The 72,089-nt window shown below is 42.2% G+C and overlaps 1 protein-coding gene across 2 annotated transcripts; it reads right to left on the bottom strand.

Annotated features, from left to right (window-relative positions):
* Nucleotides 1-25,459: 25,459 nt before the first annotated feature.
* Nucleotides 25,460-46,490, bottom strand: LOC147619175 (ribonucleoside-diphosphate reductase small chain-like). Of its 2 annotated transcripts, none has more exons than XM_086772799.1 (9): nucleotides 46,282-46,490; nucleotides 45,858-46,018; nucleotides 45,341-45,389; nucleotides 45,130-45,256; nucleotides 44,973-45,038; nucleotides 44,750-44,791; nucleotides 26,364-26,530; nucleotides 26,192-26,258; nucleotides 25,460-26,055 (listed from the first exon to the last, which is right to left on the bottom strand). In XM_086772799.1, exons 1-9 carry the CDS (start codon nucleotides 46,397-46,399, stop codon nucleotides 25,938-25,940), a joined length of 915 nt encoding a protein of 304 aa, XP_086628925.1. In that variant the 5' UTR covers nucleotides 46,400-46,490; the 3' UTR covers nucleotides 25,460-25,937. The 2 variants fall into 2 exon arrangements, with proteins under 2 accessions (XP_086628925.1, XP_086628924.1); XM_086772798.1 differs by having other exon boundaries at nucleotides 44,750-44,866; nucleotides 46,282-46,488.
* Nucleotides 46,491-72,089: the final 25,599 nt, after the last annotated feature.

Consider the following 72,089-nt stretch of genomic DNA (forward strand, 5'->3'; position numbering starts at 1 on the left):
ATCTCTACCATCTCTTCATCTTCAACTAGCTCACCAATCATATGCAACTCTCCCCCTGAGTTGTATCTTGTGAGACTTTGTCATACTGATAAAATAGATGTTCTGAACATCTTGAAGTCTCTTCTAAGACTCTAATACATATCTCTACGATCTCTTTGTCTTGAACTGGCTCACCAATCATGACTAATTCATCACATATACCTATGATCTTTGCAACATAGTCAACAATGACAAGTTCCTCTTGTCAATCATATGCAACTCTTCCCCTAAGTTGTATCTTCTGGGACTTTGACATACTTTCAAATATGCTTGAAAGTGTCTCCCACATATGTTAAATGTGTGGAATTATTGCTTGTCATTATCTGAGTACTACTCACCTTCTTCTCCTTTAATTGTCATGCTTTGACATCAATTTCATACTTTCATAAACTTGGTTGAGTTTCGTGTGAACTTGTAATGCTTGGAACATAAAGAACATCTTTAAAAATCTCCAAAGGTATACTCCCAATCTGAGCACAGCAAGATGTGGTGTATCATCTCCAGTGGATACACTCGTCTTATTTTAGTGACTTCTTGCTTTGATGTAAATAAGTCTACTCTTTGAGTCGTGTGATTTGTACATGCGCAATCTATGTACCATTTATCTTTTTCCAAAGACTCTAACATTGATTGATGATGTATATCAAACAAGTTATGTTTGTCTTCTTATTTTCTCTTTCCTTCTATCAAAGTATAATTCCCTTGCTTCAAAGTGCCATGTATAAAGTTCTTTGATTCAAAAGCTATATTGAGCCTAATGTCCTATCTTACCACAATAGTTACAAGCATTGTAACTATTGAGCCTAATGTCCTCTTCCACTAATATAGCTTGCTCAATTTGAGGATTATCTACCACCTAAACCTCCTTGAGTGTTCCTTCTTTAGGAGTCCTCATGGCTATTGTTACCTCAGCCTCCAAAGTTTCCACCTCTTTAGGCTTGATGTCCTCGTCCTCGGCCTCTTCCTCTAACTTTTCTATCACCTTTATATAGAGCAGTTTCATCACTCATATCTGAGTCTGTGTATGTTTGTTAAGAATCATCTTTTCCATAAAGATGTCTAATGCATATCTCTACCATCTCTTCGTCTTCAACTAGCTCATCAATCACGGCTAATTGATCACATATACCTATGATCTTTGCAACATAATCAAATACTGACTAGTTCTTCTTTGCAATCATATGCAACTCTCCCCTAACTTGTAGCTTGTGAGACTTTGAAATACTTTCAAACATGCTGAAAAGTGTCTGACACATATGCTCAATGTGTGGAATTATTGCTTGAGTCATTGTCTGAGCAATAACATTGTTCACCTTCTTCTCCTTTAATTGTCATGCTTTGACATCAATTTCATATTGTCTTTAGAAACTTGGTTGAGTTTTATGTGAACTTGATCACAACCCTTTCTTTGGCTTCTCTCCTATTACCTTATAGTAGTTCTAGAGTTATCTCTTCTACTGCCTTCTAGTAGTTTTACAGGCATATTTGGCATTACGTGAGGGCTAATGTTCAACACAATAGCCTAACAATGAAGCAAGGAGTCAACCATGAAGAAAATGATAGGATATTACATGAGAGAGAGTCCATTGGATTCATCTTATCACCTTTGAAGGTATGTTCAAGATCACCTTCTCCTAACTCCTATAGGTGCTTCCACAGATGGTAGTAAATAAAGATGGTACAACTTTGTTGACCACTTTGTGATTCCCTACCACCCCTCTCTCTGATTCCAAGGACGAAATCTTGATTAGGATTATATTAGCCACATGGTTAAGCATTTCAAGGTTATACGATTATGGGATCTAGCTAAGTCTACAACATGTGTATTACTTGTGGCTAAGATGGTTTTTGTACATATATAGAGCCTAGGTTAGTATCACTAGCTTTTTTGGGTCTCTTGAAACATTCCACAAGTGGCCGAATGTATTAATTAACGAGTCTATGTAAATAAGACATTTTTACTATAATGAGAAAGGAGAAATCCCATTGATCACAATCGAGTCTTATATCTTCTTGATCTTGTGTTTTAATAACTTGCATGCTTATGGATTGTGTTTTAATAACTTGCATGCTTTCCTTTTTTCTTTGATGCATGCTTATGAATTGTGGGTGTTCGGTTTGATGCATTTCTTGATGTTTTTTCTCTCCATCTCTCTCCACTTCTCATGTTGTAGTTGTCTCCATCGTGCAAGGCTCTTGGTTGTCGGTGAGAACATCTTTGACACATTATCAAGGAGGGTGCCCCTTTTCTAAGTGGAGTCTTATGTTACCCAATCAAAATACAAATCCACTAGTTGTTTGATCTAAACATATGAAAGTGTATGGACCTATCTGAAGTTTCAAGGGTTGGAGACAAACAAAAATGTTTTACACATTTCTCAAATTAGTAGTAACCACATCCTTCTTTGTGAAGAGTAGGTACAAAGGAATAATCCACCAAGAGGAAGTGACCATGCCACATGACCTAAGCAAGAAATTACCCCAACTCTTCAGATTACATGGTTCTTTTAGGGGCTTAAATCACCTCCATCTTTTTTTATTCCACCATAATTGTGAACACTACATGCCCTAAATGAATGCCACTAGCTATAGTAAAAACACATTTGGTTGAATTCAAGCTAAGCCCAAATTTTGCCTACTGTTATCCTTGTTTTTTATTGCAAGGGGGAAATTCTCAAGGATTTGATGCACCAATGTCAGGTCATGTGGAAGATATAGTAAATGTTGAAAGATCAGCATTTAGTACGATAAATGCTAAAAGATTAGTAATCAATAAATCTAGGGTTATGCCAGATGGATTAGAAGCATCTTGCATGATAGCAAATTGTCTACTCCTTTGTAAAGTAGAACCAGATCCAGTGCTCAAAACACTTCTTCAATAGATATTGCTAAGTTTACATTTCTTAGTTCTCTACATGATGTAAATGAACATGAGTCTTTTGAAGCAACTCAAGAAGATCCAAATTGGGTGAAAGCCATACACAATAAAATACATGTCATTCAAAAAAATGATACTTGGGATTTAGTGGATCTACCACTTGGTAAGAAAGCTATTATTACTAAGTGGATTTTCAAAGTCAAGAGAAAGGTAGATGGATCAATTGATAGATTTTGACAGATTCAAGGCCAAACTTCTTGCAAAAGGTTATGCCCAATAAAAAGGGATTGATTGTGATGAAACTTTTGCTCCACTTCCTGGATGGCCACTATTCAATTTGTTACTACTTTGCCAGCCCATGGATGGAAAGTGCACCAATTGGACATCAAAGAAGTGTTCTTGAATGGTGACTTTCAAGAAGAAGTTTAGATGAGTAAGCCAGATGGATTTGCCCACAACTTGGTCAAGAATACAAGGTATGCAAGCTTAATGAAGCTTTATATGGTTTGAAACAAGCTCCCAAATCTTGGTACTAGAAGATATTTAACTACACATGGATTTCAAAACATTCCTACAGAAAGATAACATACTCATGAAAGCAGCATGCACCAATGAGGATTTTATTACAGCCTTCCATGCCGGACTATACCAACATGTCAAATCTTGGAGTTTATATAGCAAGATGATGTAAGTAGTCCAAGTACATCAACTCACTACTCAAAAGGTTTAACATGGAGAATTACAAATCAATTTCTACACCGATGGAACCTAGTGTAAAACTTAGTCTACACAGGATGCCGTCAAACCATTTGACATAACCACTTATGATCAAGCTATTGGATGCCTAATCTATTCATGGAACTTCTGGCCAGACATCTAGTATGTGCGTCACAACTTTCAGAGTTTATACATTACCCAAACATTAAGCATTGGTAGTAGGCAGTTAAACGTATCTTTCAATACGAGACCTTGGATTATTATATGCCAAGAGGGGTGATTTAACTTTATCATCATCATATCAATTTGAAGGAGGATGTAGTTTACAAAAAGCAACAATGTTACCGCATGAATCTTAATTATGCCAAATAGCTGCTTAAGTTGGGGCTTATCTATCCAATGGATAAAGTTAGTTGGTTATCTTCTATTGTGATTATCCCTCAAGGAGAATGGAAAGCTGTGGGTAAGTGTGCATTACCAAAATTTGAGTGCATCAAACTAAGACAGATTCAAATCCAAAAACCTTCACAAATTCCTTCTTGGATGTTATAGTTGGGCATGAGACATACACTTTCTTGGATGGTTAGTGGATACAATCAACAAGTGATGATGGTTTCAGAATTTAAGGAGGAAACAACTTCTATGATAGAATGGGGGTATTTGCTTCCATTTTGATGACTTTTGGCCAAAAGAATGCTTCAACTACTTTTCAACAAATGGTGCAATTATTTTATGAGTTTTTACCACATTTATGAGATTATTGTTGGACAAGTTTAGTGTGTTTAGTAATTTTCTAGGTCACTTGTTCTATTTATCTCCATGTTTAGGAGAAGTGTTAGAATCGATAGAAGCTAGCAGAGGTAATAACCACATCAAACATGTCCAGATCATTTTTATATGCATGCTTATTGAATTCCATCATTTGATAGAGAGAATCCTCTACAAAAACAATGTCTCTATTGATAAGAATCTTCTTAGTAAGAGGATTATAGAGATAACAACCTTTTCTTTCACCACAATAACCAATAAAAATGCATTTCATTGCTTTGTTATCAAGCTTAGTTTTGCTTTGTGTTGGCATATTGTGAATCTTCTTAGTGAGAGGATTATAGAGATGATAACCTTTGCTTTGTGTTGGCATATTGTGAATCTTCTTAGTGAGAGTATTATAGAGATGATAACCTTCAGCACAATAACTAATAAAAATGCATTTCATTGCTTTTTTATCAAGCTCAGTTTACTTTGTGCATAGCACATGTGCATATGCCAAATAACCAAAAACACCGATGTGTTCAACCTTAGGTTTTCTATTGAACCAAGCCTCAAAAGGGGTGATAGTCTTCAAAGCTTTAGTGGGGCACTTGTTTATAGCACATAGGTAGCATAAGGAAGTGCTTCCAAAACTTGTGTGGAAGTTACTGACCTTTAGCCATGCATCTAACCATATCTCCATGATGAGAGTCCTATTTCTTCTCTCAACAATACCATTTTTCTATGGTATTTATATAAGGAGTTGTACACTAATGCTTAATGCCCTTTTGTGATAAAAAATATTTCAACAAATTAGACATATATTCCCTCCCCCCCTTGTATGAACGGAGAGTTTAAAAATTTAAGCCAGTTTCATTTTTAACCATAGCAACAAAATGTTAAAAATGAGAAAATACCTCTGCTTTTTTTTCATGGGGTAAGACCAACCATATTTGGCTATAATCATCAATGAATGTAGAAAAGTACGTGAGCCATTTCATACAAAAAGGCATGTGTGGATACCTAAACGTGGACATGCAAGCCTCAAGAGATGTGAGCTTGGACACATGAGCCAAGAGATGTGAGCCTAGATACGTGAATTTGGACACATGAGCCAAGATATATGAGCTTGGATATGAAAGCCTAGAGACGTGAACTTGGATATGTGAGCCTAGACACGTGAAATTATAGACCTGATCCAAGAGATATGATCTTGGAAACAAGAGCCTAGAGACGTGGACCTAGACATGTGAGCCAAGACACGTGAGCTTACAGACCTGAGCCTCTAGAGAGGTGAGTCTAGAAGCATGAACTTGGAGACGTGAACATGGACATGTGACCCTAGTAATAAAAAAATAAAATAAAAAAATTAAAACCATTTTTAGACGATCTAGAAACACCAAGGACCTTTGATGTGAACCCAATATGGACTACTTATTGTTGGAAATAGCAAAACAGTTAATTATCGTGCATTAAACCAAACCTCCTCAAACCCACCAAGCCTTCGATCCCAACAACCTCCAGATCCACCTTAAGCGAGGAGCTTTAGGAGGAAATGAGCCAACAAAACATAGATGTGAGTGGAGGAACAATGGAACCCTTGGAAACATGAGCTATTCTCACAAAACTCCGAACCCCAGATTCACCAAAATTGGCTATGTAAACATCGCCTTACAATTTTAAGAAGAAGAAATTCAACCACCCTATTTTTGCATGTAGCTCTAGTGAAGGAGTGAGAGCAGGACCCTATTTTTGCAAGTAGCTCTAGTGAAGGAGTGAGAGCAAGACCTAGAATCTCAATGTTTGCTCCCATAGGAAGCAGTCAAACCATGTCTGCTTCCTATATCAAAAGTAGACCATAACAAAGGTAGCCTAACAACTGTAGTTATGGCACATGTCTCTTTTGTCGTACCATCAAGGATAAGTGCTTCATAATATAAAGCACCCATAATGCAAGCTAGAATCCCACTCTCCACAGGATCCCATTATTGGAGTGCCTTTACCACGAAATCCAGTTCCAGTTCTTCTTTATTTGGATGAGGGAGCCTTTACAGAATTGCCTTTATTATGGAACCCAATTCTTCTCTGTTTGGACGAGGAATAGGGAACCCGGGAAAGAGTAAGGAGCTAATGTCAAGGAGATGACCTTATCATAAAGGGACCCACAATGGCATTCAAAGAATGTGTCATCAGTGTGATGAGCGTAACGAGCCTGCAGCCTCAAGGCTTGGTTAGCAGAAGAAAAGTACCACTGGAAATTGCAGAGCCCAACCTCAAAGGGCAAGAGAAATTATACCCTGAAATAGAGGGTTTACACAATCAGTTCATTATGTTCTATTGTGACATGAATACATATAAGATATGCTTAGGATAGCATTTGAAATGGGAAGGGGGTTTGCGACCAACAAAGCACCTAGAGACTCAGAGTTGGGTAAAACCAAGCTAATCCACATCTCAAGGATGATGGCTAAATTTGATGGAGTTGGAGATCCCATTTAGTACCTAGAGAAGTTCGATCAAATTTGCGAAGCTATGGGATGGATTGTAATGACCCCAGCCATCACCTCAAGCATGACACCCACATCTATTCCCATGGATATGGTTTGGTGCGCAATAATTTGTTGCCAAAATCATACAAGTACAAAGTGTCCAATGTTGAGTTCTAGATAATAATAATATTATGCTCATGCCTAGAACCAGATACCGAGAGTGATATACAGACTGCCATTAATTCCATGCCCACCTCTGGTACTACCACCCCAATCAGTTTCTCCTGGAACCGCATTAGTATAACAATACTCGGTGACTTTTCTAGTGGTCTGGAATCTGAGAGTCCAGATTAGGAGAGCTATGAGTCATATGAGAAATATGATTCATATGGTTATCCACAAAGCAACCTCTAGCCATAGATTATACCTCTTTGTCCAAATCCATGGTGCGACAAAGAGGAGTATCTTGTTACCATTGGATTTCAAATATCCAATGCAGATTTTTCATTATATGTGAAAAAGATAGATAGAGGGATCATGCTATGTCATCTATATGGATGACTTGATTATCACTGGTGGGTGGTGATAGTGATGTAGACATACATGATGTCAGGATGCTTTTGAAGAAGAAGTTTGAGATGAAGGATTTGGATGAGCTATGGTATTTCTTGGGCATAGAGGTGGTGAGATCACCTCATGGCATTTTGCTATTGCAGATGCAGTATGGCTTGGACATGTTGTCCAAGTATGGTATGACAGGCTGTAAGCCTATTTCAGTGCCATTGGAGCATAACACAAAGATTTTCGTAGATATAGGTGAGCTTTTGGAGGACCCCACTACATACAGGTGCATAGTGGTTGGATAGTTTGATCGACATGACCATTACAAGGCTAGACTTAAGCTATGATGCTGGACTTGTGAGTCAGTTTATGCAGGCTCCTAGGAAGCCACACTTGGATGCGGCTGGACGGATCCTAAGGTACATAAACTCCACAGTCGATTATGGACTTTTCTATGAGGCTGGTACAGAGATACAGTTACATGGGTACACATGCTGATTGGGCTGGTAGAATTGCAAAACAGGAGATCTACCAGTGGTTTTATGTTCTCATTTTGGGAGTGCTGTTATGAGTTGGAGCAGTAAGAAGCAGCCACCAACAGTTGTCTTGTTGAGTACAGAGGCAGAGTACAGGGGTGCTGCTATGGAGCTGGTGAGGTAGCTTGATTTTAGAAGCTACTTGGTGACATGGGAGAGCCCGTGGATAGAGCAGTTGTCATATATTATGACAACATGAGCAGCATACAGTTGGCCAGTAACCTAGTATATTGTGCTAGAAGAACGAAGCACATTGAGGTGCATTTGAACTTTGTGAGGGAGAAGGTTCTAGCAAGAGATGTAGATTTGGTATATGTCAGCACAGAGGATCAGGTGGCTGATATCTTCACGAAGGCATTGGGCACAAAGAAGCTCCACAAGTTTAGGAGCTTACTTGGAGTGCAGTGTGTGGAGTTGAGCTTGAGGGAGAGTGTTGAGATATCGAGCTCAACTAGTGCTACGGGCAGACATTGATGACCTGCTTGGGTGATAGCTTTCGCATCTACACCACTGGCATGGTTGGTGTGAGATTATGACTGTGCTTTTTTTTTCTACTCTTCTAAGTTGTCGTTGATGTGCCCGCTTTCTCTGCAGTAGCTGGTTGTCGACTGCTTCACTCCTCCACACTCTCTTTACTAGCCACATTTGTTATGCTGCCCTTTTTCTATGCAATTTCTCCTCTCTAGCTTGTGTGCACAAGCTTCTTCTTGCTGCCATACCTTTCTTTCTATACTGCTTTTGTCTTGGCTCCCTGGCGACCAACCAACCCTTCTATCTTCCCTTCATTTTTGGTTAGGGTGTGCTCCTCCTTCTTGCTACCTTCTTTGTTAATTACAATTGCCATACTTGACAATCTCTCCCAAATGAGCTCAAAAACACAACTCTCTTTGCTGTGAGATTATTTGCCTCTTCAAGACCTCCAAGTTGAGATCTTCCATGACCATTGACATGGCCTTCATGAGCTCCATGATGTACATGCTCCAAGCATACATGCACATTCAACAAGGATGCTTTCTTCATGGATTTCTTGCAAGAAATCCAAGGTGCCAATTCTGTGGAAGAACCTGCAAGTCTTCCATCTTCGTTGCCCATCCTCCATGAGCAACTCCATGAGAGAGCCATGACCTTCAAGCATGCTCCATTATGAGCTACAAATTAGCCCATCACAACTTGCCACACCAATGCCTACAACATGCACCTCCTCCATCTTTGCCCGCAAAGCAAAGAACCATGGAATCCTCTCATCCCAGAAATCAACAACCCTTTTCAAACATTCAGCAATTTCTATGCCCAAACACCAAAATCAAGGCAAAACTTCACGAGTTACCTTCTCTTGGCTACTCCTTTGATGATGACACTCTTCATGATGCAAGACTTTACTTGCATCCTTCATTGGCATCTAATACTAATATGGGATTGATCATGGTGATCAGCAACATGGATTAATCATAACTAAGGCGGGTTAAACCACACTAAGAACTCCACGAGAGAGAGAGAGAGAGAGAGAGAGAGAGAGGAGCACACTCAACACAAGTTCTATTGCATATCTTAATGAACCATACAATGAGGCTTCTAATATAGATAGCCCTCATCTCACTTTACATGTGTGTATCCATGTGGCACACTTTTTTCCACTCTTTTGATCAACACTCACACACCATACAATATCATATGTGGCATTCTTATCTTCCCACAATATCTTGCATCTCTAGGGTGCTTTCCCACACATGAGCATAAACCAAGCTTACATATTTCAACACAAGGGTGGGGTGTGTGCACGTGTGTGCGAGGTTCAAGAGTGCATGCATGGGTGAAAATGTGATGTGTGTAAGAGTGGGTGTATGCATGTGCATGTGTGTGCACGAGGTGCAAATGTGCATGTATAATGGTGTGTGCAAATGTGCATGTATAATGGTGTGTGCAAATGAGAATGGGGAGTGGGTGTATGTGTAAGAGTGTGTGAACGTGCATGGGTGCACAAGTGTGTGGACAGGTGTGGGTGTGCAAATTTGTAAATGGGTGCCTTATTGATACCCTCGACTCTATTGGGGAACTAGTTGATGATGACTTTGTTTTTCACCACATTGAATAGGCTTAGAAAAGATCAGACTTCTATCCAAACTCGAGAAAATTCCCTAACTTTTAGGGCCTTATAACCCATTTGATCTCAGTAAAGAGATGAATGTTGGGAGAAATAATCTTCTAGGAATACATAAAGCATGCCTTCTACCGATAGATAGAGGTAGATGTAGATCTTCATCTAGAGGCCGAGGTGTAAGTTAATATAGAAACATGAATCATGGACAACATGACTCAATCACAAACAAGTAAGTCAAGTTGGCCACTCTTTGAGGGCCTTGAAATTTGAAGCATGTTAAGGGAGATCACCTTGGCAGCATATGGCACAATGTGCAAATGTATAAATGGGTTCATAATGTGCACAAATGGGAATGTGTGTGGGGGGGTGCATATGCAGGTGTGATCATGTGAATGCATGTGTGCACACGTATGAGCATGACTATGTGGGGGTGGCGCACGTGCCAATAATACACATGCATGTGGCAATGTAAGTGTTGCAAGTGTGAATATATGCATGCTGCATATGCATGTGCAGTGGGTGTGCATGTGTTTTTGGTTGTTTTTTTACGATTCTTGATATGTTTTTGGGAAATTTTTAATGATTTTTTATCATTCGGACAGTGAAGACTATACACTTGAGTAGGGAGGGCTACATTACATAAGTACACATGGGCTAGGGTTGAAGGCTTATCATGCATGTGCTTAGCCGGCAAGGGTGAATAATCATTTGCCCATCTATGACGAAAGCACCCATGGTCGGCTTTGATAGTGCACTTGATTGACCTTTGTCTTGCCAGTTCTAGCTTGTGAGTTGGTGTTGTGGTATGGCACACTCAGTAATTGTAGGGTCATAATGTGATCTTTTTGAGCCTTGGGGTTTCTCAACGTCACCACCACGAATTTGTGTGCATGTTTCTCTTTGAGGTTTAGCATCATGGATGGCTCTCCTTTGATGGGAAAAAGGATAGGTAGGGCCATTGCACAAGGGCAAGGTGTGACCTCTTGCAACTCGGAGTCCACGGGCTCTTGCGACTTTTTTTGGTGTTAGCACGTGAGTCAAGAAAAAGAAATTGTGCTCCACTCCTGCTTAATCTTTGGGGCTAGCATTATGGAGGCATGGGTTTGGGACTCCACACCCACTTGGATTTGCGAGGGTCCGAGGTACAAGTTTTCTTGACTTCGGAACCCAAATGTGGGGATTCCCTTCGTAGAATCCTTGTTGCTTCTAACAATTTTGTTAGGATCCAATGAACCATCAAATTTTGAGGTGGTATTGGATACTAAGGCCCTCACTTGGATATTTTTAGCTCTATGGTTTGTGCAAACAATGGCAAGGTTTCGGTTACCTAAATGGATGGGTTCCCTTTGTAGAAGCCCTGGGCTTCTAGCAGCTTGACCAGGCTTGACGAGGATCTAACGAGGCTCCGAGTTTGGGTAAACTCTATTTCTTGGGGTACCCGCTTCACAGATATCCACACACACGGCTTGGCTTGGACCAAATGGTGGCTACTAGATCCTTGCATGGGCATCATACTTTCCCTAGCTAGCCAGGGTACTCTTGGGTACCCATTCTTTCTTGGTGATGACCTCACTGAATGGTTGCTAAGGTTGAGGTATCAAGGGTGGTCTTCGTCTAGGATCTACATAATGGTTTGAGGAGATGTGTGAGCGCATGTGTGGGGGGTGCACATATCGGTGTAATCGCATGAATACATGTGTGCGCGCATGTACGAAGGGTGGTGCACATGTAAATACACATGTACATGGGAATGTAAGTGTTGCAAATATGTGAATGTATGTGTGCATGTGCATGTGTAGTGGGTGCATGTATGTGCTTTTGGTTTTTTAAATGATTATTGATATGTTTTTGGGTTTTTTTATGTTTTTTATCATTCCTGGCAAAGGTAGTAACTGTACACTTAGAGCGGGTAGGGCTACATTACAAAAGTACACTTAGAGTGGGTAGGGCTACATTACAAAAGTACACATGGGCTAGGGTTTGTGGCTTATCACCCCCTGTAGGCAAGGACAGAGAACCGTTTGCCCATCCATGATGAGATGAAAGATTGGACACACCACCACGGTCAACTTTGGTAGTGCTCTTGATTGAGCTTAATCTTGCCAGTTCTAGCTTGCAAGTTAGTGTTGTTGCATGGCACACTCAAGTATTGTGGGTCATGGTGATCTTTTAAGCCTATAGAGTAGTGCCACAAAAGTGTGTGCACAATTCTCTTTGGGGTTTGGCACCATGGACGACTCTTCTTCGATGGGAACATGGGTAGGGGAATTACACATAAGCAAGGTGTGACCTCTTGCAACTTGAAGTCCATGGGCTCTTTCGATTTTTCTGGTGTTGGCACATGAATCAAGGTGGAAGCCACAACTCTCCTGCTTAAGCTTTGGGGTTGGCATCGAAGGCATGGCTTTGACTCCACCCCCACTTGGATTTGACGTACAAGGGTACGGTTAGGGTCCGGGGCACAAGTTTTTTGGACTTTACAACCTAAATGTGGGGATTCCCTTCGTAGAATCCTTGTGCTTCTAACAATTTTGTCAGGATCCAATGAAGCATCACATTCTCAAGTGGTACTAGGTACTGAGGTCGTCACCCTAAATGAAGCAGATACTGAGGTCCAGTGCACAAGGTTTTTTGAATTTACAACCTAAATGTGGGGATTCCCTTCATAGAATCCTTGTGCTTCTAACAATTTTGTCGGGATCCAATGAAGCATCACTAGGATCTTTTTGGATTTAGGGTTTTATGTAGATTGTGATGTTTTTGGGACTCAAACAGACGAGGTCCCTTCATAGAAGCCTTGGTTTTCTAGCAACTTGACAAAGATACATGGTTTGGGGTGGTTTGGCAAAACTCTATTTCTTAGGGGTTCCGATTTGGCAAATAGCTGCTGCCAAATGGTGGCTACCAAATCCTTACATAGGCATCGTATTTTCCTTGGCTAGCCAGGGTACTCTTGGGTACCCATTCTTTCTTGGTGACCTCCCTAAAGGGTTACTGAGTTTGATGTTTGGGAGGTAGTCTTCGTCTTCACACCTGATGAGGTCTAGGATCTCTTTAATAGTTTGTGGGGGTGTGTGGGCACATGTGTGGGTGTGCAAATGTGTAAATGGGTGTGCAATGTGCAAATGCGCATAAATGGGAATGTGTGGGGGTGCACATGTGGGTGTAACCACATGAATACATGTGTGCACCCATGTGAGCATGTGTGTATGGTGGCATGTTGCACATATAAATACATATGCACATGGGATGCAAGTATTACAAATGGGTGAATATATTTGTGCATGTGTATGTTTTTGGTTGTTTTTTTACCAATTCTTGATGCTTTTAGGTTTTTTGTGTTTTTATCATTCCCAATGAAGGTAGTATTTGTACACTTAGAGAGCAAGGAGGGCTACATTATAGAAGCACACAAGGGATAAGGTTTGAGGCGTACCGAGCATTCACTCAATCAGCCAGAAAAGGCAGAGAATCATTTGCCCATCCAACAATGAAAGCTTGGATGCCACCATGATCAACTTTGCTAGCACCCTTGATTGAGCTTTGTCTTTTGTGAGTTAGTATTGTGGCATGGCACACTCAAGTATTATTGGGTCATTGGTGATCTTTTAAGCCTGAGGGTCAGGGTGCAACAAAACAATGTGCATGGTTCTCTTTGGGTTTTGGAACCATGGACAACTCCTCTTCGATGGAAACAAGGACGGGTAGGGGCATTGCACATGGGCAAGTTGTGACCTCTTCCGACTTTTCTGGTGTCAGCAAATGAGTCGAGGTGGAAACCCCACTGCTCTCCACTCTTGCTTAAGCTTTGGGGGGTTGGCGTCAAAAGTATGGCTTTGGGACTCCACACCCACTTGGATTTAACGTTTGACGGTGCAGTTGGGGTATGGGGCGGGTTTGACTTTGAAACCCAAATGTAGGGGTTCCCTTTGTAGAATCGTTGTTCTTCTAACAATTTTTTTGGGATCCAATGAGCATCACATTTTGAGGTGGTACTGGGTGCTGAGGTCATCGCTTGGATCTTTTTGGCTTTAGGGTTTGTGCAGAGACGGTGACATTTTTGGGACCCAAACGCACAAGGTTCCCTTCATAGAAGTTCTAGTTTTCTAGCAACTTAACGGGGATACAATGTGGCTCGGGGTTTGGGTAAAACTCTGTTGCTTGGGGTTCCTACTTGGCAAATCTTCACCTTTCATGGCTGGCTTTGGGCTAATGGTCTTCACCTTTCATGGCTGGCTGCCAAGTCCTTGCATGCGTGTTGTTCTTTACTTGGCTAACCAAGGTACTGTTAGGTGTACATTCTTTCTTGGTGACCTCCCTCCCTAAAGGGTTACTGAGGTTGATGTTTGGGGGGTGCTCTTCGTCTTTGCCAGACAGCGAGGTCTAGGATCTCCATAATGGTATGTGGGGGTGTGTCTGGGCATGCATGTGGGTGTGCAAATGTGTAAATAGGTGTGCAATGTGTAAATGTGCATAAATGGGAATGTGTGGGGGTGGACATGTGGGTGTAATAACATGAATACGTGTGCGTGTGTGTGAGCACATGTGTATGGGAGGTGGTGCATGTGCAAATACACGTGCACATGGGGATGCAAGCATTATAAATAGGTGACTATATGTGCACATGTGCATGTTTTTGGTTGCTTTTTTACGATTCTTGATATGTTTTTGGGATTTTTTAATGTAATTGTACACTTGAGCGGGACGGGCTATGTTACATAAATACACATGGGTTAGGGTTCGAGGCTTATCGTGTGTATGCTCTCAGTTAGCGCGAGGGTAGAGAATTGGTTGCCCATCATGATGAAAGCTTGGACACCACCGTGGTCGACTTTGATAGCATGCTCGATTGAGCTTTATCTTACCAGTTCCAGCTTGCAAGTTGGTGTTGCACTGCACTTAGGTGGTGTGGGGTCATGGTGGTGATCTTTTTGAGCCACCTCGGGGTTGCTCATCAGTGTCAGGAAGGTGTGTGCACAGTTCTCTTTGGGTTTTGGCAACATAGATGATCTTCTTTGATGGGAAGAAGGAGGTGTAGGGACATTTCACATGGGCAAGGTGTGACCTCTAGTCCACGGGCTCTTTTGAGTTTTTTGGTATATCGACACATGAGTTGAGGTGGAAGCCACTGCTCTCCACTCCTGCTTAAGCTTTAGGATTGGCATTGGGGGCATGGATTTTGGAACTTGACATTCAAGGGTGTAGTTTTGAGGGTCTAGATCAAGGGTTTTCTTGGCTTTGGAACCTAAATGTGCAAGTTGCCCCTTTGTAAAATCCTTTTTCTTCTAACAATTTTGTTAGGATCCAATGAAGCAACAAATTCTAACGTGGTACTGCTACTAAGGTTGTTTCTTGAATCTTTTTGGATTTAGGGTTTGTGTAGATAGAAATTTTTTGGGACCCAAATGGATGGGTTCCCTTAGAAGAAGCCCTGGCTTCTAGCAGCTTATTGAAGGGGATTTAACGGAGCTCATGGTTTGGGTAAAACTCTATTTCTTGGGGTTCTTGCTTGGTAAATCTCTACTGATGGTTGGGCTTTGGGATAAATGATGGTTTGCGGTGATATGTGGCTAGTGGGATGACAGGCTATGTGTTAGGCTTCTCTCATAATTTCTGCATACTCATGGGAGGGTGTTGCATCCCGCAATTCTTGCTGTAATTCTTTGTTTCTCTTTGCCAGCTTTTTGGCCTCCTTCTCCCATTGAGTTGCTTTCCATGTGGTAGCCCTTAGGGCTTACACCAAGCTATGCTCCTTGCTTTCCTCTTGCTTTTCTTTTTCGGAAGTACTTGGCCTAGGAGATTCCTAGTCTATAGGGTGTTGTGATGATGTTGCTGTGTTTGTTGTTGTTGTGTTGCTCCTTGTCAGCATCATCATCTTCATCTAGGTCATGGATGACCTTTTGAGCTTTGCAAACCATCTCTTCTTGTATTGCAATTAAATCTCCTAAAGCTTGGTCGTATACCTTGTTGAGTCTGGCCTTTGCTGTCTTTATAATTACTATTTTGGCATCCAACAGAAGGCACAATATCTCCTCTTCCTCCTAGTTCTTCAAAGCTTGGGCTTCCATCTGGGGTGACTGCCAATGCTATAGCGCTCTCCAACACTTCATCGTTCAACCCTTGGATGGTGTCACTCCAAACTTTGGCAAGCTTTTGGGCTTCTGCTAATTTTGCCTTGAGTTTCCCCACCTGAGCTTAGAGCATGTTTTTCTCGCTGGTGAGGGTTCTCATCTTTCCTTCACTCAGCTCTTTTTGCTAGACCAAGGCCTTCTCCACCATTGCAATTTTGTTCTATGTCTCCACATTATGCTGAGTCATGATTTGTGCTTTGTTCTCTAATTCATTGGCTTTGTTTGTAGCTTTTGTGAGAGTAGGCTATGTTGCTGATGGTTCAGGGTGCACATCTTGTGAATAGTGTTCTCGGCCTTTGACTCATAATCCTCCATTGTAGTGATGGCCTGAGAGACAAAATATTTTGGGCCATAGTCATCAACCCTTTGTTCATGCTCAGCGCTGCTATGTGGGGAGTTACACTTCCAGTTCTTCGGGCAGCTTTGGGCAGTGGCTCGGCCCACAGGCCTGTTTGCAAAATTTTCTAAGGTGTGATTCCTTCGCCCATGTGTCCTTCTATGATGCCGCAATGTGCTTCTCTTAAGACCGCTTGCTGCTCACGATCCGAGACACACCTGCATAGGATCTGGTCTATGCCTCTTTTGTACAACTATTCGGCAATCATGGTGAAATTTTTTCTCCTTAAGGCAATCCTCTTCTTTTGGTTAGCAATGTACCCTTCTGAGAATATTCCATCCTCTAGGAACTGCATCATATCATAATACCAATTCTCCTCCACTCCTGCAGCTACTACTATGAAGAGGTTGGTATCCGGGAGTTGATCATCCACTCCATCTATGGCCAGTTCTCTAGAATCCAGTTTGGATAGAAAATCTTCTACTGCATTTTCTTTTCCGGGTGTGTGCTAGATGGTGAACTCAAATTCTTGTAGTAGGAACATCCACCTTGCCATCTTTCCTACCATAAAATCTTTGTTCACCAAATAAATTAGGGCTTGATGGTCCACATGGAAAACAAATTTGTTTCCCAAGAGGTATTGTGTCGAAACTTGTTCACATCATAAATCATAGAGAGAGCTTCCCACTCTGTTGTGCTGTAGTTCCTTTCCGACTTTGTGGGGGTCTTTCTAGCATAACGAATGGGTTGCATGTAGCCCTCTTACTTATCTTGCAATAGTGCACTGCCCACCGCTTTGTCTGAGGCGTCCACATATACATGGAATATCTCATTCTAGTCTGGGTTGTTCACCACTAGTGCAGTAGTTGACACCATTCTCTTCATCCATTGGAATTCTTTTTGACACTCTGGGTTCCACTCATACTTGGCATCTTTCTTGGTAAGTGTATACAATGGATTGGCCACATGTGCTAAATACTTCAAAAATCTAGCATGCCACACTCTTACCAAGGAATCTCTCTAGTTGCTTGATGTTCTCTAGAGCAGACATTCTAGATATGGCATTCTTTAGCAAGATCTATGGTCAATCCTTGGGCTGACACTGTGTCCCAATAGAGTTCCTAATTTTACTACAATTGCCCACTTGGCTTGATTTAGCTTGAGCCGTGTATCTCTGCATCTCTGCAAACACGGCCTCAAATGATAGATGTGCTTTGACTTATCCCCAGATACACTGAAATCATCCACAAAGGCTTTCATGAAGTCAGTTAGGTAATCATCTAAAATTTCTTGCACCATTCTTTGAAAAGTAGCCGGTGCATTCTTTAGGCCAAATATCATGACAGCCGCCACACGAAGACACCCCATTCAGTGATGAAGGCTATTCTCCCGATCTTCTGGCACCATTTTTACTTGGTTGTACCCACTAAATCCGTCCAAAAATGATTACATTTCCTTCCGTGCCACCTCATCCAGCAAGGATTTCATGAACAGAAGTGGGAAGGGGTCCGAGGTAGCTGCGGCATTTAGCTTGCGGTAATGCACACAGATCCTAATCTTCATGTTCTTTTTGGGTACTACCACAATTGGGGATATCCAAGCAGCTTTCTCCACTCGCATAATGAATCCTACTCTTAGTAGCTTGTCGATTTCTTCTTTGACTTGCTTGGCATCATAGTTAGGGTTCATTCTGTACCTTTGCTATCTGACTGGTATACAGCTCCTTCCCTTAAATTGATGCTATGCTGAAAGAATTTGAGGTCAAATGCTCTCCATGTCCTCATACGAGACCACGCAAAAACATCTTGGTACTCTTTCAGTAAGGACACCAGCTCTTGCTTATTCTTCTTCTAGTTCCAGGAGGCTGATCTTCACTGGCTTTTCTTCTTTTTCATTTTCTGGATTCACCTCTTGTAGTTTGATCGAGCTTACTTTTGCAGCATTTCCCTTCTGGTTCTCTTTTGCTTTTGCACCCAATTGCGGATTTCTTGCATTTCTTCCTCTCGCTCTGAATTTTGGGCCCATTCAACCTCTTCTGAGGCTTTCTCTGCATGGTTTTGCTTAGTTTGGTTCTCCTTGAGCCCTCTGGTTTTGAGGAATTTGATTCTTTTTCCTTTACTTCTTTGGTTGCTACTTCCACTTTCTCATCCTTTGTTTTTGCATAGTTCCCCATCACTTCATCTACATGTAACATATACAAGGGCACCAAGTCGAGATGTTCGTGGAGTATTCTGTCCTCTTCATTATGATAAAAGCCTTCTGACATATTGAATGTTTCCGCATGACCTAGCCTTTGGGTAGGTTTTACCGATCCCCTTACTCTGGAAAGGTTAACATGGACTTTCCGCTTTCCTTTTCTGATGGAGATTATGTTTCTTCCCTAGTCCTACTTCACTTTGCTGTGTCTTAACCAAGGCCTTCCCAATAACACCTAGTAGGACCCAGTGTGGTTTTCAGTGGTGGTTATGACCACTAGGTTAACCTTGAAGTCTACTTTCTTGACTTCCATGCAGACATTCTTGAGAATTTCCTTAGGACACCATTCTATTATCTGCCATTCTTATGTTGAATGGAATGGGTTCCCATTAGAGACCCAATCCTACTGCAGTTTCTTTTGTAATGACATTTAGTCTGGATCCACCATCCAATACTGCGTCATTGATGAGTACATTGTTGAGTTGAATTGTTACTTTGGCTACTTCATCTTTGGAAACTAGGGATTCTTCAGCTTGCATCCTACTGCATTCCAGAGTTTCTTCTTCTTCATAGTTTTTCAATTCTTTTCTTAGTCCTTCAATGCCTGCCATCAAGATTTTAGCCTTAAATCTTGGACATAAATCCAACACTTGTCTCAATAGGACCTGTCTATCCCAACAACATTGATACCACATTGGTTTGCAAACAATCAACATCCTCCTTGCTTTCTTCCAAGCTTCTTTCATTGTTGAGTTCTGCTTGCATCTTTTGCAGATTTCCGCTTGCCTCCGGTATATCTGTGATGACTTCAAATGAGCTATCCTCCTGCTTTCCTTACCTTCTTTTTATTTCCTTGGTGGTTTGAATCCTCACCTTCTCTTGTTGCTGGTCCCCCAGTCCACATCTGCCTTCTTGTGGGCTTTGGGCGAGTCAAGATTATTCACCGAAGTTATCAAAACACTAGATGCATTAGCTTTAGCCCTTGTCACTGATATGATTTCTTGAACCTCTGTGTGAGCAAGTCATCCAGCTGCATCATGTTGGCGCTTAGCAGATTTTGTTTGAGTTGATTCCGCATGTCTTTCCTCATCGTGCTTTTTTCTCATGGCACATTCCGCCTTGGTGTGTCCAGGTTGTTGGCAATAGTAGCATGTGAAGGTGGTAGATCCACCAGCATGTCCTTCGCTTCTCCTACCAGAGTAATTTCCGTAGCCTCTGCTCCCATACCTTCCCATTCCCGGGGGTCTTCTTTCCTCTCCTTCCATGTTGTTCACCATGGGAGCTCTATTCTTCATGTTGTACCTGTAGTTCCATGTACTATGATTGTACATGTTACAGATGGTACACGTTGGTGGCACAATGCGTTCCTTCTTGAGATGGCCTTCCTGTTTGCATTGAGAGCAGAACACATTTTTGCGAAATTCTGAGCTTTTGCTCTTTTTCATTCCTTGCATCAGTTGCTTCACCTGCAACGCAAGTTCTCTGGGGCTCATTTTTGCCTTTGCGGATTTCTTCTTTTTATCCTTTGTTTTCTTCACTTCCACTGGGTGTCCTGTGAGGTGTCGCTTGAATCATCCTCCTCAATTGTGACACTTTTCCTTGGCTTCCTCTTTTTCCTTCTTTCTTGGCTTCTTTTTTCTGCCATTTAGTGTGGTCATGGGGACGCACATAACACCGCGCAGCTTGAAACTTCTCACTTACGCTCTACTCTCACGCCACCACATAACTCTCACTCACTCTCTCTCTCTCTCTCTCTCTCTCTCTCTCTCTCTCTCTCTCTCAAGTACACACAACATATTTCTTAGGACATTCCTATTCAACACATTGCACAAATTACATAGAGATGAAGAAGAGAGCAACATTGCTCTTGTATTACTTCCAGAACCAATAAAAACTCACAACTGAGCAACTGCTTGACATCAGACTATAGACATACTCTACTACAATCTTCAACTGGCTCCTTCTCCTCTCTTATCCATTCAGACTCTCATTACTGAATGCTCACCTTGCGCTATCCTTTTAAGCTTGGTCTGGCAATGGCTACTCTGATGGTTACACCCGACATATACACACGTGCAGTACTGAGGTGGTGCTCACAACATGGAAGGTGGTCATACTGATCAGACTGTCTCTACCGCGCCACTGAGTTGCCCAGATGTACATGAGATCAGAGCAAAACAACACAGCATGAAATGGGTGAGTGAGTGTATATATAATGGTAAGTGAACATATGTTCGAGAGCCCTCTGATGTGAGGTGACTCCGAGAAGAAAGACCAATGCAAAAGCACAAATAATGTCGAAACTAAAGCACAGTCAGCTCGCGTCGATGTGAGGCAAAGCACTCCAAGAGGTGGTTGGTGTCCAAGGCTCGCGTCGGTGGATGCGGAGGCACTCCGATGTGGTAGTGAGCAACAGAAGGGGTGCAGAATCTGGTGACAAGGGTGTTGTGGTACCTGAGTGATGATGAAGATAAGTAAAGAGGGCTGTCGTCTTGATGAGTGGTGAAAGATCTAGTGACAAGGGTGCTGCAATACTTGATAGGTGTTGAGGAGAAGAGAGGGTTGCTGTCCCGAGTGGTGTAAGCTCTTGTGACAAGGGTGCTGTGTACCTGAAGGGTGTCGATGGTGAAGATAAGAAGAGAGTAAGCTGTCATCCTAATGGTGTGATGTAGTAGAGAGTGGGCTGTTGTCCTGATGGTGAGAGCTGAGGAAAAGCATTGAAGTGCTCTATGTAGCAAAGAGGGCTGCTATCCCATGAGCTTGTGGTAAAACGTTGACATGCTCTACCGTAGTAGAGGGGTTGCTGTGTCCCATAACCTGTGGTAAAACGCTGATGATATGCTGATGTAAACGCTGATGAAGTGCTGATGTAAGCGTTGATGATGTGCTAATGTAAGCACTGATGTAAAAGTTGATGATGTGATGATGTAAGCATTGATGTAAACACTAATGATGTGCTGATGTAAGCAATGATGTAAACGTTGATGTATTGATGTAGTAGAGAGGTTTGCTATCCCACGATGTGGCATGTAGGGCTGCTATCCTGAGATGTGGCTAGATGATAAAACGTTGAGGTGTTGTCTTGTCAAGCGATGACGATGAAGCAATGTGGTGTAGAGCCCGACAAAAGCAGCAGTAGTAACATATGGTACCGGATATGTGCAATGATGTGGTACACTATGGTGAATAATGAGGCAAATCTATATATACTATGGGGGGCTGTTGGTCGGCCAACAGACTAAAGGCTGTCAACCAGCAGAAAAGACACAAAATACTAAATAAAACTAATAAATGTCTAAAAATTTCCCTTTTTAAGGCTGGACAAAAAGCTGTTTTCACACACCCCCTCTTAGGCCAAAAAGGAAGCCATGAGAAAGATGAGAGAAGATGATGGATGCCAAGGTCCCACACTAACACACTGGCAGAAGGAATGTATCCCCCTCTGGAAACAAAATCTGATAAAGTCAAGAGGGTGATCGTGATGGCAAAGGTGGTGAAGATGAGGTTATGTAGATGGGTTGATTGTCTCCCGAAGTAAGATCTTGAACAGGACTCTCCACTGAGTAAGAAGTCCCATTCCCTGTGTGGTTCGTATCAGAGTTTGGACAATCATTTTCTGGTGAGAAGAATTTCTCCTCTGGGAGTGCGGGAAGACGATCCATGTTGTGTGCTCTCGAGGTCTTCAATCCCTTTGCTCATGATAGCTCTGATACCATGTGAGGGCAAAAGGACAGAAGGACCAAATGTACAAGAGACCACAGCAAAACAGCACAACATTAAATGGGTGAGTGAGTGTATATATAATGGGAATGTATATATAATGGGTGAGTGAACATATGTACAAGAGCCCTGTGAGGTGAGGTGACTCTGAGAAGAAAGACTAGTGTAGAAGCAGAGATGATGTCCGGAGGTGAAGCACGGTCGGTAACGAAGGCTTGCATCGATGTGAGACAAAGCACTCCGAGAGGTGGTCGATGTCAAAGGCTCGCGTCGATGGATGCAGAGGCACTCCGAGGTGGTAGTGAGCAACGACAGAAGGGATGCAGACTCTGGTGACAAGGGTGCTACGATACCTGAGTGATGATGAAGATAAGCAGAGAGGGTTGCCATCCTGAGTGGTGCAAGCTCTGGTGACAAGGGTGCTGCAATACCTGAGGGGTGGTGAGGAGCAAAGAGGGCTACAGTCCCAAGTGGTGCAAGCTCTGGTGACAAGGGTGCTGCATACCTGAAGGGTGTCGATGGTGAAGATAAGCAGAGAGTGGGTTGTTGTCTTGATGGTGTGATGCAGCAGAGAGTGGGCTGTTGTCCCGATGGTGAGAGCTGAGGAAAAACACTCAAGCGCTCTATGTAGCAGAGAGGGCTGCTGTCCCATGAGCTTGTGGTAAAACGTTGATATGCTCTACTGTAGCGAAGAGGGCTATTGTCCCGTAAGTTGTGGTAAAACGCTAATGATATGCTTATGTAAATGCAAATGATGTACTGATGTAAGCTCTAAAGTATACACTGATGATGTGCTAATGTAAGTGCTGATGTAAATGCTAATGATGTGCTGATGTAAATGCTAATGATGTGCTGATGTAAACGCTAATGTATTGAATGTAGCAGAGAGGGCTCCTGTCCCATGGTGTGGTTTGTACCAGAGAGTGGGCTGCTATCCCGAGATGTGGCCAGATGATAAAACGTTGAGGTGCTATCCTATCACGTGATGATGAAGAAGCAATGTGTTGTAGAGCCCGACAAAAGCGACAACATTAGAAGGTACCAGATATGTGCAATGATGTGGTACACTATGGTGAATGATGAGGTAAAGCTATATATACTGTGGGGGACTACTGGTTGGCCAACAACCTAAAGGCTGTCGACCAACAGAAAAGACACACAAATACTAAATAAAACTAATAAATGTTCAAAAAATTCCCTTTTAAGGCTGGACAAAAAGCTGTTTTCACAAACAACCTTGACTTGGGGTTGAGTCACAGAACTAGGATTAGGCCAGGTTTTTCTACCTTTTCAAGGAGGCAACAAGATAGATGTACCGTTTTGTACCATATTATATACTGAATTCGCAGCTCTCTCTCTCTCTCTTTGCTTGCCAAACAGTGTTTAGGGCTAAAAGAAGACTCCCAGAGCTTCCGAATGTAACATTGGTATCAAAGCATGAGGCTCAACACTGGTACAGTACTACTTGAAAGTGCATGCACCTCACTATCATAATAAGCATTCCATTAGGGAAGGAAAAAGTCTTTTGGGGTACTAGGTTGCAAGCAAAAGTGTTGCTAGATTGAGGACTGTGTGAAATGTCTAGGTTGTAAACCCTATATGCATTCTTGTTGGCTAGCTTGCTTCTACAACATGTGAAATGTCTAGTTTGTAAACTCTTATGTGCGTGTTAGCATGCTACAAACATATCTCTTGTTGGCTAACCTGCTTTTACTACACTAATTAGCTAATACAAAGATAAGTTATTGCATAACTTGAGAAAAGCCTTGACATATAAAATCATGAGAAGGGTAGTGAAATTTTTCTTACATGTTGATCATGCACTGTTTGTTTTTGCTTTGTAATCCAAAGTTGAAAATGAATACTCATCCCTGTAAGGCCTCCTTTATGAGATGCTAACATGTGGTTGAGTAACTCAACAAACCCAACTTTAGCATTGGATGGTAGCCTCTAGAGATTAGATAATTAAAAATGGCTTAAGCTTGTCACACTACCAAAGAAATTGTACACCAGTGCATAGCAATATTTCCGAATAAGGCCACAAAAGGGTCAATTAATCTTCCCACGTCATCATGCCCTTGCATTGTGAGGCCCAATGGACACCCCAATGTGTCTTTATGAACCTTAATGGTGTTTCAAAACTTATAGTTTATTGTTTGGTCATATATTACCAAGTCAATGATATGATTGACTAGATCAAGGTGGACTAGCCACAGGCTTCTAATTATGCCAAACTCGAACTCAACCTACCGCAAGAGCTCGAACCCAACCTACTCCAAGAGCCTATATATAAACCTCAAGCACAGCCCCTCATTCACTAATCATGTATTTACCTTCATTGTATGCATACCATTGTATCCTCCTTGCACCTAGCCTCAAATCAATTCCTCTCGAGCCATCAAAGCTCCATTTGGAGGATCACACACATCAATGGTGCAATTGGTTTGGTCAAGTCCAACCCGACCAACCGCATGGTCAACCAGGTTAAAAACAATCTAGGGAGAACTAGTCGAGAGATGATGCTAGATTGAACTAGTAGGTCTAGCATAAAATTTGATATCATCAAGTATAACCAAAGTTGGCATAGAACAAGTGTACACGAGAGGCATAATGATTGCATTATTTGTCATGAGTTTGTGAGATAACAATGTCTCAGAAAATCAAGGAGTGTATCCTTTGAGACATGGTCTTCATGGCTTCCATTCAATGCCAAACAATGCAGAGGGGGGTTTTGTCATCTTTTGCTGTTGAGTCATTTCTCCCTATCTGCTTTTGAAAAAATAATCAGCAAAGATGATGTGTTCAAAGCCAAAGCCTTGATGCCATGCAATATATTGGCACATACATCAGAGGATTATAACTATGCAGCAAACTACCATATGCCATCTGATTAGATCCAAGCTTCTTGAGTATGAAATTCTAATGGAACCCTAAACCCAAAGTCATATACACGCTAATCTTTTCTTGTCGTGCAATCAAAAAATTCACAGAGCAGCCATGAACATGCTTTAAAAACCTTAAAAATAAAAAGAACATCAACATTATGAAGAGCTGTCATCCATACTTAGAATGCCACCTCAAAACCATCAAAAGCCTGACTGGAATGCCACTCCACAAAATCTCAAAATCTGCAATATGCCATGAATGATAAAGATACTTATAAACTACAAGTGGCCTGCATTACCCTATGCCTCCCTGTCACATGATCCTATTACCTCCCATGATGCTTCACGCTATCCTCACAACGTCGTATACAGTTTTACCTACCAAGGATTTAGATACCGTGTTTGTAAAGCTGAAGTTACATAGGATTTCAATCTTGGGTTCATCATAAAGCTGTAAGACATCCCCTACTCAATGATAACTTGCCTGTATACTCATGTGCTGGGGGCACCAACTCAATTGATAGCATGCTACAAAACTTGAACAAATAACCCACAGGCTACTACTTAGTGTGATCCCATGCAATGCCCTTAAACTCTTTGCTAGAAGTCTTCATCAAGCCTAAACACATGATTATTGCTGTTTGTATCCCATAAACCCGCCATGACAGATGCTTTTTGGTATTCGCCTACTCTCTTCTCAAAAAAGTTGGTTTTTCCCCTGCATCCAGGCAAACACATTAACCCTCTGCAATGACAACCCTCAGCAATGACAAAGATGGCAAATGCATAGAGACTATGGTGCAAAAATGTTTAAAAGCTTCTGGGGAGGCTTTTTTCACTAAGCTTGCACTTACTGAAGAGAGATTAGCTCCATCCAATCGAAAGGGTTCTCCATTTTGTAGACTTTACTGTAGCCAAGTGCTACCTGTTGCCACCCATTTTGCCACCATTCCAATGAAGACCCTAGCCTAGCTTGTTTATAGCATATTGAACAGAAACAAAAGTAACAGCTTTTTCACTGAATACCTACCAACAACCGATCTGCTACAAAGTCAATGTACTGGCTCATAAGAGTGGCATTCATGCCGATAAGATCACATGAGAAAGCGTCGCAAACAAACTCCTGTTCAATATCAACAGCATCACATAGGATCTCTTTGACTCTTTCTTCAGAAAGTTTGTTGTTGAGTAACCTGACCACAACCAAATTATCAGCTAAACAGTTTACACATGCTATGTACATGTACATAGGATCTCTTTGACACTTTCTTCAGAAAGCTTGTTGTTCAGTAACCTGACCACAACCAAATTATCAGCTAAACAATTTACACATGCTATGTACATGCACACACACATGTACATGTAGGTATACATAAATACATAGAAGTATACTCACACTTTTACCTACATGTATGTATGTGTACGTATACATAAATACATACAAGTATACTCACACTTTTTTTTTGTAAAAACCATTGTTTCTATTAGGTCAAATGTATAGAGGGAGCCCCCTCAAAGCAATAGAGGTCTCACAGATGTGGAAACTAAAAACAATGGAAAAACAAATCCAGATGAGACTGATCTCCAGATGAGACTGATCTAACTGCTGTACCTGATAGCAATCATGTAGAGATTGTCGCAATGATTGACGGAAATATAGATACTTGTCAATTGGCTCCATTGGAAAAATGGAGCCATATGTGCAAATCTCTACTCATATCTGTCACATATCCAAAAATGCTTAGAGTAACATGCACTTGGAAATTTGGCATTGAAGCATCTAGATAAATGATGCAGGAAATCCTCTGTGCCAAGGCAGTGTCACAACAAGTGATGAATGGTCTCATTCAAGCAAGAACACCTTGGACAATGAATAGAAGCAAATCTTTCTTTTTGCCAAAATGCAACCAACAGGAAGTACTCCTGCAATGCATCACCAAAAGAAGACTCTCTGTTTGAGAGGTAACTTGCTTTTCCATAGCCTCTGCAAAGTTTTTTTCCACCGGATCGCTGTCTTATTCATATTCCATGGCATATTTCCATGCTCCGAAAACCATGGTGGTGGTATAATCAATCGGCAGATCCTTGCTGTGGTAAGTGGAAAATAAAATTTCACAAAAACAAAAGTCTCCTCTCTATGGAATAACCAATCTTCCAATCTATCCTGATCAGGATCAAGTACAACATTCTGGAAGGGCTGTAATTGTGTTTGGATTTTCTGCCATGTAGGCCCGTAATGCATACCCAAACCCCATCTTCGTTGAGCCTGTGGGAAAGATTACACAGTGCATATGCCTTTGATAGACAAAAAGGAAGCTGATCTAGGAGCTATAATCACCAATGGAGCAGCAAACGCACGACTCCAATGTATGTTTACCTGCCAAAATGAATTTTCTGTCTAAGGAGGTCTTCCAGACCAATGAGCATATTGCAATACTGCTTTCCAGTCAGCAATCAGCCGGCTTGTGTATGGGCAGCCAGGAATCTTGCCTTCGACATGTCCAAATAGTATATCCCAATACTTTAGCTTCCATTTACCAAAGGAGCAAGTTTGATAGGTTGTCAACATTGCGACAATCATGAGAGTCCAAGGCTGTTTTTTATCGAAAAAAGTTTGTAGCAGGGTTGCTTTGCGTGCTAACATATGATAATGAATATCAGGAACATTGAGACTGTCATGACCCTATGAATTTGTGCAGTGTATGTGTGAGCATGGTGGTCGGTGTCCAAGACATATTTTGAATGTTCATACTTGGGGTCTAGGTAATCCTAGGGAATGTTCATACTTGGGGTTAAGGTGATCCTAGGGGCAAGGGTTTTATTAAAACAACCCCATGTATGGAGGGGACTAAGGTTTTATTAAAACCACAAGAGGGAACAAAGGGTTAAAAAATGAATCCCTTTTTACAAAGTCGTGACCCTTTTGGGAGGCTCCACGTTTATTCTGGAGCTCTCTTTTCTTTGGGGAAAAATTCAGGCTGCAGCTGCACATGGAGGGAGCTGATCGTGTAGAGAAGGCTGGCACACAGGCGGCTGCAGCAGGAACACGCACAGGACTGCAGCACGTGTGTTTCTTCTCTCACGGGCTGGACAAAGAGACAGGGTCGACAGCGAGTTTGTAGGCGGCTGCAGGACTGTGTTGGCTACGCAGGTGCTTTTACTCTCTCTCTCTCTCTCTCTCTCTCTCTCTCTCTCTCTCTCTCTCGCGACAGACCGGCTGCAAGGATATTGGGCTGGACTGCTCACGGGCTGGACAGAGGGGCAGGGTTGACAGCAGGTATGCAGGCGGCTGCAGGACTGTAGGCTTCGCAGGTGCAACTAAATTGCAGGTGGCGCCGGATATAGGGTAGAGACCTCTCTCTCTCTCTCTCTCTCTCTCTCTCTCTCTCTCTCGTGAAGGGTGACAGGTTGTAGGAGAAACAGGGGGATCAGCATTGCTGGACAGAGACATCCGACCATTCTTTTCTCTCTCTCTATCTCTTATTACAGGCTTGTGAGCGATGTCAGACGCACACAGGTTAAAACTCCTCTTCCTTCCGGCTTGTGGGTTGTTCGGGAGTGTCTCTCCTGGTCCCTTGTGAGCGAAGGGATTTGCAGCCTAAGAGGGCAGAAACAGGAGCAAACTTACCATGTTTTTGGAAGAGTTTACGGGCTGATGTATGGCTGTGTTTTTGGCTATGTGCATGGGCCAGTTGGATGCATATTCAAGGCCTCGTGGATGTACTATCTTGGCTGATTAGAGGTGAATAACAATGTGGTGTTTTGGGCACAGGGCTGTGTGAAACCTCTATGCTAAGAGGACAAGAGGGCTGACAGTTTGGAAATACCGAAAGGGGCGCCAAGCTTTGGGGCCAATAGGTGTCGTTGCTTTTGTGTAGGAGCACTCTAGCTCCCTTTGGTTTGTCTTATTTGCTGATTTACAGCTGTGTTTGGGTGACTGCTAGTTTACCACACTTTAGTCTCTACTAAAGGCCGGTTTCAGAGACCACCATACAGCTATAATTGACACACATACGAAAGGATCCATCCTTCTTTTGAACCAAGAGGACGGGTGAACAATATGGAGAAGAGCTTGGCTGAACCAAACCCTTCTCAAGAAGCTCATTCACTTGCTTCATGATCTCCTCTTTTTGGGATGCACTTACACGATAGGCTGGCCTATTAGGTGGTGAGCTACCCGGCACAAGATCAATGCGATGATCTTCCGGTCGTACAAGTGGTAACTCATCAGCAAAACAATCATTGTGCTCTTGCAAAAATTTCAGCCTATCATTACAAAGAGTGTTTACATGTACATTAGTTTTCTCAATAGGATCTCGTACAAAAATCAAGTACACAAAAATACTCTTTTTCATTACTTTCTTAATTTGTACATGCGATACAAGGGGAATGGTATCACCCTCTTCACCAGCATCAATTACATGTTCTCGGCCTTTATGTATGAAGGTGATCCTGTTAGTCTTGTAAGCCTTGCACGGATCAATACGTGTATGCCAAGGCTTTCCAAGCAATACATCACAGCCATTCAAAGGCGCCACAAGAAAATTCTCATGATCCACACAGCCTTGAATGTGTATGCGCAACTTGCCAAAAATAGGCATGACCTGCACTTCTCTACCAACAAAGGCAGCCCCTGCTTCAATTTGAGGACCCATGTCCTCCACTTCAATACCCAAAGCAGCTGCCATCTGAGTGGATATGAAATTCTCCGATGCACAATCATCAAACATGAACAAAGCGGGTTGATCTTTGAGCTATCCCCAAGCTTTACATACAACCCTATCTTTGCTATCATGTGAAGTGTTGCCCTGCACATCCGGAACCATATGCACATTAGGCTTCGGTACATTAGCATTTTCAGCTTTGTTCTTCTTATTTGGGCATGCTCTTGCCATGTGCTCAGTGCTGCCACAAGTAAAGCATTTGCCTTCACGCATATATTGCTCCTTCTTCTCAGCACTAAGACCAAAGTTTGCTGGCTTATAAGGGCGCTTGTTAGCAAACTTATTTTCAGCTTTTGGACCTGATTTGGCTTGGTTTTGGTCCCTTTTAGGTGGCTGTCCATCATTTTGCAGGTTTTGGACAGCCCTCTCTTTGCCTTGAAATGAGGGTTTAGCCTTATTGGATCGACTCAATTTGAGTTCCAATTGCTCGGTGGCGGTGGCGGCTGCGATTAATTGGTGTAAGGTATGACCAGGATACATTTGTAATCCCGCTTTGTACACGGGTTGCAATCCCAATTGAAACCTTCTCTTCCTTTCCGCCTCGGTGACATGCATAAATGGAGACACCTCCAAAAGCACTTTCCAAAACTTTTGTACATATGCATTTACCGATTCCCCCTCATTTTGCTTTACCCAATCCCACTTCATTGTTATCTCATTCAATGCATTGGGAGGCAAGAATTGAGCATAGAACCTCTCCTTGAACTCTTTCCATGATCTAACAGGATTCGGTGAGAGCTTCTCCGTGAGCCACCAATGGGCAGCAATGCCTTTCATGAACATGCTTACATGCCGGATCATGGATTTCTGAGTGAAATCCTCATCACTGAAAGCAATATCAAACTGGGCAATAAAAGCAAGTGCCTTTGATGCATCATATTCTCCATGATATGTGTCAAACTTCACAGATTTGTCTCCGGCTTTGAAGTCACGAGACTTTGATGCATGTGTGTGCATCTCAACATGTTTTCCCCCATGTTTGTCCATTGGGACAGTCCCTGTAATTGGCATCATTTTTGGACCAAAAGGTGATGCATAAGGCATAGATACATGTGCCCTGTAAGCATAAGGCATGGCTGGCCCCTCAACATGCATTGATACATTTTCAGCCATAGCTTCTCCCTCACGAGCACACTCGAAGGCATGAGTGGCATGAGAGATACGCGGAATACCTGCACCAACAGAAAATTGCAGCCCATGTTACATGTGTTGTGCATGTACATTTTCAGCCGGCAATGGCATTTGACATACATTTTGACCACTGCCATAAACATTGTATCCTTCACGGGCTACATGAGATATTCCTACTTGGCGTGAAGTCACTGATTGTTCCTCTCCCATAGCATGGAGATTCATCCTCTTAGACATAACTTCTTGTTCGGGCACTTGTGGGGATTCCAAGACATGTGGGATGGTTGCCTTTTCTGCATAGGCATCCTCGGTACGAGCCAAGTATGCACGTGCTGCATCCCTTGGTTGCATGTGCAACTCTTGAGCAATCATTGCCATTGCATGATCCATATAAGATTCAGCTTTCTTGGTCTTCAAACGGTCATGTACCAATGGATCCTCGCGGCGATAGAGATTCAATTCTTTTGTGCTTGGAGAAGAGCCTACATACGAGTAAGTTCAGCCCTCAAGACTATCGACTCTTCTTCTTGCATCTTCTCTTTGCCACGAGACGGCTGTCCCACATATTCATGTTCCCTATTGTGCACCACATGAGTTTGCTCATCCTGTAAAGCATTGGAGGCATGCATTTCATTGTCCCTGCCTCTTGTATTAGCATCTCCAACATTCATTGTATGGCTGTCCATAACGTTCTAAGTGTAGAGATAGCTAGTGTTCACGGTGATCGTCTCTCACGATAGAAGTGAAAGAGAACCGTATGCTCTGATACCAATGTAACTTGGTTGAACACAATGCTAATCAATACACTTAAATACACTAAGATTTGAAGGACACTTGCTCAAATACAAGAAGTAAATTGCTGAATTGACCAGAGGCACACAATGAGCCGGAACGGCCGACCCCTCCGTTGAGTAAATTGTAAAACTATTGGAGAAATTCAATGCATAGCTTCACGGGCATCCATTGCCAAATCCTCCATGCCAATGCATATGAAATTCAGCATTTAGAAAACAATGGTATGTCGATGTAGATCACCAAGGAGCTGCCTTGATGCCCGGCCCGACTTCAGTGCCCATATTCTCTACCATTGGCTCTATGTTCTACCAAGCAAGGTAGCAACATCTTCAAGAGCACATAGGACAAGAGAAATACTACACAGGGCGGCTAAACAAGGAGTCCTGCCCTTCTACTGAGTAAGTAATGACAACACATTGTCCAATTAGCTTACCAGTCTTCATAGAAGTTGTTGCAAGCGGAAGCCTTCGCGTTGGAAGCTTTAGAAGTGTTGATATCTTCGATTTGCCGCAATCCTTCGCGACAAAAGTCTTCAAGAGGATGAAGGGAACCTTGGGAAAGCTTCCCCTATGGTTCAACTTGAGAAAGGAAGGCTGAAATTAGGGTTTTCAGCAAAAAGACCAGAAATTACAGCAAAAATGAGAGTTGTTTTGCTGAATTTCAGTCATTGGGAGTGAGTAGGAGAGTGATTAGCACTTGGAAACACTCTTGGAAGCTTGGAAAACACCCTAGCAAGTTGGGTATGGCTATGGAGAGCTTGGAAATGGAGAGAAATGGTGGAAAAACAGAGTTTTCAGCCTCCAAAAATCCTCATGAAGAGAAAACACGAATTTCTCTCAATAAGTAAGTGAATTGGGGTCCAATCAGGTGAAGGGACATGGGGAGATGCCCATTTATGAGTAAAAAGGGAGGATCAGGTCCTGGACATTGAGTCTTGTCCGCCTCGGGACTTCAATGAGTGTGAACTTGGAAGCGGTCATAATTTATAAGTGACTTTTGGGCGCCCAAACTTTAATGAAGTGGGAACGCACTCACTTATAAATATTGGCTAAGTCCTAAGGGCTATTTGAGCCTAGATTGGGTAATACTTACCACCTGTTCACATGCCACACAACCATGTCAGCAGACAGTTTCACACGCACGGTTCACGGGCGGGCGTCCCCTAGCCCGGAACTACACATAGGTCATGCAGGCATGAAAACAGCATGCAATTTCATTTGCAGGCAAGCACATAAAGATGCTATGCAATGCAGCATTGGCATGAGCAATTTCCGTTCATGAAACCATATAAGACCAGGCGTTTCCAAGCAAGTATACGCAATACCAGACCCAGTGGAAAGCCAATCCTCCAGGCGTTTCCGGGCATGTACACAAAGGCACAAGTCCCAGCGGAAAGCCAAGTCCTCCAGGCGTTTCCGGGCATGTACACAAAGGCACAAGTCCCAGCGGAAAGCCAAGTCCTCCAGATATTTCCGGGCATGTACACAAAAGCACAAGTCCCAGCGGAAAGCCAAGTCCTACAGATATTCCGGGCATGATAACATCAAGTCCCAGCGGAATATCATATCCAACTATACAGCATGACACGTGTCAATCACCTGCATAGGCATATTCCATAAGCCATGGACACCAATCCAATATGTACATAGTGTGAAAGCAAGAGTGAACCATTTGGGTGGCCAAATGGTGACACATACCCTCTCCTCTCGGGGGATCCGTGCTGCTCTGCCAGTCTCAATCTCCAATCGGTGTGATGAAACTCTGAGTTGACCAATAGCCACTCGGGAGCCGTGTGGTAAAAAGCCCTCCATGTATCTAGGCCTCTCTATAAATCCATCATCAGTGATACTCATGAAGTGATCTCTGTAGTATAGCATCTTCGGTGGAAGAGGCTGTGTAGGCGATATCCATGTCTCTCGTGTATAGAGCTGCCATAGATCCTGTCTCAATACTCTGTTCCTCTCACTATGAGAGAGACGGATATGTGGTGCATCCCTGTCATACTGGAATGGTGGTAGATGATCCATGTCTAGGCCATGCTGTGAGAACCAATGTGTGACCTGTGCATACCATGATCCTCTGTCTCCTGCCTCAGCCAGCTGTCTAGATGCCTCAAAAGCTCTGTATGACAATCTGTCCTGTGGCATCTCTCTGAATCTGTCTAGCAGGCATATAGTCTGAAATATGGCCTCTACCATCAAAGGAGGCGCAGCAAACTCTGCTCGGATAATGTCATGAGGTACTGACGGTTTGCTGCGTATCATGCGTGCCATCATGAGGGCCTGTGGTCTCTCTATCTGTGTCCACCAATGGGTAGCAAGGCTTGGCGCCCATACTGCTGCTCTATACATCAATGCCGGTGTGACTAATGTGTCAAATAGCCACCCCTTCGTCCGGGGCTCCTGAAAATGCGCCTAGTGGCACTGTCTCTCTAGCATAGCCAATGTTGCATATCCCCGTGTCAATCTAGCTCTGGCTGCTGAACCCATGGTGAAGCGTGTGGCTGCTGCAGAGAAGGTAACCCCTAGGTACACGTATGATGTCACCACCTCCACCTGGCATCCTGCGAGAGTGAATGTCAGCTGACTCCTGCCCTGTCTCGATGTATGAAAGACCATAACCTTGGTTTTCCCAAGGTTCACAGTAAGACCCCTCTGTGTGCAGAAATCATCGAGTGCATGTAGATGCTGCTGTAGACCACCTGGAGACTCAGACACTAATACAATATCATCAGCATAGAGCATAATATGTACTGAGGTACCTGCTAAATCAACTCCATCTCCGCCTCCCCGTGTAATGAAGTCAGCCACCTCATCAATGTATAACCCAAATAGCGTGGGGGAAAGTGGGCGTCCCTGCTTCACACCAATGGTGCTAGCAATAGTCTCGGACATACCACCTGGACATCTGACTCGCCCAAAAACCTGCTCATATAATGCATAGATGCCCCATGTCATATCTGCTGGTATGCCAAGAGACTGCAGGCGCTGAAAGAGCCTCTCTCGTGGTACTGTGTCAAATGCCTTGCGGAAATCCACAAAGCAGCAATAGAGCTTTCTCTTCCTCACTCTGGCCTGATCAATCATACATCTCAAAGTGAATACATGGTCAGTGGTAGAGAAAGCTCTCCTGAAGCCTGCCTGCCCTGATGAGCGTAAACCTGCTCGCTCAGCATATAAGCTAAGCTCTTGCTCCAGCACTGCACCATAGAGTTTGGCCAGCACGTGGCCAACCATAACCGTCCTGTAGTTGCTCGGATCGAGCATATCCCCTGTTTTGTGAATCGGCACAATGGTGTGCATCGTCCACTCCGCAAGCAAACCCTCTGCTAGTGCCCTGTTAAACAGGTGTGCAAGAAAAGGAGCTAAAGAATCTACTGCATATATGAGATGCTCACCTTGCAGGCCCATATGGTCGGCGGCCCGTCCATGCTGTAGGCGGCGGATGGCTTCCTGTACCATCGAGTGGGTAAAGAAGTTAGCTGTGGTAGGTCGAGGCTCCTGTGGCTAAGGTATAGGTGGCTGCTGTGGGGCATGGTATAGGCCCTCTGCATATGTGTGCCATGTCTGTGGGTCTGCAATAGGTGTCGGGGTCCGGGGCTCTCTGAAGTGCCGCCATGAGACAAGGCTATCTCTACTCATGAAGAAATGAAAGATCTCTAGCTCCTGTATCTCTGCGAAGGCCCGCCTTTTGCGGCGAGTAAGTCTCCTCATCTCTCTCCTCGACTCCTGCTCTGTGATAGCTCCCAAGGCTCTCTGTATGCGGAGCCGTGAGTATAGGGCTCCTGCACTCGTCATCATACCATCTGTTCTGGGGCATAGTCCCAGGTCTCGCAGGCTCTCCTGAGTGTACACGATGTGGGAAGCTCTGTAATGCAGCCGTGTGTAGGAGTGATGCCAGCTGGGCTGTAATGGTATCCATAGGTGCCAGGGGATCCATGAGTAGGAGCCCATCCTCTACTCTGCCAGTGTATATGTCTGCCATGTCATGTGTGAAGTAGATGGTAGTGTGTGGCGTCGGTATGTGGGGGGCTGGTGATACTGGTGATCCGGCTAGTGAAAATGCCAAGTATGTATGATCTGCCCCAATAGGACGAGGTGGAATGGAGAATGAGGTGACAAGCTGTGATGCCTCCGAAGACCCCATAATGTAGTCTACCACCGTGCCTCCGGTCCGTGTATGACCCCCATATGGGAAGCATGTCAACCCTCCTGATCCCGGCCACTGTAGCATCCCGTTATAAATAACGAGACGATGCCTGGCTCCCAACTCTAGTAAGTGGTCCCCATAATGTCCTCTGTCTGGTCCAATGTCCTCTGATGCCCGACTAGCCCCTATCTCCTCTGGATCCACAGGGTGGAGGATCTCCATGTCATCATAGTCATACACCTCACACTGTCTGCTCTATGTGTGGGCATTGAAGTCGCCCGTAAGAAATACTTCCCCTAGTGTAGAATAATGCATAATCTCCTCTGACAGACAAGTGTATGGCGAGGCTCCTGTCTCCTCCTCCTGTGGCATGTCCTCTGTAATGACATAGGAGGATCCTGATGGAGAAAAGTAACATAAAGCTATGTATATAACCCTGTCCTGTGAGAGCTGTAAGCTGATCCACATGTATCTAGCCTCTGGATCCTGTGCTACCACTCTCAGTCTCCCCTGTAGCTCCCGTCTGAATAGGACTGCTACTCCCCCCGACCCTCTCGAGGTACCCTGGCGTGTGGTCCTCCTGTATGCTGACTCCCACTGGAATCCCTCTACTCGAGGTAGCCCTCTCTCTGGGTTTTGATGTGTCTCTGTCAGAAGTATGATGTCTCTCCCCACCAAAACATGCTCCAGTCGTCCAGGCTGCACCCATAGTGAACCATTACAGTTCCATACTGCCATGTGTATCTCTGTCAGTGGCCTGGTCTGTGTCCCATAGGCCCCAAACCGCTAATCCATGGGCCGGCCATCAATGATGACCCGACCATCTCGATAGAAGGCCTTCTTGCCTTCTCTCCTCGTGTGTAAGACTCGTGGCATGCAAGTTCTCCTATGCTCAAGCTGCATCCTCGTGAGATCATCATCCAAGAAAATAGGAGCTCCCTCTAAACCCCGTAGTATGACCCTCTTCCTCATGAAGGTGACCCTCTCCGTCTCTCCTACAAACTGTAGGATGAGGGCTCGCTTGCGTGTTGAGTCTTTCCCGGCTCTCCATGCTTTGGTGAAGGGGAGAGGGTGCTCTTCCTTGTAGCCGAGCTTCATGCATAGAAGCTGTCCATCTTTCTCGGGGTTGGAGTCGGGTGTCTCAGCTATACCTGTGACTCGAATGTTGAGGCGACGGGCATGCCTCATCTTCTCCTCCTCAATGGTGGTGTGAATGATTTGGTGTTCTTCCCTTTGAGTCTCCTCCCTTACTTCTTTTCGGATGTTCTTCTTCACCACCTCGACCCATCCTGACTGCTTGGCTTCGAGCTTTCCCTCCATGTCCTTTGTGATCTCCTTGGAGATCTCTTCTTTGATGGCCGTGAGAGTGTTGTCATTGATCTCCCCTTCTTCCTTCTCAGCATTCTTGATGGCTACCATTTCCACTTTCAATGCACTCACCTCCTCCTTGAGTGCTGTGTTCTCTTGTTCGAGGTTCGTGACCCGTGCTTCGAGAGCTATGATGTGCCGGTGTAGTTTGTTTTCCACCTCATTGAGGTTGGAATCGGCTGTCTTCTTGTTCTCCTTGATTAGTGCCTTCATTGCCATCTCGAGGGCCTCGAGTTTCTCTTGGAGACTCGGGGCCATTCCTCCAGATCACTCTGCAGTCCTTCCCACAGGCAGGGAGGAGAGAGAGAGAGAGAGAGAGAGAGAGAGAGAGAGAGTTATGTTGCTGCCTTGGGGGCCTGAGCAAGGGTGGGTGGGGAAAGGGAGGCAGGCGAAATGGCAGAGGCGAGCAGAGCAGAGGCGAAATGGGTGGGGAAAGGGGGGCAGACATGCGAAATGGCAGAGTGATTTTCCTATTGTATGTGTCCACCACCGCATGTACTCTGTGGCACCATGGCATACCCAACAAAACATCACAACCATCAAGAGGCATGATGAAAAACTCTTCGCTGTCCACATAACCCTGCAAATGAAGTCGAAGCTTCCCAATGATAGGAGTAACGGGTTCTGCATGCCCTGGACAAGCCATGTTAGCCTCATGTAACGGCCCCATCTCCTCTACACGAATCCCCAATCGGCCAGCCAAATCTGGTGAAATGAAGTTGGCTCTAGCAGTACAGTAAAAACATTTTCGAGCATCTCTCAAAGCCTGTCTTTCCTCGGAAGTTCTCTTGGGCATTGGCAACTTCTTATACCGCGTCTCTGAAGACCCTTTAGCATCACGTGAAGCATGCCCAGATTTTTCAGCTTTCTTGCTCGAGTTCTTACTTCCTTTAAACCCAGATGATCCTCCAGTGAGTAACGCATTAGCTGTCATAGCATTCTCTATCATCTGTGACATGTTCGTTACTCGAGTCTTGATACAATAATCTCGCACCTCTTTGGGCAGCCCACAACAATACTTCTCTACCTACTCAGACAAAGGCACTGCACGGTAAGAAGTTTTGGATTCAATTTCAAAAATATGTAAGGCTGAGTACAACAAAATCAGCCAAGAGAATACACCTGTATGTCCAATCTGACAGCCCACAATACCTCTCAGCACAGAGGATTCAAACACACAGATCTGTGTCTCAAAGCAACACTTTGTGCCTCCCTCTGATCAGCCAAGACCATTCAGTAGGACAGTCTTGAGCATACATCTGGCATATCTCATGCACATGATTCAACAACTCAGCTCAAACATACATTCACTGTTCAATCTCTGTCTCCACCCTTTTCAATCTGCCATACCCCTCCTCTCACAAGGGGCCAGATAACTCAAATCTGCAACAGACATAAGCCAATGGAAAGAGAGATAGATGAACAAATTCAGAGCTTACCAAAATCAGCTCGTGGATCTGCACCGGGGGAAGTGATTGTACCAGTCTATACTTGCACACTTGTTTCAACAACTTTGCTTCACACGCGTGGGTGTACCTGTCTGTACCTTCCTCTCTGCATCCACTTCAGTGCTGTACCTAACTGTACAGACCATAAAATCTGCACTGTACCAGTCCGTACAGGCCACGTGTCACTGTACTTGCATGCGCTGCCTACAGCCAGTCTCTGTACCCGACAATACCTGCTCTATCCATTGCCGCCAGTACCTGCTCTATCCAACGCCGCCTGTACCTGCTCTGTCCGTACAGCTGTCCGTACACTGTACCTGCAACAGAACCTGCAGCAGCACCCACAGCACCGCCTGTACGTGCTCAACCTCTGTCAACGCCGCCTGTACCAGCAGAAGACAGTCGTACTGTACCTACAGTCGTACAACTCTGTACGGGCTGCACACGTGGACTGTATGGGCAGATGTGAACAGAAAAACAGCAGCAATCAGACTTCTCTTCAACAGCCAGAAGTCCCACGTTTCTTCTCCACGCTTCCTTCTTGCACGATTCCCCAAAAGCTAGAGAGAGAGTGAAGAGAGAGAGGCATGCACTCCAAAAGTGGAGTTGCCCCCTCCCCAAACTTGTCCTAGGGTCCCAACTTTAATAATTATTAAAGTTCCCTAAGGGCCACTAAGGCCTAGGGACAACCACACATATAACATTAAAATATTAATATTCTAGTTCCCCCCTTCACACCTAGGGATGTCCATACATCATTCTCTCTGTCCGGGCACCCCAAGTGTGAATCATTTAATATTTTGACTCAGCAACCACCATGCCCACACTTGTGCTGTTCCATTTTCACAGGGCCATGACAATGTGCCTAGTGGGTGACTGTTCCACCTTATAGAATGAGGAGCAACGAACAAAAGAACCGTATCACCTTCTTGAAATTCATCATGTCGGCGATGTCAGTTAGTTGCCTGTTGATATTATTCCTTCACTCGAATCATTTGATCTCAAACTTTAAGAAGAATGTCTTGTATTTCTTGAACTAACTAACCCGCTAATGCCACCTTGTGTTGAAGAACAAAGTTCAATGACACAATTAGTGTATGACCATAAGCGACTCGAAAAGAACTCATACCAATTGCTATATGATAAGAATTGTTGTATGCAAATTTTATTAACGGTAGATAATCATCCCAAGATGCTAAGCGAGATTGAATATAATGTCTGAGCATCTTTGCAAGGATTTGATTAACCCTTTCAGTTTTGTCCATCCATCTGTGGATGATATGCTAAACTGAATATTAAATAACAAATTTGTGCTAATTAACTTGAAAAGTGAAGTCCAGAAATATCCTGTAAACTTAAGATCTCGATCTGAAATAATGAACTTTGGCGATCCATGTATCTTGAAAATATACTGAAGAAATAATGAAGTAATATCTAGGGCTTGAGTTGTCTTCTTGCATTGTATAAAATGTGCCATTTTAGAAAATCTATCAACCACCATGTATTAGTCCTTCATACGGGCTATGGCATGGGTACTTAGCTTGTCTTCAAGAAAAGAAGAACTTCATGCATAAAACCTTGAGAAAATCTGAAAATAACCAAAGAGAGAGTAGAGAGAGAAGACACCACACTAGGCCCCCCCCCCCTTTCCACGTTATATTAGATAAAACCCCTTGGAGAAGTCTTGAGTACAAGTTCTTAAAGCTAGAGAGCTCTCGTCTTTTTACATGTCTCAACAATGAGATTGCCTAAAAGCACTTGAGAAACGCGCTTTCCAACTCACTTATAGTCCAAAAAGCATCTTTTTAATAATAAAAGCTCCTCTCTTTTTAGTATTTAAAAAGCTTTTAATCTTTTGCTTTCCAAAAGCTAGTCGCATCATTCCAAGCCTGTAAGGTGGCCTTGCACCACTATCCTACCCCATGTCACTACCACGTCACTATTGCCACATCACTTTTTTTCAACCAAAAAACTTTTTTTTTTCAAAACTCCCTCTTTTTTTACACATTGCATTTTTGCATATCTGCAACTTGTATTTTGATGCTTCAGTGCTCTCCTCTCCCCGGCTCTTGAGACATGGTTCTTCATGCGGAATATCCTCCTCTTCTCTTGTGCTTGGCTTTGGGGAGCATCTTGCGCTCACAGTTTTCACCCTTCACATAAAGTGGCATTGGGTTTGACCTATGTGGCAGATACTCCCACCCCTTGCACCTCTAGAGTCGCCCTCAGGCAAGAGTTTTCGAGCATGATTCTCTTCCTGTCAAGATCAACACACATCCGTTATATGTTAGAAGACACAAACACGTGCACACACGCTCGTCCTTGGGTTTAATCGGGTGTCCTTGACCCTTGGCACACAAACATAGATATGCTCACAAGCATAAATCAAATGAACAAATGAATGCACAAACAATTCCTTGGTTTTGACACCGATTTCTTGGTTTTTACACTGGTTCCTATTGTAGTCCAACTATCCATGTCAGTGTGACTATGGTAGACTAACAGTATTCATATCCATGTACTCACTTCTGAATTCCTTCACTGATAAACAATGCCTCCATGAGATTGACTAGTCCCATGACTCTTGTAGAAAAGATTTAGTATTGGTCAATCTCAGAGTTGCTCCTTTTGGATAATAGAACTTGGACAACAACACTCGAGTTCCAGAATACTCAATTCCCTACAGTGGAATATAAACCTTGAGTATTCTCCTTTGTTCCTCGTTCCTTGGATGTCAAAATATGAAGGCCGATGACATCTCCTCAGCTTCTAATCAGTTGTCCTCAATTGAAAAGCTTCCTGATATGCCTGTAAAACCTGTGGATACTCTACAAAGAAGTTCTCATCCACCCACTTGGCATCCATAACCGAATAATTCTTGAGCTTAACAAGGTACTTTCTAGTAACCTTGCCATGAGATCCCCTTCTTTCCTTATGAAAAACAAAATGCTCCGGTTGAAGAACTTCCTCTGGCTCTTCAGCTCCCAGTGAATCCTCGTTCATTGGTTCCAAGGGTTTGGGACCCTTATAAGCTCTTAGGAGACTCACATGAAAAGCATTATGAATCCTCCAATGATCGGATAATGCTAGTCTGAAAGCCACATCGTTGATATTTTCTAATATTTGAAAAGGTTCATAATACCTGTTGGACAACTTAGGATAAATCTTGCTTTCTCAAACTTCAACAATAACCAATCACCTTCCTTGTAGTAGCACTTTAACAATCCAATATGGCTGAATTTGCTCTCTCAGTCTGGCCATCCGTCTTCAGATGATACGAGAAAGAAAAATCCAATTTCATCCCCATATTATCAAATAATGCCCTCCAAAACAAATTGGTGATCTTGGCATCTCGATCACCAACAATATACTTGGGCATTCCATGATGTTTGAACACCTCCAAATACCATCATTCCCAAACTTTTGACTTTAGCAAGTCAAAAATGAAGTCCATCGCTATAGTTTCCCATGGTAAGGTACGAGTAGAGGCACATGAAATCCTGGAGTCTTTTGACGATTATACTTGACCTTTTGACAAGTCAGACACTCGGATATATACTTATTAATATCCTTTCTCATGCTAGATCAATAGAAGTACTGCTCCAATGCCTACATAGTAGAAGGAATACCTATATGACCCTGCATAAGGTGGTACATGTGACTCTTCAATCACTTTTTTCCTCACATCCTTGGTTACGCATAACTGTGTATCCATCATCAAATATATATATACCTAGATGAATCCAAGAACATGCCCAAAATCACCTTTTAGGAACGTGCATGTTATATACCCATGGTAGTCAACCCACAAGACTATATAACTATCAACTCCATTATGCATAGTATGGACTGGATACTACTACATCCCCACTAACGTCATCAGTGCCCAATAGTGGGTGTAGAACTCTATATCAAGATATACTCTCACACACGCACTCCACACACACACACACACACACGAGCATATAATCACACAAAGCCCTTCGTAATGAGTTTTTGTCAAACCTCCAGAGATGCTGGGCAGACTCAGCCAGAATGAAGCCTAGCACTAAGGGAAGTAGCAAATAGAAAGAATTAGTGCAGCAAATAAGTAGTTGATAGGGCAAATGCACCACTAAAGATAGAAAGAATAAGCACAATATCACCTGGCCGCAACTCGGATGAAAACTTCACAATGTGAAATCTACATGTCCGTTAATACGGTTGAATTATATACCTAGATGAATCCAGGAGCATGCCCAAATTCACCTTTTAGGAACGTGCATGTTATATACCCATGGTAGTCAACCCACAAGACTATATAACTATCAACTCCATTATGCATAGTATGGCCTAGATACTACGACATCCCCACTAACGTCATCAGTGCCCAATAGTGGGTGTAGAACACTGTATCAAGATATGCTCTCACACACGCACTCCACACACACACACATAAGAGCATATATTCACACAAAGCCCTTCGTACTGAGTTTCTATCAAACCTCCAGAGATGTAGGACAGACTCAACCATAATGAAGCCTAGCACTAAGCGAAGTAGCAAATAGAAAGAATTAGTGCAGCAAATAAGTAGTTGATAGGACAAATGCACCGCTAAAGATAGAAAGAATAAGCACAATATCAACTGGCCGCAACTCGGACAAAAACTTCACAACGTGAAATCTACATGTCCGCTAATACGGCTGAATTATATACCTAGATGAATCCAGGAACATGCCCAAATTCACCTGTTAGGAACGTGCACGTTATATACCCATGGTAGTCAACCCACAAGACTATATAACTATCAACTCCATTATGCATAGTATGGACTAGATAATACGACATCCCCACTAACGTCATCAATGTCCAATAGTGGGTGTAGAACTCTGTATCAAGATATGCTCTCGCACACGCACTCCTCACACACACACACACACACACACACACACATAAGAGCATATATTCACACAAAGCCCTTCATACTGAGTTTTTGTCAAACCTCCAGAGATGCATGGACCATTTGCCTGCCATAAAACAACGGTGATTTTTCCAGCAGTTGTTTATATGCGCAATCTAAGCACCACTTCAAAAAATCCTCGTGCAACATAATACACCCCATCTACATAACATCCTCCGAGCATATTTTCCAACCACTGAGCAATGAAGACTGAGCAGAAGCAAAGGCAGCAGCAATGAACAAAAAAAACAGCCAGCACGCAAGAGAGGAACAGCTGCAAAAGAAGAAGCAGGAGAAGGCAAACGGCAACAGCCAGCAGGAACAAACAACATGAAGAGGCGACGTCGGCAAGAGCAGGTCTTTGGCACAAAAACAGGTGACGGCCCTCTCTGAAACAAGAACAGACGATGGTGACGACAGCAAGAGCAGGTCTTCAGCAAGAGAATAGACGACGGCCCTCTCTCTGAAGTAAGATCAGACGACAACCCTTTCTTCAACAAGGAAACAGATGACGACCCCAGACGAGCAGGCAAGCACCACTGCAGGGATCTTGCAGCAAACACGAGCGCACCTCTCTCTCTCTCACACACACACACAGCGCACCTCTCTCTCTCTCTTTCCCACACACACACACACATATATATATGTATGTACATACATATAAACACACTTTTTTTTTGGTGAAAACACTGTTCATATTTATATATACACATATAAACACACACACACGCACGCGCGCACGCATACACACACACACACACAGGTTGTGACATTAGAATAATTGGGAAAATACTTGTGCAAAAAACGAGACGAAAATATTGGGCATGTAAATATGATTTGAAAGACACAAAGACTTGCCTGTATAATAAACAAGCAAAATCGCAATGCAGGCCCTCGTCCCTTGAGATCAATTCGTTCGAAAATGTTAGGCCAGGCATCAGTCCTCTCTTTTTAAGCCAAAAAATAGCACAAAAGCTAAATAAACAAGAACAAACAAGGATGTAAGAGGCATGGGTATTTCTCCTCTCTACAAGAGAGAATGCCAAGAGAGCTATATGTATATTCAAACTGAAGGCGGTACCTTCCAGAGAAGAAAACCCCCTCCACACATGCAAAGGCAACAAGCCTCTCTGCAAAGCTTGTGGAGCTGATGTCAAAGACCAAGCATCATGATCAAAACCTGCACCCCTTTTGTTACAAGCAACATGGCACAACTCCAAACCATGCCCATACCTTACCTTCCAATCCAACGCATAGCCCAGTCAGCCTTCTTTGCAATACAAGGAACCACTTCCATGGCATTAAACAACCTTTCTTTCTCCTTTGGATCCTTGATATAGGTTTCCAAAAGTAAGCTGTACAATTCTGGCAAAAAAAATGCTGTGGAAGTGTTACCATTCTATAACCATACAAATTGATTTTCCACTCAGAAGGAGCCACACACCTTACCAGAGTGAATATTCTCAATCGCTATTTGGAAACCATAAAAGGCACGCGCCTGTACAGCATAGAAACCAGGCTGAAATTTAAAACCTTTGGCATTTAAGGCTTAAAACATGCCCCTGAGCTATATTAAGGCCTGTAAACCTATCACGTTTAAATGTACCTTGGTTTTGTTATGTTTTTATCCAATGCAGATTAGATTGGGGATTTAGGTAGCCTTGATCGATTCACTGAGGAACAAATAGTGTGGTATGGGATGCACCAGATCTAGAGTCTCACAAGTGGATAATAGATGAAAGCTCAATGAACCATTCCAGTATCTGTAGTGTGTATGTATGCATGCACATACATCTGTATGAATATCCTGGTTGGTTGAAAGTGGCCTTGATCAAAGGCCTGATGTGTACCCATTGAGACTTTTAGATTTCACCAACATACAAATTCGGATAGAAATTACTCCATTTGCCAATTAAACAAGCACACAATTGATAAAATGGCAAACAGAAAGGGAAAAATTGAACACCTCTGGTATTTGTACTTCATTCATGAATCTGATGGCCAAATTTTCGAGCACAATGCCATCAGAAGCGGCAAAAAATGCTAGGATGTGACTTATGAAGTGTCTCTCACCATCGGTTAATCTTTGCCAATGCATTTGATCGCCTGAAAGATCGACTTCCTCGGCTGCAATGCACATTTATCAAGCAACATCAAAGAAGAAGACATACATAACACATTCGGATAGACGCCTCACATTCATCAAGCAAAAGAACCTGCATAGCACATGCTAACAGAACCTCACATTCATCAAGCACATTCCTCACATTCATCAAGCAAAAGAACCTGCATAGTTCATACTATGGCAAGGTAGTTGACATGTAAGAAATTCAAGGGACCCTTAGATAATGAAAGGGAGCACATATGCTTTGGAAAGAACTCTTATTTACCGGTCCAAAAGCTTGCTTGCGCCTTCTTGTACATCTCCCACACAGCCGGGTACTTGATGGGGAACATGCAGAACCTGTGTGGGTTCTCCACCAGTAGAGGTTCCGGCCCCTCTACCATCGCGGGCGTCCCTTTCTCTCTCTCTTCACACGCCGCCTGCAACCCAAGTTTGCCGGGCGGCAAAATATCTTTTCTTCTCGTTTTCTTTTAAAGTAATTTATCATTTAAATAAATTAGTACGTGACCCAGAAGTTTTTGCTTGCATTGAGCACTTGTGTGTCTATGGGCACGCACAAGGGTATGAATCTCAAAAAATAATGTGCTACACTCAAGTATGTTTGTGCATGTACGTGTGAATATGTGTGTGCATGCATGATTGCAAAAGTATGTATGTGTGTGTATTTATATACATATATAAATACACACACACATATATATATATATATATATTTTGGTAAAAACAGAAGAATATATTAACAGAAGGAGAGATTACAACGCCCCATGAGGACGGTCCATGGGGGGACCCTGAAGACAGCTAAACAGCTATATAGTTAAATTAGGGATTAGCACCCCGAAGCACTTATAACTGCAAGTATTGAGATCGATGGCCAAAAAACCTGAGAGCAGTTGAAAAGGTGGTTAGCCTGTACAATATACAATGAACAAAACTGTAGGGGTTTTATGGAACCCTCCAAAAGTATCCGAGGGCTGAACACGATGCCCATAGGTGAAAAGACTGAATAATCTGCCATGGTCCTGACTGAAAGGGTTTAATGGCCCCCTCCAATACCATCCAAGGACTGAATATGATGAGCAGCATATTGAAGTCTTCTGCGGCATTCCACCTCCAAGCCTTGACACATGATTTCCTTCTTTTTGGAGAAAGAAGAACTGAGAACTTTCCTCCACTTCCTCCATGGAAGAGCCTGCCAGCGTCCAACTTCCGTCGGCTCACCACTAGGTTGAATTTGATTGGGAAACTTGAGGACACTGTCAAGAAAAAGAAAAAAAATGTGATTAGTTTTAATTTCATATAGGGCTTCATTCCTTTGCTTCCAGACGTGCCATAGCAGAAGAGATCTGACAGACTGCCACATTAAGGGGTCAAGATGATGACATTCCCCTAAAAGCACTTCTTTCCAGCTGAGTGGGGAACCTCTAATCTTCATAAAGGCCTCATTCAGCACACTCAAGAACTGTTTAGTGTCTGGGCAAGAGTAGAAAAGATGCGGGACAGTCTCCAGCTTTGAATAACACTGAGGACAAATACCATTCCCATGACCCAACTTCAGAGCCTTCTCTTGAGTCCAGTTTGCTTTGTGAATTACCAGCCAAGCCAGAATTGCATGCTTCCTTCCTTGGGCAAAGGCCCAGATTAATTTGAAGCGAAAAGCCCATTGGTGTTTGTTCCAGGACAAGGACCACCTTTTGTTGAGCTTTAGAACCAAGTTGCCTACATTATATGAGTTAGGTAGCTTGACGAGGTTATTAGACGACCCCCACGAAGGGCTTTAGAAAATTCTTTGTAATCACATTTAATCCCATGTGGAATGACAACCTTCAATGTATTACATCTTTGCACGATCAGCTCAACACAACCCCTTGGCAGGGTGAACTTATTACAAATTTGAACTCTGCTTAACATACCAGATGAGTCGCATAGATCTCCCCATACCTTAACCCCGGCTTTGAAACAAGTGAGGCCAATCTGAACTTGATCCTTGGCAATCGGCTTAACCAGGTGTCCAAACCAAACTGAATCAGCTGCATACCGACCCCTCTTGGTATACATCTGGAAGGAGAAGAGCTTCTTATAACCCATCCATGATTCCCACATTCTGCAACATAGCTTGCTGCCTGTTGGTGAAAGGTAGGCCCTTGAGAAAAGCGCCTCATTGAGGGAGAACCCCTTCCAAGCCCTTTTGTCTTTCAACCAGAATTTTCCAACATCTCTTTTGAGTAGGTCCGCCCATACATCATTGGATAAGATGGCCCTTTGAATCCATTTTGCTGCTAGCTTTTCAGCCAACATTCCGATGTTGATAATACCCAATCCCCCCTATTCTTTATCCATACAGCATACATGAAATGCTACCTTGCTGACCCTCTTTTTGTCTAGGGAGCCTCCCCATAGGTAGTTACCCATGATAGAGTTCAGTGAGAGTAGTTGGGTTTTGGAGGGTCTCCAGCAGGCAAGAAAATACACCACTGAGGGAATAATGAAATGGTTGAGAACAAAAGCTCGAGAAGAAACACCCGTGTTTATATGACTCCATTTCATAACCTGATTTTTGAGCTTTAGCAACACATAATCCCATCTCTGTTTGACTATTATGTTAAACCCCATGGGAATGCCTAGAAGCCTGAACACGACCCCTTCCGGAATAACCTTACATCCTGCGGGGCCAGAATTGCGGGAGGGGGCACCCCTTCAAAGACTCTGAAACTGGTCTTGGCATGGTTTATTTGAGAGCCACTGGCTAAACAAAAAGTATCCAGACAGGCCATAAAGTGGGCTGCCGTCTGAACTTCATTTCGAAGAAGAGCATTGGTGTCATCCGCAAAGAGTTGCAAACATAAGGGCTCCGCTCTATTAGGGACAGAGATGCCCTTGATATTATTGTTGGCTAATTCTTCATTCACCAGCCACCCCAGGGCATCAGCAACGATAGCAAAGAGAAGGGGGGATAGTGGACACCCTTGTCTTATGGATTTTCTCAGCGGGAAAGATTCAGTGAGGGACCCATTGACGGCCACCCTTGAGGAAGCATTCCCCAATAGGGTTTGCACATATTTAATGAATTTCCTGTTAAGGCCAATATCCTGCAGAGATTGGAAGAGGAAGGACCAATCATAGGCTTTATCAAAGTCAATTTTAAGAAAGATGTAACTTTGGCCAGAGCTTTCAGCATGTTCCATACCCTCCCATAGACTAATGATGGCATCAAGGATATATCTTCCCCTAATAAAACCTTTTTGTTCCTTCAGGATCCATTCATCCATATAGGGGTTGATTCTCCTTGTCAGGATATGAGCAAAGACTTTGTAGAGAGAAGAGAGACATGTTATGGGCCTCCAGTTCCCCAAGTCATCCTTATCATCTTTTTTATGAATAAGCTTTATAACCCCCACATTTGACTTCTCAGCAAGACCACCCTTTCTCATGGCTTCTTTCCAAATGTTTAGGATATGAGGGGTGAGATCATCTTTGAATGCTAGAAAGAATTCGCTTGGAATCCCATCTTCACCCGAAGACTTCCCCTTTTTGAGGTGGGAGATAGCCTCTTTCACCTCCTTCTCCGAGAAGGGTGCATCAAGTTGTGTTGGGAGAAAGCTATATGGATGAGGAGATGGATGCACTATATGGAAATGAAACTTGGGATTTAGTGAAATTGCCTGAAGGCAAGAAAGCCATTGGGTGCAAGTGGGTGTACAAAGTAAAACATAACAGTGATGGAAGCATAAATAGGTATAAGGCTAGATTGGTAGCCAAAGGGTATGCGCAGACATATGGCATTGATTATGAGGAAACTTTCAGCCCAGCACTGTTGCCAAGATGGCAACAGTGAGAGTTGTGATAGCAGTGGTGGCTGCTTCAAAGTAATGGTCTTTACATCAGATGGATGTAAAGAATGCATTCTTGCATGGGGATTTGCAAGAAGAGGTGTATATGTTGCAGCCACCTGGTTATGAGGATGTGAGTCACCCCGAGCATGTTTGCAGGTTGAAGAAAGCCTTGTATGGCTTAAAACAAGCACCAAGAGCATGGTTTGACAAGATTTCTGAATATCTTGTCACTATTGGCTTTCATGTAGCCAATGCAGATTTCTCGCTGTATGTGAGACATGGTGATAGAGGGGTTGTGCTTGTTGTCATCTATGTAGATGACTTGATCATTACGGGGGACCATGATGCAGAGATCTTTGATGTAAAGATCTTGCTTAGACAGAAGTTCGAGATGAGGGATCTGGGGGAGCTCAGATATTTCTTGGGCATTGAGGTGATTAGGTCACCACATGGTATTGGATTACTACAGAGACAGTATGGCTTGGACATGTTATCCAAGTATGGTATGATAGGCTGTAAGCCTATTTCCATGCCATTGGATCAGAATGGCAAGTTGAGTGTAGATTCAGGAGAGATCTTGGAGGATCCTACTATGTATAGACGCGTAGTAGGAAGCTTGATCTACATGACGATCACCAGACCAGATTTGAGCTATGCTGTTGGGTTGGTGAGTCAGTTTATGCAAGTTCCACGGAAGCCGCATTTGGATGCATTGAGACGCATACTGAGGTATGTGAGGTCTACTTTGTAGTGTGGACTGTTTTATGAAACTGGGACATAGATATGTATACATGGGTACACAGATGCTGATTGGGCTGGTCTCAGATAAAAGATCTACTAGTGGCTTCATGTTTTCTTTGGGGAGTGCTGCTGTGACTTGGAGCAGCAAGAAGCAGCCTACGGTTGCTCTATCCAGTACAGAGGCCGAGTACAGAGAGAAGCTGCTATGGCAGCATGTGAGGTAGCTTGGTTGAGAAAGCTACTTGCAGATTTGGGTCTATCAGTGGATAGACAAGTTGTCATCTTCTGTGACAACATTAGCAGTATACAGTTGGCCAGGAACCCAGTTTTTCATGCTCGCACGAAGCATATAGAGGTCCACTACCATTTTGTCAGAGAGAAGGTCTTGGCAGGAGACCTTGACCTTGTTTATGTCAGCACACAGGATCAGGTAGCTAACATCTTCACCAAAGCATTGGGTACAGAGAAGCTCCGCAGATTCAGGGCTTCACTTGGTGTACATGAGATGGAGTTGAGCTCGAGGGGAGTGTTGAGATATCAAGCTCGTCTAGTGAGGCGGTGGACACTGATGACCCACCTGGGGGATAGGCCCCACACTTACACCACTTGCATGGTTGGTGAGATCATGGGTGATATGCGGCCAGTGGGATGAAAAGCTGTGTGACAGCCATTCTAGAGACTGGCATAGTTATAGCGCCAGCTCATTTAGTTGGGTTCACACTATAGAGAACCCTTGTATGTATTTGGTTAAGTACCTTTCATATCATGTGTACTCTTATCTTTGTATATGGTGTGTTGAGTGTTGAGTGAAGAAGAAGAAGATTTTCAGCCTCTCACCTCGTGTGTTCTCTATTAGGGTTTTGTGAGTGTGTGTGCTTGCAAGAGCTCAAGCTCTCTTCCCCCTTGCATCTTTTCAAGCCATAACAATCATCAGGAGTCACATCAGGGATCCTAATAGATGTAGAATTTGACCTCTGTGCTTGCATGACAAACTCTCTTAGCCTAGGCAGATTGGTGGCGCAACACATTAGTGTTAACTTATCTCATTGGGTGTAGTTGCATTAGTCACATCTCCTCTGGAGAGCCGACTAGGTGATCCAGAACCACGCAAGTGCCGAGTCTTGACTGAACATCGACGTGGCATCCTTGAAATCCCGCAGGTTGTTAAGGGCCAAATTTGAGCCCATTTGGGCTCAAATTTGGGCTCGTATGGGCAATAGAGAGTGTGGTAGAAGATGAGGCAGATGACTCTGTCGACAGATGATAGATGCTACATATATAGCTTCTTAATGAATGCCAAAATTGCCTCGCACACCCTCCTCTGCGCTCATCTTGCGCTGTCTTCTCATCATAGAACAAATTGTTACAGAAGCATCGAATCCATAAGTGAATGCTAGAAGTGCTTTCAAAACATGGTGTAAGCCTACAGTCATTTCATTCTCTACAACTGTTGTTCTCAGAAAAGATCACCATGTGCATGTAGAATGGTCAATATGTATCAATAGGAAAATGTTGACAATAGTGCAATGGCCCAAAAAAAATGCATCTTTTGCTATTAACAAATCTTTATTTTATGGACATGCTAAAATCTGGGTTGCACAGCATCAGCCGTGCAAGAGCCAAGGACTATCACACAGCATCACCTATGCGGGCAACTCGACATGAGAGACTATGCAACTGTGAAAGCCTAGAACCACAGAGCCAGCCACCATGGCCCTCTAGCCAAATATTCTAACGAAGATGATGAGCTTGTGAGCAAGGAAAAGATCAAAGCTTCTTATCACATCGTGATCCCCAAGTGTTATCATCACCTTGCTAACATGGGGGAACACACATGCTCGCCATGGGGTACACATGTACACATGAGTATGGAGTAGGAGAGATGGATCAACAACAAGATAAAAGATACAAGATAAACATACAAGCATAACAACATAACATCATAGTGTATTCCATATCCATGTATCACATATTGTGTGTCCAAGAATCATGTGTAAGAATAATGTACATACAATAGTCATGTCATGTCCAATTTGCATACAAGAAGGGCTTTATATAGCCATCCAACCATCTGACTCTTGCGATACCCATGTGACTGCTGGGCTACCCATGTGAGTATTGGTGGGCTTCCATAACCTCCACAACAAGATGCTAGCTCCCCACTAGCCCTCTTGTAATGTAAGGTTCCTCCTCAGCCCTAAAAGATGTATAAGCTCTCATCTCAGTCCCTTATAATCATCCCCTATTTCAGAATGCAAGAAAACATTGTTTTCCCTTATTTTTAGCTTAGAGAGAGAAAATATTCTAGAGAGAGATAATACAAGATTGAGATATTTTTGGATACAAATTTTCTCCTAATATCTAAGATAAATTCCCTTGAAACAAAAGTTCAAAAAGAATTTTCCAATGTGCATTAGAAATTAATTAAATATATGTATTAAAGACCTTAGCCTAAGGGTCCACATTTTTAGAAATTTTTGACTAAGGTCCAAATAAGGTTCTAAAGGGCCAATAGGATTAATCCAAGTGTTGGGATGACAAAAATACAAAGAATAAAATAAAATACCCCAAAAATGAGTAAATGCTCACATAAGATGAAGAGTTGACCAAGTACTGGGTTTATTAGTTAAAAATTAAGGTTTAGTAAAAAAATCAAATTTTGGCACCTCAATAAGGAGGGAGAGGGCTCATGACGTAGGAACCTTTTTTTCATCATTACCTTCCATTTTTTATTTTAAAAAATGAGATATTTTGCTCTCTCCTCTCTCCTCTTGTAAATTGGATCAAAAAGTGAGCCAAACTGGTCCAAATTGGATCAAACTGAAGCTGGAAGCCTCTAGAACCTAGTTGGACTTGGTTAGTGGCCTACCTCACCTATAAATAGACCCTCATTCCTTTGTATTTTTACCTTTAAGTAATTACAGCCAGTATTATCTTCATTTTAGTGTAATTCTATTATTCGTCTATTTTACCCTACTTTTGGAAGCTTTGGAGCTTCACAATTCTCCATCCTCTCCTGGGGATTACCCTCCCCAACTTGGTGGCCAAAGCTTGCTTTGTGGGCTTCACTTCTTTCTTTAAAGAATCAAGCCAAAATCAAAGGTAAGCCTTAATCCAATGGTTTTTCTATCTTTCTCAATGGTTATCTCCTTCCCAACCCCTCTAATGCTTGGGAAGCTTTCAATTAAATGGTTTTTTCTTGAAATCAAGCTTTCTAATGATTTATAATGTTTAAATGGTTTAATACTAATCTTTATGCTTAATTATAGTATTTTTATTAGTAAATCTCTCTTTTTGGAAAGATTAATCATCTTTATGGTTAGATCCTTGTTAGAAGGATGGTTCTTAATGATAAACTCATTATCTTAAACAAAACTCTAGGCTTGACAAGCTAGAGAAAAAGATTAGGTATTTTTATGATTTTAATCTAGTTAAAAATGATGATTAATTTCTTTAAGCTTGTTTATGATTAAGAAAAATCATATTAATTCATTTTAAGTTGAAAGAGGGTTATACTAACATTTTTGGAAATGAGGAATGGATATTTAAGAATAATTAAGAGATTTAATCGTAATTATGCTTATAGTTATGTTATGTATGCATAAATAAATTTTAGTTTAAAAGAGGAGTTCTTATCATATTTCAATCATGAATATTCATTTAAAGTTAGAAAATTGAACATTCTCAAAAGTTGCAGAGCAAAGCTATGGCAAAATTTTCCAGAAAAAAGATATATCTTATTTTTATGTATAAATTTAATAAAGCAAAAAGAGGAATTCCCATCATATTCTAGGCATAGATATTTTTATGCTAAAAGAATTATTTTTGTCATATTTATGGAAAATAATTTTATAGTATTTATGCATAATTGTTTAAATAGAGAAAAGATTAATTTTTGTTATATTCATTTTTACATGCATAAAATTTTAGATGCAAAAAGAGATTCTCCCACGATATTCTAGGTACAAACATTTTTAATATTAAAAGAGGAATTTTTGGCATATTTCAAATATGGATACTTTTATTTATTTAAAAGAGGAATTTTCATCGTACTTTAATTAGAAAATACATAAATTAAATTCAGTGTTAAAAGAGAAGGTTTCACCATAATTTCATGTACAAAATTATGGTATATTAATGTTGAGGATCAAAATGGAGAAAAGATTATTTTAAGATATTTCTATGTGAATAAATCAATAAAATGATGTATGCATATTCACAAATGGATTATTGGAAAAAGAGTTATCTTTATAAAATTCCGTCATTCTCAAATAGAACTATTTATAATTATATTGTGACCAGGAAAGAATAAATTTTCATAATTTTTTCCCTTACGATTGGAAATCACTGTTAATTTATCAGATAAATAGAAGAAAAATCCTTAAGAATCAAAGCTAGGATTAAATCCGAGTAATTTATGGTTAGACCACGACCACGTGAGAATGGTGGGCCAGTAAGATGCTTGCCCATCTCTCAAATCAGAAATTAAGTGAAGCCTTGTGACCATTCCCATTTCTTCAGTACGAAGAATGGACCTTAAGACCCGAAATGGACGAAAAATAAGTTAGAAATTTGTTGTAAATTGATGGGTGGATTACCGAGATACGAGATTCGTGATTTTCATTAAGAAAGTCTGGATTTTGAGAAAAAAGGGTCTTGTGGAATCAAACTTAACGAGATATTCTTACTTGCATAGAAAACTATGTTTTTTGAAAAAGATTATCTTACGCTAGAATGCAAGAGTAAGCATTTGGCTTATGGTTTAAACTAAGGAGAGTTACATTGCAACAGCTAGTGGGGAGTCGTCAAAGGATGTCGCTCTTGCACGGCAAAGCCTACCACAAGGTCTTGACCAGCCTCGGTATGGTTAAAATGGTGTGCTTCCGATACAATGGGCGAGGGCCGACAAAGTGGTTCCTGAGTGAAGTGCTAGGACACCTAAGAAGGATCCTAGAGGGTTCTGACTAGGCGATGCACAGGCTCGCGGTTGCTAGGACACCCATGTGTATGTCGAGGAAGATATGGATGGACTGATAAGGAATTATCTATGTGAACTGGAACTTGAGTTTGGATCTCGTTGGTTGACTAGCTGGTCTTCAACGAAGAGTCCGGATGATATTTTGATTGTAAAACAATGGACTGGATATTTTGGAGGATTATGAATTCATTTCAATTCTACTTTAAAGACAGCTGAATCTGTAAAAAGAAATTTCATATTGGGTGCATAAGTGGTGTGTCTAAATTGTATTTTGCATGAGTGCCGACTAGGGGGCCTAGGACATCTTTTCCCTGGTATCCGGGACAAAACTCAACCAAATTCTTATATAAAGGGATCCCACCAATACAGTGGTTGGGCGGTTGGCTAACCCGTGGGCCGGTTGGGGTGGATCGGTGGATTCCTGGGATATGGTTAGATACATTCAAGTTACCTTAGTTAGAAATAAGTCCCAGGAAGATTCTTGTTCTATGGGAAAGAATCAGCGCGGCTGTGCCTCTCTTAAGGGAAAAAAAGCGGTGATTTCTATGAACCAAGTGCAAGTCCCTTCCCAAATCTGGGCATGTGACCTATGGGTTTGGTCGGAATAGAAAAGCTAGTTAAGGTCTTTAATAACGACGAAGCTGTCTTTACGGATGGCCCCGCAGGCACATCGGCCTGTACTCCTGCAACCACTGGCGAGGCTATGCTCACCCGTGCCGCAGGAGCTCGGATACCACGAGGAGTCGGAGTACTAGCCGAGGTAGCTATCAGTGCATCTAACCATGTGGAGATGCTCTGTAGCATCGTGACTAAGTCAGCCCTGGACTTTACCCATATTGTTCAGTTTTGCATTAAGATATTTAAAAAGTCCACTAGAGAGCTACGTCTTTGTCAGGACGTCGGCAGGGTCCAATAGGTCATAATCGTCGTTCGTCATATTCCAAGAGGTCCTCCACGGTCCCCTCGGTGACGTCGATGTTCATGTCATCTAGCTCATCGGCTAGAAAGGTGTCATCTGCTACTGCGACCGTTGCGGGCTCGCCGGGTCCCCCTAAGGCGGGGTCAACATACGAGGAGGGCGTTGGCGGATCACGCGTGATCGACGAGCGCACTTCGGACCGGACAACGGTCGAGTGTATACGGCCTGACAATTCGGTCGAGGTCAAACCCACGACCGAGGACAAGAGACTTGAAAACCCTAGAGGAGTAGAAGGCGGTGGGGACACACTACGCCTAGCAGACATCTTTAATTCTTGCACAAAGAAAAATACGAGAACTCAAAAATTACAAAAATGCTAATAAAATGAGCAGTGGTGGGGCACCGCCTCTCTCTCTCTTCATAGTCGACTTCTCTCTCTACACCAAACGAAAAGCTCTAGCTGCCTCTCTCTCTTCACAGCGGACTTCTCTCTCTACACCAAACGAAAAACGCTTCTTTCGTAGACAAGCTCCAAAGCAAAAAAAAAAACGACATTGCTTACCTGCAATGGAGCGCTTTGGTGTGTGCAACGGAGAGAGAGAGAGAGAGAGAGAGAGAGAGAGAGAGAGAGAGAGAGAGAGAGAGAGAGAGAGAGAGAGAGAGAGAGAGAGAGAGAGAGAGAGAGAATTCTTCCTTCCAGTTCTGGTCGCCTCCCTCCACACAATCGATTGTGATAAGGATAAGATTTTTTTGAATGGTTGAAAACCATTGGGCTCCGGTCCCCGGTCATGCACGGACCCTGACCCAATCAAAACTGACGCTCTAATACCAATGTTAGATTATCGTAACACCACTACGGGCGTTACCACAGGAGGGGACGGCCTCTAGCTCACCACCCACCAGCCATAGAGGAAGAATGAGGATTGCCCCTCATCCCCCACCACAGGCTATATAGTGTGTGGCCTGCCGTCCACACTAGCCTTGCCGCCCATGACTCCGCATGGGCCTCCTCTCCCACTGAACCCCGGATGGCTATGTCCTCGGCGCTCCGGCCGAGGCATTGACGCTAAAGCCCCGTCTAGCCATCCGGTCTATCGTCGGTCACACAGGCGTTACAGCCTATACGTGACACTCTCTCTCTCTCTCTCTCTCTCTCTCTCTCTCTCTCTCTCTCTCTCTCTCTTTGTGAATGGCAAAATAGATTTACTCCAAAAATCATACATCCTTGTAAAATGAGAGAAACTGAAATAAGCATTACTCCATTGAAATTGTTCCAATAAAATGAAACCCCAAAACATTTTTGCATATCCCATACATCTCTTAAGTTAAATTAGGAACATGAGTTGTCCACTAAACCAATTCAGGGTAGGTTCATTCTCTGCATAGACATTCGGATACCTCCCTTTCTATCAAAATATGTTGGTGAATAAACGTATTTTCATTTTGGCTCAATCCCATGACTCTCATGTACACAAAGTACAAGTGCGTGCATGCCAAGTACGGTTTTGGTTGGTTGACCCTCCCCAAAAAATCTGGACATGAGCATGATGGATGCATTTTGATATGCACATCATAACTTCCCACACGAGACCCTTCTCCAAAAGTCTCAATGGTGAATGCCTCATGTTTGGAAGATTAAAACACCTGCACTTGTGTAACCTGTGCATTTATGTCTAGTGCTTTCTTAATCCTTTTGTCTGAAATGCCTATTCTGTATCTTGTGCGACGACCATCTCATGACATATCATTTTTTAATGTGTTTGTCTCTCCTCTAGGAATTTTTGGTTGACGTGAGCTCAATGGAGTTTGTTTCTCCCTTCCCAATGGCTTACTCTCTGGAAGTTATACCCTGCAAGCACCAATGCATTTACCTCCTCAACTGTCAGATTTGTGCCTTCAGACCACTGGCCATATAGTAGGCACATTGTGTGGGGGATGGTCAATGTTCTTATCCACATCCCATGTATGCATGATGTCATTATTGCAAAACCACATCATTTGACTAGTTTTCCCAGCAGCATGGGACCTTGTTGAAAAAAAAGATGGTGCAGGTACTCCTTTTGCATATCCTACAATCATGCAACCACACTTACTACTACCTATATAACCCAAACACTTTACTCTGGTACCCTTTGGAGTTCTCCTAATTGCCCAAAATGTCTTGTGTATGGGTGCTTCCTTTATGATTTTGTCACTCGATTCATTTCTTGTGTCCACGTATTCATTCATGAAGGTTATTTTCCTGGCGACATCCTGCAAACTTCCTATCTCTCACATGCACGTTGTACTTAGGTCTGTGACTAGCATCATCATCCATATTAGCTACATTACATTGTTGTCTCTTGTGTTGGGCTGATTCCCGATCACCTGCCAAAGGTGTTGGGGCCTTGTATATAGGTGTGCCGCAGTGTTACTCTTTACTGTCCTTACAACTTGTGCTGGGCTTGGAGTATGCACATTTGCCCTCTCAATGAGCTTTTCAAGACTTAGACCTGCTCTAATATGCTTGTTGTATGAATTTTGCTTTGCACTCTGTAATAAAGCATTAGCCATGTCTGATACACATGCATTGTAGAGTGTTATTTTTTGTTTGAAACCCTCCCCAGCTAACCAGCTTCCATGTTTAGACTCTGACAATTTTGTTCATGGTGTACATGACTGATCACCACTCTTCTCCACCTATGCAATAGTTAGAAACATCAATAGTTAGAGACATTAGAAACATCAATAAAGACACTGGTTTTAAAGACACTGAATTTAAAGACAATGGTTCTTATACATATCGAAATCATTACATTTTTCCAATGTGCAATGTGCACTTCCCACCAGCTCAGCTAAAGATCCATGGCAGGTATATCTAAATCTTTTACATTTCCACTACTTCACCATTGTCGGATAAATCACCCTTGAGCTAGTGCAGCCTTTTTTGTTGACTCGGTTCGCCACTTCTCGCACATGCTCTTTTGCACGCCTTGGAAGGCCTTTACAACATACTTTGTGGTATGTATATTTAGGCTTTGTGCCCAACGAAATAAACATGAGCGTTCCCGACCTTCCATTTCTTGTCCTTCATTGTAGACTTCTCTCATGGCATTCCAATTTGCCTGGGCTTCATCTGCCATGAAACCAAAGAAGTCTACCTTTTCAAATTCATGTGCCACCATGACATTATTTATGCACTCCCAAAACAATACTTAGGAAGTCTTGTCCTCCTCTTTTATCTCGCAAGTTGCAATAGTTAGAAGCTCCTACAAGCTACAACTAAAAGTCAATATGCTAAAAGAGGTAATAACCAAAAACTATTTTTTTTCAAAATAGCGACAAGCCATTGTTACTACCTTGTATTATAAACATGACAAGCCATTATTACCCAATCCATGATGCATCTAGTGTGGTCAAATTGGATCCAAGCTCTTCTTAGATCACCATTCCCTGAACGCCTCATTCTATTGACGAGTTCGACACTTGAGGCTGGCCCCTTAGTAGACATCTTGAAAATAAAACAACATTCAGTTTCCTTCCCTTGACCTGGAAATCGGCTCCCATGGAAGAAGTCATAATTGCAATCCCTCTTCAAATGTAGCAAGTCATCATAGCCAAATGATGACTTAGGTGGTCCTTGACATGCGTGAGCTATTGACCTTCGAAGCCTAAAAGAAAGTAAATGTTAATCATTTTGTATATATGGCCTTAACACATGCTTCTCTAATTTAACTCACCACTTTTTCTCAACTAGCGGGCCGAGTTCTTCTAGCACATTATTGAATTCCTTATCACCAAGCTCATGTCCTTGATCTCCTTCTCGGACTAATGAAGTTAACACCAACTCCTTGGCAACACACATATGCACCTTCCTTGGACCAGCACATGCATCTACTGTAATTACTCTTTGAACCATTACTTTAGTCTTATCAAGCAATGCCTTTGATGTTCTTGCCTCGACACCATGTGAATGAGTTTCGGTGTGTATTAGAAGCCGTGTTAGGCTATCATCACTAGGGATGACATAATACACATAGCACGCACAAGAGATTCCTTGCAAGTTGCTGGCTTTTTGCAATAGTGACAATTGAGCTTTTCATCAAATTAATGGCTAGGACACCAACTGCACAAATTTTCTTTATGCACCCTTTGAAACTAATGTCATTAGGAAAGCCATTGTTCAAATACCAAGGGCATGCGGTATGCAAACAATGCATTTCACCAATGCAATGGCTTATTGTACACACCCCTGGAAAGTTGACATTTGATGTAGCTGCCTTTGTCCACATGTGGCCATCATATTTATGATCCATACCATCCATGCCTGCTGTAGAACCCATGGTGGTAGGAAACTCAAATATTACATCCCCATCATAGAACCTAGGAAGCTCAGTCACCTTAAACACCTGTGGCATATGCCTCACCAACTTTGTCGAAGTGTTCTCTTTCCTCATGTTCAATAAGAACTCTACAGTGCTTTTTGATTTCAAGGGTGAAAGTACTTCATACTACATCTAATACACTGTCTTCTGTTTCACACTATCATCAAAATTTGTTGAACTTTCAATATTCACATAATTAGAGGTACCAATTGATGTATTGGCTTTTAAGCTTACACATACCTCATATGTAAGAGATATCAGGTCATCAAGGAGGTAGAGATTTGACATGGCATCTGAGTGCCACATCATATTGTCGACCTTCAGTAGTATGACATGGCAGTATATGTGTATTTGCACTACACTGACCTCCTGAATGAGTCACTCTGCCTAAAAGGAAGGCGTGCTACTCAATTTGGGGGGATAGATAATCAACCACTACGGGGTACAACTGAGTGATCTGTTGTGACTGCAAGGTATAGAATAAACACTACTTGTTTTTTATTGGTAATGATTCAATATAATGTAAGACATTGATCTTAAGTTTTTCTTTATTTTGGCAAGTGGCTCCTTGGTAATTTCACAATGGAAGGGGAATTAGTACTTGATTTCTTTGCAGGGACTGGTGTCATGGCTAAGGCATGCAAGAAGCTTCTCTGACATTGTATAAGCATAGAAAATGATTGGTTGTGCTATAATCAGGAGTTGGCTCCTTTTCAAGATGTGCCCATAGACCTAGGTTCCACTTGGTTTCAAGGTTTACAAAGAATCCAAGAAAATTATTCAAGCAAGCATGCAACCTCAAATTTCATTGAAGGAACCTTGGGTGGACAACCCTAATGGTTGCCAGGGCATGCTTCATATGTACCACGTGGTGTTGCTTCTACATCTCGGCAACTTTCTTACTATCCACCACCACCAGGAGTACAAATGATGCCATACACTTATGGTATACCACAGCCTAGCATAACCATTCCATATCAGTATCTGCATTGGGGGGGGGGCCTCCACGACCCAACATAAACCAGCAAGATCATACAACTTCAAGTAGTGCTGGTGCCGCACATGGAATATGAGTCATAGAGATGACCATGTCATTGGTTTCCAAAAAAATTTATTGTTGTTTTCCATGGATTTTGTATTCACGTCTCATGTATGGAAGTGACATTTATCAATATCTTGCAAAAGTTTAAAATGTGTCTATATATATATATATATATATATATATATATATATATATATATATAGATAGAGAGAGAGAGAGAGAGAGAGAGAGAGAGAGAGAGAAATGTTATATATGTTACATGTGAAATATGTTACAAATGTGTGAAATGTGTTAGTGTGTAAATGCGTCAATAGAGAGAGAGAGAGAGAGAGAGAGAGAGAGAGAGTAGGGAACAAGATATGGCTCTCAAAGATAGTGCCCATGTGTTACAATTTCAACCGCTCGCCAGCTTTGCAAGACTGCTCGCTCGTAATTGCTCGCCAAAAAAAAGCACCCACTTCCAAGCTCTCTATGTTCTTGCTATTTTCAGTGTATTTCTTCTGAAAATTAGGGTTTTTTAAAACCCAACAGTGGTATCAGAGCTGCAGGCTGATTGTGCCCAAATTTTTCATACCCAACCATACATCCTCACATTGTCACAAACCTATTTCGTTGTACTTGTAATCTGTACTATTCGTACCATCAGTCTGCTTGCATATGTACATGCAACACCTACAAATTTCAAAATTTAGGGCTTTCTGCAATTACAACACAAAGTGTACCGTCAATTCTACTTGCATTTGCACATGCAACACCTGCAAATTTTAAAATTTGGGGCTTTCTGCAATTACAACATAAATTGGGGCATTCAACCTTTGAGGTAACAAAATTTCTTGTCAATTCTACTTTTACCTGTCAATTTCTCTCCCTATAGGACTTTTGTAGTTGATTGCTATAAGGTAGTTTACAGTGTGTTGCATTTCCCAAGGAGGAGTTGACAAAAAACATTTCAAAAACTATGTGCATTGTTGCCCGTGCATTTGCAATCATAAAATGTTGGAGATCTATTTGGTGTATTACCATAAGAAGATAAGCATGATGGGAGTAATTTCTCCCTATGGATCAGGGAGCCATTGAGCCTCTTCTATGAGGTGGCCTTTATAGTTCACCAAGTATCTATGATCATGGAGCCATTGAGCCTCTTCTATGAGGTGGCCTTTATAGTTCACCAAATATTTGTGATAAACATGACCTCTTTATGTTTTTGTCTACTCATGGTCTAAAATTACTTCAGGCTCTACTATATCTGAGAGCCTTCTTCTAGTGAAGGGGGATTATCATAAACTAGGAGTGCTGGAAGAGTATCTCTAATGGTTCTAAAAGACTAATGTGAAAGGACTTATGAATATGCCAGTGTGATGGAATTTCCAAATGGAAAGTATTAGCATTAATCTTGGTGAGAATCATAAATGGTTTGTAGAATGTCATGTTTGTGTGTGAAAATTAGTTTTATACACATCCGAGAACCATGTATATAAGTGAAAATCTCTCATAATACAAGGAACTCTCCATTGTGCAATAATACAGCCTTGCTCTTGCTAATCTCTCTCTAATCCATGCTAGTGAGTGTATGTGAGTGAAGTGAGGTGAGAGGAGGGATGAGTACACGTAGTGCAACACGACGGTTTGACAACGCTCACGGAGGCGCGATGAAATTGCTTCTCAAGGAGTTGTCGAGCTTGGAGACCTCAAGGTTACGAGCTCGGCCATCGGAAAGATCCAACGACAGCTGCGGTTTGCCAAGTAATCTTCTTGTTGGATGTGTTTCACAAGGGTTTGGGCGAGCCATAACATTTCTAGCGCCGGTGCCGGTGCCAGTGTCGAGGAGCCATCCCTTGGCTTTTTCCACTGTTTACTCTCTAATCTATGCAAACCCATTGCCCATTGTCTTGATTAGTGGTTTTCGACAAAAAAGATGTTAATATGGAGATTTATGTGTGATTTTGTGAGAAAATAGCTCTCTTTTTTATCTTTTGAAAGAATGATTTTTTGGTTTAATGTGTGGTTTTGTTAGTTTGTTAAGTGTGCACATAGAGAGTGTTAGGTTCAGCTTGCATCCATTGCATCAAACAATGCAATGGATCGTAATTTTGTGATTTTTAGCTCTCTTTAGAGTTAAACATGGAGCTAAAATCATTAATTTTTACTTGCTTTATGTGTTTTTTGTTTTATTTATATGCATTAGGGTGTTAGCAAGTATTAGGGGTAGCTTATTAATCATTTGAAAATTTTCACCAAAACTTTTAAAAACTCTTAAAATTGACTAATGTGCCTTAATTGACTGGTTTCTATCATTAAGGGGGGATTAATCCAATTCAAGAGGCAAAAAAACTAGAAAATGTGTTTTTTGGAGTCAAAATGAATCATGTAGAGTATCAAAATAAATGTTTTTGGGTGTTTTGGGAGCATCTAGATACATCAAAACATCTAATTGAATTAATTTCTTCACCAATTAGAGAATTTTTCTCCTTTTGACCTAAATTACATAAAGAAAAGAGCTAAAATTAAGGACTTAATTAATCTTTGATTATTTGTTAATTTACACTTTAGGTTAAGCACAAAGCTTAACAGATCTATCTAATGATGTGCTTAATGGTGTGAATTAATCGATGATTAAGGATTAATTAGGGACTCTTAATTAATCCAAAAGGGGAAAAGATTAGTGTAAGAGTTAATCTTTGATTAATTCTTATTCATATTTTTACACAACTCATTAGTGGCTAATGAGCCTTTAATGTAAAGATGCCGAAAATGAGTTGTTAATTTATCCATTTTGGGGGTCATTTATGACAAGTGTAAGGGGGTGTCATAAAAGTGTTGACTTTTTTTATTCCCACTTACATTTTTGAGAAAATGCCTATATCTTCCCCAATTTAAAATACAAAAAATATTCCCTCAACACAAGAAAACTTGAATTTCCCTCTAGACTTCCAAAAAAAAAAAATCACGTGTGAGATCCAATTCACAGCATGAGATCCTCTGCATTTCACGGCGTGAAAAGGTCCCATCCCTGAAAAAAAATTCACACCGGAGATCCATTTCATGGCGTGAGATCCTCTGCATTTCATGGCATGAAAAGGTCCCGTCCCTGAAAAAAAAATCCGTGAAATCCATTTCACAGCATGAAAAGGTCCCTGCATTTCATGACATTGAAAAGGTCCCTGCATTTCATGACATTGAAAAGGGTCTGTGGGAAAATAAATCAGTGGAATCCATTTCACGACATAAAAAGATCCCTGCATTTCATGACGTGCAAAGGGTTTGTGGGAAAAAAAAGAAGTGAAATCCATTTCACGCATGAGATCCATTTTACGACGTGAAAAGATCCCTGCATTTCACGACGTGAAAAGGGTCCGTGGAAAAAGAAAACCACGAAATCCATTACATGCATGAGATCCATTTCACGGCATAAAAAGGTCCCTACTACATTTCACAACGTGAAAAGGGTCCATTGGGGGAGAGAGAGAGAGAGAGAGAGAGAGAGAGAGAGAGAGAGAGAGAGAGAGAGTAAAAAACAACCATGTTTGGAGGCCCGTATCTCCTAAACTGTGTGTCCATTGAATGTGTTCTAGTGTTTATCGAAAAACGTGCATATCGAGCTCTTCAAAATTGGTCTTGAGCATCCGAGTGCAAAATCCATCGTTTTGGCTTCCGACCAGCAGGCTCAAAATTTGACCCAAAAATCGAGGCAAAAACGGGCTTAGCACAAAATCGTCCAAAATAGCTCGAGAAAGATAGCGCACCATATTCGGGCTACTTTTTGAGTGTCTAAACAACAAAGTCAGAGATACAAAGTTGTAGTACTCCAAAAATACTACAACTCTCTCATATAGTGTTTTTTCAAATTCCTTTGGAAACATACTCAAAAACGAGCTACGAAAAAGGAAAAATCTTTCTGAAAAAAAACATCTTAAGACAGTGATGGAAAATAGGTTTTGAGACCTCCTCTTCCATTTAGGATGCTACTGCATGCACTTTTTTTGAAAAAGTTCATCCTCTACACATCCTTGCTTCAAAGCCTTGAACCAAATATCAGAGAGAGGATGAGCTCCCTAAAAACCAAACATCCTTAATGCCTCTCAAAGTGATGGGCGAAATGCCTTGTGTTCTCATTGCCATCACTGCATCCATCCCCAATGTGCATACCCTAGGCCTATCTTTCTGTACTACATACATTGAAAAACCTTTGGTCACGACACATCTCAATGTCCTAATTCTTCTACAGTTACATCAATACTACAACCGTCCTTGCCTCAAATTTCTTTGCCTCAAATAGAAACAATCCAAAGGGTCAAAACTGCTCAAGAAATAGTTCGACGAACAATACAGTGTTTCTATTGTCATGGAGCGCACAAAGTGGCAGACTGCATGGTTTGGAATATCTCCATGTCCATAGTCACACTGACACTTTGCAACCAATATGTGAACGATGTGGTATCAATCACATATTCCAAGATTTCCCAAGGCGAGTTGCTTCAATGCAACCTGTCTCGCAGAATACAACTCTTAACATCTTGAGTGTGCAAAACGGGCAATTGTCCATGGTACCCTTGAATTTGCTTACACGCTTGCAAGACAAGGCATGAGACACAGTCAAAAAGATTACAAAAGAACATGCTTAGAAATGGATTGAACAACATGTTTTAAAACACAAACCGAAAGAGGATACAAAACCTTCTAAACCCAAAAAAAAAGAGCCAACAAACTGTCGAAAACAAGGTTGAAATAAAGGACAAAAGAAAGGAGCATGTGAAGGACCTAACCCCAAAAGAGCCAAAAGCTACACATGATGTGAATACATCCACCTCAAAGGCTACCCTTGAAACCACTAAACCCATAGGTGCAACATAAGTTCTTTCTTGTTGCATGGGCAAACATAAAGAAAACCTGATGATCCAAGGAAATTCAGAAGATGAAACAAGTTCTAATACGTCACTTAGCGAGGATGAAACAAGTTCTAACTTGTCACTCAGTGCACCTCACAATCCAATCGAGAAACTAGAACCTGCCCAAATTTCTAATCATGACCACATGACATATGAGGAACGCAAAAAGCAAGCTTAGGAGAGCATGCTTAGCATTGTGGAGTGTCAAACAGGATCACCGGTTGTGACTAAGCCACATAATGTCAAACCTAAATAAGCAACCAACATACAAAAACCGGAGGAGTATTGCTTTCCCTTTCAAGATTCCCTTTCAAGAGGAAGACATTCTTTCTACAGAAATGAACTCATCAAGCCAAGAAGAGCCATCAGAGGAAGATTGCACGAATGATGCAGTTAAAAAAATACGTGAGGAATTCGTCGATGAATCCCATATGAAATTTAAGCAGTCTCTCATATCCTCATTTAGAGGATTGCTCTTCTCTCGTGGTGGTGAGGCTAGCATAGCTTCACCTGTACAGGCTAACCATGATAAGTACCAAGATCTCAAGAGCTACATTGAATAGGAATGTAAGGATTTACAAGTTTCTAAACAGACCTCAGTTAAAGTGGTCAGTGGACCCACCACAATACCATTGTACACATTGGGCACTCTTGAAAAAGCTGAGAGCCAAAAAGAGGATGAAAGTGACTGGGAATATGAAACCAAAATAGAAACTGAAGCTGAAACAAAAACTGAAACTTCCATGGTTCCGCTTAAGGATTCTATCATGGTCTGGTTGGATTTTCCTGTGGGAAATAAGGTTAAGCACAAATGCGCATTGATTATCTCTCGAGCAAGCCATAACCTTGTGACAATATATGCTTAGGTATCATTGGGCAAACCTGCAATCAACCGTAAAGGAAATTCTCTTGTGCGATAGGTGTTAATGGAGAAAACATTGAAGTTCTTGGTTGCTTCAGCTATGCTACTCAATCAATCGGTCAAATTGTGGAATTTGAATTCCATGCAACCCTAGATTCCCTTGAATATGATGTCATCCTTGGTGGAACTTGGGCATGTGACTCATGGTATTCAATTCACGAATCCATGCAAACAATCACTTTGAACACTCCTACGGGCATTGTGACATTTCTCCTACAGGAGGAAGAGACCTTGGAGAAGCTGGAACTTCCCAACATATCTTACACTCAGGATTTCTCAAGGTTTATGGTTGGATTTGAACTTTACAATAAAATCAACACACTGCAAGCTTAGCTTTATCCAAGGCAAGAGCACAATCTCATGACCCTCAAGTTATGGGATTTGTTAGATCAACCAACACTCAATGCTCATCCAGAGAAAATTCCATTAACAAAAGACATGAACATGCCATGTTTGGGATACTTTGAACAAACAATGTATATAGAATCTAACCCCCTTGCATTTTTTTGGTTGAGTATGTGTTGGAAGTAGATTTGATCTTGGGACATAAATGGACTATTACTACCCAAGCACCACCGTGCTTTTGCTAGCAATAGGGTCATCCATGCTGGTCAACAACAAAAAGTTGGTGATACCATACTACAAGGAAGAGGATCCAACCTTAAGGGATTTCTATGATGCTGAATGCAAAAAGCTAAAAGCCTCTTCCTTGGAAGCCCCTCTACATGAAAACATAACTTTTACATCAATGACCAACTCCGACACAGCATCCACCCCTTCAACTCCATCCTCACCAACAAAGTCCAATGCCAAAACCTCTCAATCAACAGAAATCCCCCAAGCACAATCATCTATCTCTAAAAAGGAACTCAAAGGAAAAGCCTCAACCTCGACAACTTATCATCGACCAACCTCACCAAGGGAGAAATCCTCATGCTCAAAAGCCTCAACATGAGCAGCCACTCCACAAGAGACTCCAGCCTCATTGTCAACAACGCCCATTAGTCTCAAAACCATAATCTCAGCGCCAACCAATGTGAAGGAGGGCCCCAAACCTTCCACTTCAGCTAAAAAGAAAACTCCACCATGACAACCAAAATCAAGGTATCTTAATGGTATTAAAATGTGGATGGAGAAGCGACTACTTATAGCTCAAGGCTACTACAAAGGCGCCAATCCAATTTGGGTGCCTTGATCATCAAAGCCTCTTCCTCAATGCAAAACTCAAAGGCCAAAGAAGAATAAAATTACTCCACAACATCATCCACCATAAGAGCCTATGTGAGTTCCTCAAAGAACTCCAGCCACTCAACAAGTGTGGGTACCAAAAAGATTACTGCAAGCTCAAGGGTACTACCAAGGTAATACCAAATCTTGGATTTCCAAGTGCATCAAGAAGTCACCAAAGCCTGCACAAAGAAAGAAACCTCAGCACCAAAAGCATCAGCCCACCAATTCATAATGTTCATCAAAGATGGGTGCCTATGCACACGCTTCAAGAACAAGGATATTATGATGGAAATTCCATCATATGATTGCTAAGATCAAACAAAGTGAAGAAAGTCTCACCACCACGGACTTCAATTCCAAAAACTTCACGTAAAGTTTGACAAGAATGGAGGCCCAAGAAACACCAAGCAAGCCACTCAACCCGTCTCGTGCATTCAACACATACACAAGCGCTTGCTTGTTTAGTCCAACAATGGCAACCAACCAGAAGTTGTACCTACCGCCTCGACAACACTTGAGCCACGAATTCAAGAATCAATCCCCACGTCTACAAATGGAGACTTATGTATGCATCAAAAGGATAAACTCATAATGCTCTTTTCACCCCTCTGGATGATAAGCATAAGTGTCAAAGCTATGCGAGAGACATAAGAACCTATTGTCTCAAAAAGGAGAGTAGCCATAAGAACTTGTTGCTCGCAAGGTGGTAACAAAAAAAAAAAGACAAACACACAAGGAAGTCACACAAATGGCCTACATAAAAATGTAGAATATCACAAGAACCTCCCAACAATCTTCAAATAGCCAATACATTTTTGTTATAGCTTACTATTATTTTAGCTAAGTTAATGTAGACGTTGCTCCATGAGTACATATCCATACTCATGCACGAGAGGACATTTGCACTAGACAACTTTCTAGATACATATCTAGATGAATGGGAGGCCATGGTGGGCAAAAGTTTGGTCAATGGTACAATCCATCGCCTAGAATTTTCCTTCAAAAACTACAAACCTCTCCAAACAAAACTAGAGTCTTCACCACACATTGATCTCTAATCCTTAGTGAAGATGTCTATATTATCCTCACAAGTCGACGTAATTCTTCAATAAGTAGCAGCTTCATAAGAGTCTATTTGGCTCATTTCATGTAGTTCATGTATATCTAATTAATAGAACACTTAAATATTTATAAAAACATAAAAAGCGAGAAGAAGCATGCAGGAATAGGTCCTACTCAACAATATTTGACAAGAATCCTGCCACAAAAAGGGACATCATCCAAGGCCAAATTCTTCAAGAGATGAAGGTCTTCAATGAATCAAATGAGGAACTGAGAATCACAATCTCGTTTTTTCTGATGATTTTATCTACGTTCCTCCAGATCCTCCCTTCTCTTCTCCCCCATTATTAACATTTCTTAGTTTCCCAACTAACACAACTAACATGTAACTCTACTTATGATTGCCAAAAACAAAGTGAGCAAAAAAATATAGCCACAAAAAAATGCTCACAAAAATACAAAAATGCAATCACTAAATAAAAACCCCCACCCTGTTAGCAATTTTTGCTAATCTCTAACCTTTTCATTTACTAACTAGCCTTTCTCATTCCTTCTGGAGGAACAAGGACCATTGAACGTCACTTAACATTAAAAGCCATCAACAAACCTTGTCAATTCTCCCCACATAAAGGTCTTCAGCGCGATCACGAGAGGACACAATTAGCATCAGGAAGGGGAAAATGTTAACCCATTTCTAGGGTTAACAAGACCTACTTCCATTGTCTTACATCAAGGAGTCAAGGTAGATACACCAAAAGGTCATACATTCAAGATATGAAGCAATGGTGTCCAAATCTACAACTTGGACAGGTGCCCATAATGGTCTGACGGAATACTTATGGCAATTTTTGCTTCAAAATCATGTGGTAGCAAGTTAGGATGAAGCCCCAAGTGATGTACTTCATGGATATATAATGAGAGTAGTCATTGTAATAGCATTAGGCCTCTTATGAGCCTAAAGTGCCCAACGGGCCACAGTTTAAGTGAGTGTGAACACTTATGGCCATGTATATAAGTGAAAATCTCTCATAATACAAGGAACTCTCCCATTATGCAATACAGTCTTGCTCTTGCTAATCTTCTTTTTGCTGATCTCTCTATAATCCATGCTAGTAAGTGTGTGTGAGTGAAGTGAGGTGAGAGGAGGGATGAGTACATGTAGTACAACGTGGCCAGTGGAATTGCTTCTCAAGGAGTTGTGGAGCTTGGACACCTCAAGGGTTACGAGCTCGGCCATCGAAAAGATCCCACGACAGTTACGGTTCACTAGGTAATCTTTTTTATTGGATGTGTTTCGACGAGGATTTGGGCAAGCCATGACAATCATCAGGAGTCACATCAGGGATCCTAATAGATGTAGAATTTGACCTCTGTGCTTGCATGACAAACTCTCTTAGCCTAGGCAGATTGGTGGTGCAACACATTAGTGTTAACTTATCTCATTGGGTGTAGTTGCATGTCGTATCTCCTCTAGGCCGACTAGGTGATCGAGAACCATGCAAGTGCTGAGTCTTGACCGGACATCGACATGGCGTCCTTGAAATCTCGCAGGTTGTTAAGGGCCAAATTTGAGCCCATTCGGGCTCGTATGGGCAATAGAGAGTGTGGTAGAAGATGAGGCAGATGACTTTGTGGACAGATGATAGATGCTACATATATAGCTTCTTAGTGAATGCCAAAATTGCCTCGCACACCCTCCTCTGTGCTCATCTTGCGCTGTCTTCTCATCATAGAACAAATTGTTACAGAAGCATCGAATCCATAAGTGAATGCCAGAAGTGCTTTCAAAACATGGTGTAAGCCTACAGTCATTTCATTCTCTACAACTGTTGTTCTCAGAAAAGATCACCCTGTGCATGTAGAATGGTCAATATGTATCAATAGGAAAATGTTGACAATAGTGCAATGGCCCAAAAAGATGCATCTTTTGCTATTAACAAATCTTTATTTTATGGACATGCTAAAATCTGGGTTGCACAGCATCAGCCGTGCAAGAGCCAAGGACTATCACACAGCATCGCCTATGCGGGCAACTCGACATGAGAGACTACGTAACTATGAAAGCCTAGAATCACAGAGCCAGCCATGGCCCTCTAGCC

This window comes from Cibotium barometz, chromosome 33 (genome assembly GCF_041138505.1).
Source record: "Cibotium barometz isolate CiBa-2024 chromosome 33, ASM4113850v1, whole genome shotgun sequence".
NCBI classification, from domain to species: Eukaryota; Viridiplantae; Streptophyta; class Polypodiopsida; order Cyatheales; family Cibotiaceae; genus Cibotium; species Cibotium barometz.

What these genes read in the sequence shown, in the direction of transcription:
- LOC147619175 (XM_086772798.1), bottom strand. Translation starts at nt 46,399, where the DNA reads ATGGTAGAGGGGCCGGAACCTCTACTGGTGGAGAACCCACACAGGTTC. An exon ending in GCAAGCAAGCTTTTGGACCG is followed by an intron (nt 46,019 to 46,281) that starts GTAAATAAGAGT and finishes TGTGCATTGCAG; the next exon opens with CCGAGGAAGTCGATCTTTCA. An exon ending in ATGGAGCTAATCTCTCTTCA is followed by an intron (nt 26,056 to 26,191) that starts GTAAGTGCAAGC and finishes GCCTGGATGCAG; the next exon opens with GGGAAAAACCAACTTTTTTG.